The 69,012-nt window shown below is 38.6% G+C and overlaps 6 protein-coding genes across 10 annotated transcripts; 3 read left to right on the plus strand and 3 right to left on the minus strand.

Moving 5' to 3' along the window:
- Positions 1–271: 271 nt before the first annotated feature.
- On the minus strand, positions 272–5,859 carry RB195_025686 (uncharacterized protein; the record flags this gene model as incomplete). Of its 2 annotated transcripts, none has more annotated exons than XM_064213933.1 (19): positions 272–351; positions 515–616; positions 697–779; positions 876–975; positions 1,262–1,400; positions 1,976–2,077; positions 2,129–2,216; positions 3,052–3,134; positions 3,206–3,289; positions 3,365–3,431; positions 3,536–3,614; positions 3,671–3,725; positions 4,316–4,387; positions 4,439–4,664; positions 4,729–4,874; positions 4,931–5,043; positions 5,406–5,547; positions 5,618–5,669; positions 5,726–5,859. In XM_064213933.1, the coding sequence occupies 19 exons, from the start codon at positions 5,857–5,859 to the stop codon at positions 272–274; spliced, it is 1,947 nt and encodes a 648-aa protein (XP_064069814.1). The 2 variants fall into 2 exon arrangements, with proteins under 2 accessions (XP_064069814.1, XP_064069815.1); XM_064213934.1 differs by having other exon boundaries at positions 4,259–4,387.
- A 4,781-nt stretch (positions 5,860–10,640) lies between these two features.
- RB195_025687 (uncharacterized protein) lies at positions 10,641–19,800 on the plus strand (the record flags this gene model as incomplete). Of its 2 annotated transcripts, XM_013450245.2 has the most annotated exons (27): positions 10,641–10,709; positions 11,422–11,526; positions 11,606–11,667; positions 11,743–11,914; positions 12,406–12,506; positions 12,579–12,640; positions 12,778–12,851; positions 12,915–13,030; positions 13,254–13,365; positions 13,432–13,579; positions 13,649–13,761; positions 14,248–14,364; positions 14,520–14,669; positions 14,872–15,012; positions 15,086–15,185; positions 15,284–15,433; positions 15,813–15,943; positions 16,828–16,894; positions 17,039–17,132; positions 17,861–18,027; positions 18,083–18,153; positions 18,311–18,472; positions 18,534–18,689; positions 18,755–18,913; positions 19,064–19,235; positions 19,410–19,570; positions 19,642–19,800. In XM_013450245.2, 27 exons carry the CDS (start codon positions 10,641–10,643, stop codon positions 19,798–19,800), a joined length of 3,291 nt encoding a protein of 1,096 aa, XP_013305699.2. The 2 variants fall into 2 exon arrangements, with proteins under 2 accessions (XP_013305699.2, XP_064069816.1); XM_064213935.1 differs by lacking the exon at positions 10,641–10,709 and having other exon boundaries at positions 11,479–11,526.
- A 2,087-nt stretch (positions 19,801–21,887) lies between these two features.
- On the plus strand, positions 21,888–22,310 carry RB195_025688 (uncharacterized protein; the record flags this gene model as incomplete). The annotated part of the gene is made up of 1 exon (XM_064213936.1): positions 21,888–22,310. The coding sequence occupies one exon, from the start codon at positions 21,888–21,890 to the stop codon at positions 22,308–22,310; it is 423 nt and encodes a 140-aa protein (XP_064069817.1).
- A 110-nt stretch (positions 22,311–22,420) lies between these two features.
- Positions 22,421–24,706, plus strand: RB195_025689 (uncharacterized protein; the record flags this gene model as incomplete). Of its 3 annotated transcripts, XM_064213939.1 has the most annotated exons (3): positions 22,421–23,566; positions 23,618–23,680; positions 23,735–24,706. In XM_064213939.1, 3 exons carry the CDS (start codon positions 22,421–22,423, stop codon positions 24,704–24,706), a joined length of 2,181 nt encoding a protein of 726 aa, XP_064069818.1. The 3 variants fall into 3 exon arrangements, with proteins under 3 accessions (XP_064069818.1, XP_064069819.1, XP_064069820.1); XM_064213937.1 differs by lacking the exons at positions 23,618–23,680; positions 23,735–24,706 and having other exon boundaries at positions 22,421–23,581; XM_064213938.1 differs by lacking the exons at positions 22,421–23,566; positions 23,618–23,680 and having other exon boundaries at positions 23,819–24,706.
- A 526-nt stretch (positions 24,707–25,232) lies between these two features.
- RB195_025690 (uncharacterized protein) lies at positions 25,233–25,577 on the minus strand (the record flags this gene model as incomplete). The annotated part of the gene is made up of 1 exon (XM_064213940.1): positions 25,233–25,577. The coding sequence occupies one exon, from the start codon at positions 25,575–25,577 to the stop codon at positions 25,233–25,235; it is 345 nt and encodes a 114-aa protein (XP_064069821.1).
- Positions 25,578–28,923: 3,346 nt separating this feature from the next.
- On the minus strand, positions 28,924–35,514 carry RB195_025691 (uncharacterized protein; the record flags this gene model as incomplete). The annotated part of the gene is made up of 9 exons (XM_064213941.1): positions 28,924–29,026; positions 29,292–29,431; positions 31,127–31,282; positions 33,058–33,123; positions 33,315–33,424; positions 33,501–33,633; positions 33,737–33,828; positions 35,173–35,275; positions 35,386–35,514. 9 exons carry the CDS (start codon positions 35,512–35,514, stop codon positions 28,924–28,926), a joined length of 1,032 nt encoding a protein of 343 aa, XP_064069822.1.
- Between the last annotated feature and the right edge of the window lie 33,498 nt (positions 35,515–69,012).

Raw genomic sequence — 69,012 nt, forward strand, 5'->3', positions numbered from 1 at the left:
AAGAAGTGCTCTTTTAACTCAAGTCCCACTAACACTTACAAATCCAAATTTCTACTAAACGAAAAAAAGTACCTCTAGAATTATTCGCAAAGACCATTCTATACCATATAAATCAACCGGGTCTATAAGCGTGAAGTAATTTCAACTCAATCTAATAAAGACTAGAAATAATAAAGGATACAAGCGCTTCCAATGAAAGGCACTACAGCTTATACTATGCAATTGGTTTTCTTTTTTTTTTCGAAGAAGAAATTGCATCTACCAACGGTAACTATTTCTTTTTCGACAGGAGTTTGATGCGCAGTTTGAGCTTGCGCTTCTTCAACTCCCGTTTCTTGACCACAGAAGAATCTAGAACAAAACACTGCGTTAAAACGCCAAAAGACAAAAAAAAATTAAAATGATGACATTTTAAAGACATCTTAAAGACAAAGACAAAAGACATTATAAATGATGCGTTTAAAAAAATTAAGAAGTTTAATATACTAAGATGTAGAAATGGTGACGAATATACCTGGAGGAAGATCCTCGATGTTTTCTTCGGATAACTTCGCTTTCTCATCGATAATAAATATCAGAAGATTTGTGAGCTGCTTTTCGCGCTCTATCGAATCGTCTTAAATTGATTATTACAATGGAGAAATAAATTTGTGCCTTAAAGCCACTCTGCAGAAAGAGTGGCAGTAACACAATCACCATCTTGAGCTCCTTTCTCAACTATACATCGGAGATAATATTCCGTTTCCGAATGGATTTCATTAAGAAACGCTTCCCGCCACCTGAAGAAGCAAAATGTGTTCTATTATTCAAAAAAGTATTGGAAGTTAAAAATCGAATGCCTTTAAGAAACAAAAATATGTGCAATTTATTCTTACATGTACTGTAGAAAACTGCTTTCTCTCAACGCATCCAAATACTGGCACATTACCTTGATAAACTCTTCAGTCCTCGGCATCTTGAGCCAACCACTAGGATCTAAAAAGAAAGAAGACAAGTGCAACTTCATCGATGTAGTCACCAAGCGGTAGAAGAACCTGAATACGTACGCAATTGAGTACGCGGCATCTCTCGAGGCGCTTCGGTGGAGCATAGCGGACAGGAGCGTGGTGAAACCCTTGCTGGAACCACCCATCCATCGTTACAGGCGCCACGGTCCCACCACTACTGCTCCCTCAACCGCGCCGTTTCGAGCACGTACGCAAATGCACCGCAACTACACTTGTTATTCATGTCGTTTTGACCCGGCTATAATATAGCTTACTTTGGGTGATTAAGAACAGCATTTCCACTTCTAGTTGTTTTCCTTCTCGCACTATTTTCGCCAAGTCGTCATCCAGCGTTTCAAGTTTCTTCTCAATCTCAGTAGTATCTCCCAAATTTTTGTGGTTCGTGAACATAATCTGTAAATTTGAAAGAAATAAATTACTAATAATAAATCAGTAATAATATAATAACATAATAATTAATAAATAATAAATTAATCGAATAAAGTTCTTTTCTTGTATAAATTCACGAGAAAACGTTTCTATAAATTGATACCTCACTCATCAATTGTTTGTGCGTTAGACTGAAGTTCATTCATAAATTAAAGGGATAAATAATCCCAGAAAAACAACGCCATGCAAAGTCTCTGCTCTTCATAGAATAACAACAAGTTATGTAATTTCAAACCAATGCTTCCAGTTGTTCATGAGAAAGACGTTCACAAAACGGAGTGAAGGCTCGAAAGACAGGATATATCCAAAGTGCCCCTTTTTGAGGGATGAACGTTCATTAATACACTGAATGACTACTACTGTCAAGCCATATTTTTACACTGTGATCTCAACACAAAACATTCGCATTTCCTAATTTCCTTTTGGAGAAAAAATTAAAAAGTTCAAAAATATCAAATGAAGGACGAAAAGGTCATTTATAATAGTAGCTATTCCTTACTTCGGCTAAGTAATCTATTAGTATAGAAATGGAAACACACCTTTCTCCTGCTAACAGTTGGTGGAACAGGAGCGCGAACAGATTTTCTGGAAATCTTCAATGTACGGAATTTCTCGTCGCCAATGAATGATTTCCTTTTATTCTGGAGTGGAAAATAATGTTTGTGAAAAAGAGTTTGTACAGAAAGTACCACCTCTTCAGGGCTGATGGACAACAATGGTGGTGGCGGAGGGGTGCATTTCGGTCGATCTGACTCTCCGGGTAGAGAGGACGGAGTTACTCTGAAAATCAGTTCCAAATCATTCGGTAAAAGACAACCACAAAATTTTAAAAATTTTTGTGTGTCACCACATCAAAGTAGGAAGTGTTGCAGCTTAACTATCAGAAATAACTGACAAAAAAATCTCCTAGGAAAATCAATATTGATAGGGGTAAAACGAAAAAAGTATACATTGGAAAGGAGTAAATCGAAATAGTGAATCCCATGGAGGTTGGTAGATTGTGCTAATCACATATTATGTCAATCATTCTGGTGAGAAGAGAAAGCCAATTTGAAAAGTGTGATTTTGTGTTGAAACACCAATTTTCGAGTAGCGATTTCCCTCCAATGCTTCTTTCACTAAGAGTGCCGGATAACAGTGTAATTCTAACACTTCTTAAAGCGAAATAATAGAGTAGAGATATCAAAAGTGAAGTGCAAAAAAATAAGCAAAATAAATAAAATAAAAACAAGCACGTTAAGGAATATTAATAATCTTAAGAAATGCCTAATATTAGGAACTAATTGAAAATACTAGGTTTAATCGCCTGCACCTGCAAGCGAGAGATTAAAAATCCCCTTAAACAGTGAACAGAGACGAAATATGAATTGAAAGCCCCTTTAACGCGACTCCAAACAAAATTTAGGATTCATATTAGTAAGCTCTTGCGTTAATTGTGTCCAAAATCCTCCGATGATTGTATGCATCGTGAAACGTGCAGAAGAAAACAAAAATCATACTCAAAAAGGATGAAAACCTTCAAATAGTGTTCAAGAAAATAAGAAAAGAGCTCAAGAAAATAAGAAAAGAGAGAATGCTCCAATACATATTTGAATTTTTAAATCTAAACACCCACGTCCTTGGTGCAGGGATAGCAACAGATATATTGCTCTCATCATCACTATCAGCGAAAGGATTTTTCGACTCATCGTATTCACTCTGAAATTATTTTGTTGTTCTCTCATCCATAATGTTCTTTTCCATCAAAAAATGAGCAACAAAAAGACTACATCGTCGTCAGTTTCTCCGAAAGGGCACAAATCATCTGGATAATCCTCAACAAGAAAACTGGACGAATTTGATCGAGAGTCCGACTATAAAACAGAACGTATTACTTCAGAAGCAAGAATTATAGAAATGTTGTTCTTGCAAATGTGGACAAAACTTACTTCAATTAGCTTAGTGGAACTCGAACAATAAGGAACTGAAGTGCATTTTGTTGCTGGAGTCGAAGCGCTTAAACCAAAAAAAAATCTCTTTAAGTACAGTCCACGAGAACCGCAACTAATATGTACAAGGATCTATGATTTAAAAATGAATTCCGAAAAGTGTAAAAGGACCTCGACAAATTTAAAGAACGAGCTGGTGTTGTTCCTGCACTTAGCAATAGAGAAGCACGCTTTGGACGAGGTGGAGCCACTAAATGATTTAATTAAAAAACATAAGAAAATTTTAAAAAACTCCTGCTAAATTACCAGGTGTATTCTGATCATCCGATGGTAAAGAAAGCAATGGCGTTGTAGATGTGTGCTAAAAAGAACAAAAAAAACTTTTTAGATGTATGCAGCATAAACATACCACAACATTTATTGTTAAAAAAAAGGCCAGATAAAATAGCTTGACGACTGAGTAATGCGGAAAGGTATGTTGAATAACTTCGAAAAAAAAATCTAACACCAATGATACATCAAAAATGTACTGTCAACTTACTTATCAGGGGATGTTCTCTTCGAAATCAATATCTAGTGTTCAACGGAATCAAACTGATGTATATATGCCAGAAATTTACTAGCATGACACAAGCGAGGCATCCATTCTTAGGATTTCTATTATTTACACAAAAACAACATAAGAAGAATGCGAAAACAACTGAATTCATTAGTATCGAACTGAGCTTATCTTAGGTCACCAATGCGGCGCAAAATGCACTCAATTTGATACTTTTAATCATAGGTAATGCTAGGAAAAAAATTTTGCAAAACATAAACTAAGTATTTAGTTCCCACCACTTTAAATTGAAAATGACAAACACTAGTCAGAAAATTTTGGAAAAGAAACTCTACCGAAACGAACTGATAGCCTTCCGAATCTGTGTCGACAAAAAGATTCTGGGTCCTCACCACTATTCCAGAATCTCCGGAATTCTCCGAGCAAACGGATATGTCCTCGTACTCATGCGAAGCCAATGCAGTCTTAAACTCAAAACTTCGATAAACTTTAAGAAAAGACGAGGCTACTAGTACCTTGACGTCTTTCCTAACAACAGACGATTTCGAGTCCTTAGGAGACAATCCCATAGGCTTAGGAGGTGGAGTGGGCTTAGATTTACTTTCAACAATCAACTTGGGCTTAGGCGAAATTGGAGGTGGTCCCGAATTCACATCTTTCTTGTTGTTCATCTCAGCATTTGGAGGATTTGCTTGCGGCACGGCGGGAGGAGCAATTTTCGGCCGAGAACTCTTTTTTTCCCTGGGTAATTTTTTTTGTTGTTGCGGGGATATAAGATACAAAAACGGTGTCTTTATAAACCTACTCTGATGAATCTAAAATACGTCGAACGGCATGACTAACGCACTCATACCCCTTTCTGCCCTTTTTAAATCCTCCCGTTCTCATCATAGCATTGCATTCAACACATTTGAAACATTGTCGGTGCCAAACTACGGCCTCGACGATGACCTTAAAGAGGGAAAAAATCACACAACGTAATATGGAAAAGAGGATGAGAAGCTGACCCGTTCAACAATAAACACATGCTCGTGGCATGAGGCACATCTCGGAAATTGAGCATCACCACCATTTCTGGCTTCGAAAACTAGTTTCGGAGCTACAACATTACGCAGTGTCTCTGCAAAAATGTAACCGAAGTGAGCTGCAATCAGACATAAAGTTATTGTTATACTTGAGCTCGTTCATCAAACACTCCACCACAGCTATCATATAATGAATTATGCATGCAAACAATCTCAAATGATCATAGAAATGGACCTCTAAAATGCGTGCGAGATTAACCACAGTTTGCAACATCAGGAACCACAGTAAAAACCATAAACTGGAAGGTGACGCTTATATCCCAATCCGGTCATGTGGCTATTAAAAAAACGAGGAACAGGTACCGAGCGGTCCAACCATAGAACAATACATGTTGTGGGTAGGGAGCTATTGCGATTTTACTGAACGGAAGAATATTCAAAACATAGAAGAACACACTTGGTTCAATAGAATCCACGGAATGCTTGACACAGATGAGATAGACAAGCATCGCAAGCATAATATTAGGATATTTGATCATCAGATCTTTTTCCGTAATAAGACAAGGAATCCCCAATGTTTCCTCGGCGAGTTGAAGCATCTGAACTTGACGGATTATCGTAAAAAGCTATATGGTATACAATTTGAATTCAGAACTATTCAGAACAAACCGCGTTAAATCCAATTTTGAACGCAACATCATCACCAGAGTTTGGGGGCCTTCTGAAAGACTTTTATGTAGGAATAAAAGGAAATAAATGCGTGGAAATTAATATTACCTTTCCTTCAGCTGGACAGCAAGCAATTTCGATAACAAATGTAGAGGTTGATGCCAATCCCCTCGAAGCCACACATATGGCGAATAACCAATGGAGTCTAACCACTCAGTGTGGACTTTTAATAGTTTGCTCATGTTCTATGAGCATGCTTTTCAACGTCCTCAAACGAGTTAAAACGTTAAATATCAAAAATCACAAGTCGACTTTGGATAATATTCGACAACTTCCCAAGAAACACAAAACAGATTAAAACCATTGAAGCAAACAACACGTCCAGCACATATGCCGGAAGCATATGACAATCGATTCTATGATGAGTCCTGCACTCATTTGATTACTCCGCTTTAACGGGGTATGTCCAACGACATGCCAGTTTGCGTGGTAGGACGAAAGCGCTAGAAAAACCACGTAAAATCGCGAAGCTTTCATTTCGAAGCCGATATTTAGACTTTGATCAGTCGATGAGTTTCTAGAATTCCCTCACTCAATTTTACGCGACTTTTTGGTATCGATTGCGTTGTGAATCATGTGTTATTGGTTGTTATTTTGAATTTATACGACATCAACTGTTTGCCCTCATTTTCTTCACTCCTTTTGGACGTCCCCTTTTCAACTCTTCTGAATACCTATCTACATTGTTGTTTTCTCTTGTATTTACACTTCATCAGCTGATATCTTCGCAAGGAATCGATACGACTTTTTCCTAGTTCTTCGGGATGGTTTCTCAACCCATCCAATAATGCGTAAACAGTAATAAATAACAATTCTGCATGGAAAAGATGGCTTTCTTGAGGATTTTGCTAAGCAATCAAAATAATGAACGACCCAAAAGACTTATTCTATTACATTTCCAGTCTGTAAAGTGCACGCGAAACTAGGCAAGCTTTGATGAAGTCGTAACAGTTCGAGCTAATATGTACTTTCGAGGGCTCAAGTAAGCGAAGGCTAAGGTAGTAAGGCTCAAGTAATATCCAGGAAATCTATGTAAGTGAGTGAGAGAACTTTTGAAGAGTAAAATATAGATTGTTCACATCACCTGGATATACATGGATTTCCAAAAGTAAGCCAGAGTTGCGGAGACATAAAATTTATAAGATTTACAAGAAATCCTAGCATATGATTTGACGCAACTAACGGACTCCTTTCGTAGTAAATCCAAACAAATTTGAAAAATCACTATAAACTGGAGGTGGAAATGAATATAAAAGAGTGGGTAAGGAACGTCAAGTCATAGCGTGCGCGTTTTGAAATTGGCGGCTGTGAAGTGTTGGCAATGTGGCGCAGAAACTCCGCCCATTACCTTAAATTTCTTCGGATATGTTGTAGTAGTGAGGACTACTTATGTGTCATTCTGTTCACTACATCATCTACACCTCAATATTTCTCTATGCATGCAAATATTAGGAGTCCGTCCACCATTTTCTAAACGATCTTATTCGAAATAGTGGTTGGTATATTCGCATCTCGTCGGTTATAGTCAGCTTTCACGATGTACTAAGTTCTAAATTCTGTAAATTATTGAGGTGTAGGTTTATATCGATTGACAGAGTCTGCCACTACTCAGGGGTTGACAACAAAAAGCGATTGAGCCATTATTAACTTGTTCAATGTTCGTTACATCCATGACAACAAAGAGAACAGAAAGGATTCATCGAGAACATTTTCGAATCAGGATCAAGAGAGTAGATATGATCGACATCGAAGGTTTTCTACGAGCTAAGTGCAATAGGATATCGACTGGAGCAAAAAAGGAAGAGAGAGGGTGTGTGAGTGAGCTAGCGAGGGAGGCTGCTTCACGGGAGATACGTTGCGGTCACTCGGTGGAACACATTCAGAGCAGACAATATTTTGATGTGATTATGGATCACCTACCATTACTTTACTCTGGGCACTAGAAAACACTGCGCGTAAAATGCGACTGAGCCGAAAACAATTCTCAAGAAAAGATCAACAGAATGTGTTAGGTCCAGGAAGATGTAGTGGTCAAAGGTCAGGATACTTTTGCATAATAAAAATATGCCATTTACAATAGTAGCAATCGACCTTTGTTTGGCGAATCATTGCTGTATTGCAGTCAGTTAACACTGATTTCGATAAGTCTAATCAGAAAAGAGGCAATTATATTTTTGGAAGGATATATTTCCAGCTGTCAGCAGCTGACCGCAAGGACACACATGTGGATCCAACTGCGATTTCTCCACTCATGGATGTCGCAGTATGGTGTTATTCTGTATTCTTCTGCGAAGGTGCACTTTCTGCATGTGTACATTCTTTACCAGCGTTGTCATTCTGTATGCTGCCGTATCGCGTCCGAAGCAGCGCGGCTGCGTTGGCCGATAGAAGTAGCTGAGTGGGAATCGCAAACAGCAAAACATTACAAAGCAGACGCGAAGATCGCAATGTGGAAATTTGCGGAGCAAAGATGCCGCGATAGCCAGAGGTATAATGACTGGAATTGTTGCGTAAACGGAAAGGACACACATATGCTCAGCACGAAGAGAACCCCACCTTCTCAATCACTGGATTTCTAATCCACAAGGTGTTTTGGAACCCTAAGTAGGTTTTAAATCGTCCCCAAGGATCTCTTTCCACTTCTAAGCTCATCGCTTCCGTTAGCTCTTCAACTGCTTCTCATTTTATTTGGATTTTTATTCAACATACCACTACTAGTCAGGGCAGGAATGCATGAAAAAATGGGGGAACCTGGGAAAAAATTTCTGGGGGAAAATGTAGTGGGGAGGGGCACTCAGTGGCGCTCTCATTTCTCGATCCTCTTACTTATTTTCTTTTTCTCTTAGTAGATTTAGCTTACAAATCACAGATCCTGTAGGGCTAATGCTTAGGTCTTAGGGCCACGATTGATACATCGAGTACATTTTACCCCCTCTTCTGCTACTTCTGTTACAATCGGGTATTATGGTTGCAGTTTGGGGCAAAGCAACCGTGTCATCTGATGCAGTCGCGTGGATCCTTGCTCGTACTCACCGGACATGTGCCAGCAGCACACGTAGGCGCACAATGAGTTCATGTGCTGGCGCAGATTCCATGCCGCGTTTTTTTTTCAATTGCGCATGTTTTCCCTTCTGAATTCGTCCTTATTATCTGCATATGTGGTCGAAACAATTTGGTTCTTCCTGTTTTTGCATTTGCATACCGAATAATACTAAGTGTCGCAAGGATTTTGTCTTCGTACTTAACCAATAAATCAAGTCAAACGTTTGAACTTTATAGCTCTATTGTCTCTAATTTGGTGCTTCTGTTTCTGTATTCGCAGAAACAGTGAAAGCATGCTGGGGTGGGGAAGTGGTATTTGTTGCAGAGCAACTTCTTGTTGTGAAGACGTTGTAACACATAAGATCCGTCTATATGTCTTGTATCGTATTTAAGGAACATTTCTTCCCATCTGGTATAACTCAGTTTTTCGTAGTGAGAGATATCATGGGATACATCTCTAGACATCTGCACAGAATAGATGAGATGGTAGAAATCTTCGCGGATCGCAACCTGTTTTTTTTTCCTTTTTTTTGCTCGAATAGGTGGAATTCTCTATAAAACGTGGCTTGGAACCTTTATAGTGAAGCCAGATATTTATTTCTACATGTCTTCCAACTGATCGAGAGTGATTATTGCCACCACTTACATCCACCCTAGGAAGATGAGTCCTAGATTTGATCATTTTTTTAGTTTATCACTAAAAGCATTAGAGGATATGCTGAATAGCAACTTTTCTTAGGTCGAATATCAGTTTTTGTTGAAGTGTAATCTATGAAATGCCCAACAGTGATTCAGTATTTATGTTTCCCTTCGAATAGGAGTGACCTTCCTTAGCTTAGAGTTACGTTAGAAATAAGGGCTTTGAACTTTAGAAAATCAACGCATCATTCTCTCTCCAGTACAATATCTAACGCTTTAATCATATTTCAATCATTTTTTTTGCCATGCAAGCTATAGATCAAACAAATGAGTGTTAAAAGAAAGGAGCAGCGACCACCTTCTAAATTTTACATAAAATTTATTAGCTGCATGAGTATGATGTCGAATACTGAGAAACTGAAAGAGAATAGTATTTAGAAAACAGAGAAAAGAAAAGTCGTAGGATTGATGAAATGATTCAGTGAAATTTCATAATGCAAAAATGAATGTTCCAAGAATCTTTCAGAAAGGAAAGCCCTCAATGACAATAGTAGTAAGAAATAATAAGCAATCATCAGGACAAATTCAATAAGTGCTCAGTTGACAGCAGTCTGTTATAACTACTAGCTGTCTATTTGTGCAGTGCAGAGACAATACAAGGAGGATGTTTGTAATAGTGATTAGTGTCATAAGGATGAAAGTGTAAACATTTGAGCAATTCGGTAGTGACGGTGAGAATAGGTCCAACCACAAAGGTGGCATTCGATATGAGTGATAAAGGCAATCAATATTTGACCAACATCAGTTGCATAGATATTCTAGATTCTGGAACGTTTCGAGTATTCCCATTAATACACCTTGATAGTTGGTATAGATAAAATAATTGCAGTATGTCAAATTTGTAATTGAAATTTTACGTTCAAAGTCATCTGAAAAACAATGGTAGGCACGTTTTGATAGTTCTTATAACGGTCTCTTGTTTGTGTTGCATTTTAATAATAATCGTATTCCTGTAGATGAATCGCATAAATATTAGCATTGTGCTTTATTCCTTCCCCAAGCGCTTGCAGATCTAACTATGAGTCACTTACACTCCCCAATCTTTTCCTTTCCTCTGATTAGCTATTACTGTTCACATGACACAGTTCTTTCATATTTTTCTTGGATTAAATTTTGTACTGTTCCCTTACCAATTTGTTTTTATCGCGTACTTCGCATCGTCTTCCTAGTTATATTCGTCATTCACTTAGTGACTAACCAGAACTGTTTCTGTTTAGAACGTATGGATTCTAATGACCAGGAAACTTCTCTTAATATTCAGGAACTGTCTTCAAATATATCTGAGGAAGAAGTGAGTGTTTTTTCTTCTATTCTTCAATGGAAGGTGGAATAAACTTGAACTTTTCATCCATAATTACTTATCCTTATCCTTTTATGTTATGGGCGTTTATATATCTTTCTAAACGTATATAAAGGGGCGGAATTTGCAGTTTTCTGAAAAAAAGAGAAAAGGCCTCATTTGATTGCACGAAGGAACCACCGACAGAAGATCAAAACATAGGTCTAACAATCCATATTTCGTGCGGTCCTAGTTTGATTGCTTCCCTTGTTCTTTATTCATGCATTTTTTCTTTCAGTAGGAACAGTGATACATATTTGCAGTTGACAACCGTCTCAACGATGAAAAGAGGAATCTGCATAGCAGAAAATTAGCCTTTGGATATTCGTGAAGAACGAAGGGGTATCCACAATGCAGCACAGCATCTGAAACTTAGCTCTTTTCTGTCTAGTATTTCATAAAAATTTCCTTGATATTATTTACAGGGTGACTTAAAATGGGTCAGGATTCAGCTGGCTTTCTTTTTCGACAATCTTTTTGGTAGTTTTTTTCTACTCACTTTTGGTTGATTATTAGGTAAATGAGTCTCATTACTTATTAACTATTAACGATTCATAAGTTTACAAGAGAATTTTCCATTACTTTAATTGGCGATCTCCCGATTGAAACCTTCACAACTAAGTGCAACTCTCGCCTCTTCATGTTAATAGCGTGTAATTTCCAGTTCGATGATAATATAACGTTAACTCTGATAAATCGACGAACAGACAATGTGGCCGTGATGAGAATGGCTCCAATCAATACCGATCTCAATGTCCCACCACCTCAGGTTTAACATTTTTATTTTCTTAAATCCATTTTTATTTTCCTTATCTTGTGATCGTCCTTGCAACGGTTCTTCGTTACAGGTTTTGGATAGTGCTTACTATGAAGCGTTCAGGAAGCGTTCAAGGAAATTCTTTAAGACTAGGTAAGGTTTGACTACCTAATATTTCCGTCTTCACCATCTAACAAACATCTTCACGCTGTTGCTGCCATTTTCTAGTCTTGACATGGGCTATTCATTCGCTAACGATGTGCCATCTGTAAATATTGTCGGCTCTGGCTCTGCTATTAAGAAACTTCTTATGGAGCCGTACGCGGCAGGACCTCTCAGCCTCATTTGCCACAGAGTGGGCAAGACAGTCTATTTGGACAACCATAGTTTCACCAGAAAGGTAGTTCTTAGTAACTTACTTTCAATCTTTTGTTTACGAGAATATGGTAAGGAAGGACCATTTTAATATTGATAATTCTTTAATTTTAATTATTGATATAATACTGATAATTCGTGGATTCAATTTCTGTAATTTGAGGCTTGATTAGATAGGCATACAGAAGAAATTGTGTCCTCGGTGCATTTGAAACGACCACCGTAAAAACTTTGTTCTGCAACCTTCACTTATCGCAAATCCTAATTCGTATTTGAATTTAAAAATACACAGCTTCGTACCTATCTTCTCGTGTTCTCCCACACACATGTTAAAGTATGTGTCTCCCTGCTGTTTCTGAGATTTCGTGGATTCAAAGAGTTTTATTAGCGGTTTCTCTAGCTTCTTTTGTCTTATGGGTGCTTGAAGCAATGTTTGGCTTATCTTAGTTTTTAGTTTGTCTTCTGAAAGTGAACAAATTGCGGTTCTGGAAAATGAAAATACCGTTTTTTTTGCAGCAAAAATGTGAGCTGCTACCTCAATTGTACTGGAAGGACGAAGAACCATCACCGAACTTCACCCCTCAGCTGTCTCTTTATGAAAACTTAATATGGAACTCGTAAGTTCTTTCGTATAACTTTCACTTTTATTTTAGATCTTTACAAACTTCTAATATAATAATTTCATCTAGTCCCATCACATCCACCTGCACCGAACCAGGAGCTGGAGCTGAGCTGGTGCTGAGGGAAACTGGTTAGCTCCTTACGTGTTCGTTACGTCGATAGCCTGATGTGGAAGGATGGTTTCTTAAAGAGTTTCACACTAGAGAAAAAGAAAAGAATAATGTAAAGGGGTAATATTAATGGATTTAAAATTCTTCTCCTTTTAAGGTCTCGCAGCTTCTAGTTCGACACTAGATTTCCCGAAAATGTTCAATAGTTACTCCTATAGAATCACATCCGAGGTTTCAGAACTTTGAACTATGTTAGACATCTCTTCTGGATCCTAGTTTTTTTTTTCATTCCAGAACAATCCGGGAGGATTGGCTCATCTGTGGGAGTTCCATGATTTCCGAATGCTTGTTGATGTAGATTTGCCTATTTTCGGAGGTGGGAGATTCCCAAGCGTATCGATTCATCTGAGGTATGAATATGTATGTTATCCGTATATGGTCTACTGCAATACTTCGTTTTTTTTTTGTGTGAATTTATTTCATTTCAAGTTTTTGCTGAGGCGAAACAGTTGAAGAGGCAGATAAGCATGTATCCGTTACAGTCATGTAACGTATACAGGCATGTAATGTACAGTTGTATTGGTTCAATTCAACGAAATTTTGCATACTTTCTCTTGCAATTTGTCTGTTCAGCGAAGAGACGAAACCGATCTCTGTTCTTACTGGCATGGACATTATGCTGGACCAGCTTATGTGTAACTTGTCTGAGACTATTCTAGTTTATCATCAACAGGGACTAGTTAAGGTTATTAGCCTATTCTCTGCCACATTTACTGCACTTTCTTTTAAATGCTATAGCTTTGCTTTTTAGGAGTACGAAGTCCTCGTGAAGGAAGAAATACCTCATATTGTTGGGTCGGAGTTTGATCCTTCGAATCTCAAAAATATTACTGAAAATATCATGTCCTTTCTATCAAAGAATATGACAGAGCAGGGTCATACGTACTGGTTGTTTAGAGGTAAATCTTCACTTCTTCTGTGGTTTTATCCGTTTGTTTACTGCAATTGTTTTAATTTTTTTTTTCAAGAGAAGGGATCCAGTCAGATGAAGTTATACGACCTGACAAGTATTTGTCCCGATCTTGCCGGAAATCCAAATTGGAATCCTTTTCTCGTGCCGGTGATCACACTACTTTACAAGGTCAGTAGAGAGCACTTTGACACTTCGAAAATCTTATACACGTATTTCTTGCATTTGAAATACGTCACTATGTATCAAACAGGAATAGATTTCCGAGCTTCAATTTGGCTCTGCTAAATCCACTTTCTAGGAGCAATTTTAAGTTTTACAAATAGAGAAGACGCCATATATGACATCAGAATTGCCAATTCGGACAAGACACTTCAGTTGCCAGTGTAACGATTAGTAAGCGAAGGCGTGGATAATTCAGTTAGATGGCCCCTTTAACTTTTGTTAGAACCACTGGTAAAATATCTACATCCAAAAAGCTATTCACGAACCATTTGTGGATTTCCGCCGCTTCATTGCTTCCATTACCAACTGAAGAGAAGTTTTCAGCAGATCGACATATGCAATTGACCCTTTCTTATGTAACTGAGCCCGGCTTATTAAAGAAAGAGTGAGAGGTGGATACTAATTACCTCTTTGAAGTTTTTTTTTTTTTAGCTGGCACTGGATTTGATGGAAAAATCCGCAAAAGGACGTTCTGAGAAACTCTCGAATGTTATTTATGGATTGCTGAATGCGGCTGCTAAATTAGCTGAAAATGAAGATCTAGCTGAGGTAAGCTTTTCCTCAAGTTTTTCCTTTTTTCTTACAACAACTTTGCACGACCTGCTATGACCCCATGAAGGAGACTAGAACTTTTCGAATTTTTTAAAAAAATACTTCTTCCTTGCTTTCAACCCAGATTGGAAACTTGGTGTCTTTTTTTCAAGATGAGAGCTTGTATTCATCACTCCCTGGCTGGTGTGTACCTCATGTATGGATCAGGGGAGGGAAGCCTAGAGCCAGAGTTCTCAAACCTAATCGATAGTCTTGATGAGGTTTTGACAGACGGCTACGCTCGGCTCACTTCTGCTATACAGGTAATTAACAACTCTTATTAATGTGGGGAATTTGAACGTTGAGCTAAGAAACGGCAAAATCAAAAATTAATTTTGTCAAGAATGAGCCAAAACTATCTGTGGTTATAGCCACTATGGCGTTTTAGGTTAACTATGCTTCCATTACAGTCGGCTTAAAATGCTCATTGTTATAGTATTCTTTTTAGTAATCTAATGTCTATAGGTAGCAAGTCTAACTAGGAGCTCAAGTTGCTGCTCTTATGAAACTGATCAGACGACAAGGTCTAACTCATCGTCCAAACGTCCTCCCAATGCGAAAGTCGAATCGGAATGCTCCATTCAGGCGTTAGAGCACTGCTTACAAGTGAGTGCTGAAATCAGTATGGACGTCCTACTTGATTTCAAGTTGGAATTCGTGAGAATGTCCATAAATTCAGGCTTTAAATGCATTAGAAGGTGTCGAAGTCGATGTAAGGCAAGCCTGTCCTTTTAAGCCGGATAGTCCCGATGAAGTTGCAGCGTTAAGGAGTTTTCCTAGTGAGTTTTTTTTTCGTTTAGATTAGTTTGCTTTTTCAAATAAATTTTATTTATGGCATATATGGATACAAATTCAGGACTCGAGATTGTATTTTTAGTTTGCGACAACACGGCGACACGTCGTGTGTTCCGACATGCTGTTCTGATTAGAGCAGCTTCCGCATATTTGCCGTTGGTTTATCAGAGTATGTGTCTTGATCGTCATCTGAAAACGTACAACTTTTCGCGCTGCGGCACCACCCTCTGCGGTTAGTTTTTGAGAATTCGTCTTTGCAAAGATATTTCTTCTGTCCCAAGCAACGTTGCAGTTCATTCATGCTATTCAAGCTGCTACGTATTTAATAAATGCTCCGCTTGAATTGAAATGATGACTTCCTTCATAGACAAATAAGAGGAAATGACTAGTATGCTAACGTCTGAGAAAAAAAAATTATCTGCACAATAATTTTGGTGAAGCATAGAAAGTCCACAGCATTTCAACTTTATATTGCCGGCTATGTTATTGGGCTTTTTTCCCTTCAGATATAAGTTTCCCAACTGTTTAAACATACAATAACGTTCTTTGAAACGTTCAGTTCCGTCATTGTTACCGAACATCCTTTGCATGAAATTTCTCATGTTTTACAGGAGCTGTTCTATCTACAAAGCCGGCTGCACGTCATGCTTCAATATGTCATGGGTTACTGCAAGTGTTGTTGTCCGCTCTCGGTCAAGGCGCTTCGGAGCTTGTAGATGATGTTGTTGACACAACAGTGCTTGTAAGTTTCCAGCGTGTTTAGAGTTGTTAAGCTTAACTAGCAAGAAGAAAAAAATTTAAAATATACACGGAAAATCAACAGGAAATAATAGAAATAGGAGCATTATGTTTTAGTACAGATCACTGTAGGCTCTATGTGAAATATTGCTTTTAGATACATCGCAAAGATCAATCTATACAACATCAATATTGGTTCTTGTGTTATTCCCCTAATCTAGACAACTTGTCTAATCGTTGAGGGCTTGGTTGTCACATTAGCAGCAAAAGCAGTAGCTTTTGTCAAAAGAAAAAAAATGCTGGCTTTGATACAATGCGATATCCTTCGGAAGAATCAACTGTTTTTTTTTTTGAATTTTTTTTCTCTTGGTAAGGAGGGGAGTGGGTTTTATAAGGAAAGGATAGGTATACTGTGCACTAAATGGTATATCTAGGAAGGAGTGGCTTCAATGTGTTGTTGTCTTTGGGGTAAATGTAGTAGGTGAATTTCTCAGCATATATTACTTCGACTATATACTTCAGCTCTAATAAAATTGAGGTTTTAAGCGGTACCTCATATATTGGTGACCGCGTGCTATTGTTCCCTTGTTCAGTTATTTTATACATATTCTGAAACACATATAGTTGGGTCAAAACGACATGAAACGCGGACCGTTGTGCAAGCGGCCGCGCTCGGAAGCGGTGCGGTGGAGACAGTGGCTGGAATCGAAGTGGGACCATGGCGAACAGCAGAGGTGTGTGGCGGTAGCGTGGATCCTTACACGATCCCAACCGCTACGCTCCACCGCTCCGCTTTGAGCGCAGCCGCTTGCGCAAATGTCCGTGTTTCAGGTCGTTTTGACCCGACTATATGTGATCTCTTTCCTCATTGGGAAAATTTTATTCCAGAATAATGCAATTTCATACCGGGACCGTCGTTTCCTGGAATTGGCCACCTTCGACGTAACAATGAAAGGTGTATTTATAGCACTATTATAAACTAACCTGAGAAAGGAAAAAGTAGTTTTATTTGTTGATAGAGACATGATTAAACTGCATCTCTTATCCTTCTGTCTTCTGTTCGATTTTAATTGGTAATATTCGACATTATGACATTTAGGAGTGTTGAATTTTTCATCGCTCTGGTTTGAAGGTGAGGCAGGTGAAAAAACTCGAAACGAGTGGATCGACCAAGTCGAGGCGATCTGCTTTAGGTAATTAACTATTACTATTGTGTCCTTACAATTTCTTTTTCTTTTTTTCGTCCTGCACGTTGGGCAGTGATGCAATAATTAGTAACACATTGTTACTTGTCTAGAACTCGAAATGTAGATTATGAGTCTGAACGTGGCCCCGCTCAGCTTCTCTTCTTTCTTTGTAATCTACGCCCGAACTCTATTTTTCATGATTTTTCCACACCACACTAGTATCGTGATGCATTCCCTGAAGCGCTGAAGCTGAGAAATCTTCGTGTCTTAGTTGTCGTGTTTTACAAAGAATGTACTATTCTCGTATTTTGAGACAATTGTGAGCACCGAGTAAAAAAATCGTTCCTGCGTCGATCCTCCAATCAGGCTTTTGTAGTGAATTGTCAGTTTTGAGGCATTGCAATTTTCGCCTTTTAGTGGGGATATACACCTTCCGATTTCTCATCATCTATTCCTTACGTGTAGTATGTGTAAGTTAATCGTTCTGTTGTATTTCTAATGTGCTGTAGCACGTTTGGGCGGGCCAGCTTGTTTTATTCAGGACACAGATTTCGTGATTGTGTTTTTGTTACATTAGTAAGATTTTGAAGGCGTCAAAGTTGTCACCGAATAGTCACTTAGGTGAATATCCCTTTCAGATAAAGTATATGAAGCAAAAACGGAAACTCGAAGTTTCAAACAACATCGAACCTTCACACTTTTTAATATTTTTTACTTGTATGGTGATATTTCAGGTGTTTTCACTTCTTGAAGGAATATCCTACTGCCCAATCTCAAATTACATTCGCGCCTGTTGCTTCAGGGCTAAGTCCTTTCATCAGAAACGTATCACGTGTAGCAATGACGTTGATGACAACTGGTGGAAAATGCACACAAATTGCGCAAAATGAATTCCTTGATGGTAGGAAGACTCGGATTCATTTGCTAAAAAAATAGAAGGTTTATGATTCTTTTAGGACTAGGCGATCGTGCAAGTGGTGACAGGATTATGGAATTTGTGACTGTTGCTAAGAGATTTTTCAAGGATGTGAGTCTTTTGTTCTAATTTCCCCTGTTTTACTTATCCGCGTGCTACGGAGTATTGTGCCGAACTAATCATTGTGTTGAACTAATTGTATGACTTCATACCTTCTTGCTTCTGATTTCTTTTGTTGAATTTTTCTAATGAATAGTTTATTTTTTAGGGTCTCGACGTTCTAAGCCATTACAACAACAAACAATTACGTGATTGTGAAGTAGTCCTGTATGCTAATAGCGCAGCAACGTTGAGATTGGAATATTCTACAATCGTTACTATATATAAAGAGTCACCCACTACTAACTCAGTGGTCGTTAAGATTGATGAAGTATGCAGATTCTTTTGGTCCTCATTCTATATCGATGTGTTCTGTTCTTACTTCTGTTCAGGTATGCGCCGCATACAGGAAGATATTCGAAGTAATCCGAATGGATTTCGAGACTCAAAATGGCTGTTCTATATATGCGAATAGTCTCGTAGATTTTGGAATTGTGTTGTCTATGTTTGCAGATCATCTCAAAGATGAAGCAGATGCAAAGTGGAAGGTAGTAGTAATTTTCTCGTGCTTTTTTTTTTCTTAGGGAAAATCTCCATTTATTCTGGTTTCCAGGAGAAGCGTATTCATTACATGGAGGCTTCTATCAGAGCCCTGGGCGATGCCTGCAAGAGGTCTTGCCCTCGAAGCACAAGAAGCAAGGCGAGAGAGAAAATGACTGAAATATATTATATTTTGTTAAGGATTAAGACCGATGCTATTGCGTCGAAAGCGGTCAGTTTCCTACCTTTTCACTTTTTTAGTGATTGACATCCAGTATTTATTTTTCTTCTTGGCATTTCCACGAATCTAAATAGCTCACATAATCTTCACAATATCGTTTAAATAACATTTGGACACACCATTATTCATAATATTTTTCAGAATTTTGTCTCTACAAAAGTTTGTCGCGGTATGTATAAGGAGCTAGCTGATTTCATCCAAGTGGTTAATGATCATCTAATACAACTCTGCTATGAAGATATATGGAAAGAATCCAAGAATATTCCACTGTGCATGGCTGACTTCACAATTGCCCTAGTTCCTGCTGCCACTTGTAGGTTATTTTGTAGCATTTCCTTATCTTACCCGTAAATTAATACCAAAATCATTTCCGCTTGCATATTCACTTTCATTACCATTATCATTGTTCCAAAATTCGATGGAACGGAATATCAATGCAAATGAATGCTTATAGCAGTCAGGGTGAATGGTGGTTTTTTTTTTACAGTGGGCGATACTCAGAAAATTGATCTCTGTATTCAACTGCTTCAATGGTTGATGGGACTCGCTTCAAACATCACTGAAATTGATCCTGATCCAGAAAAAGCTTTGGAACGCTACGGAAAAGTATGGGATCGCGCTCAACGTTTGCTGAGAACAATGAACCAAGTAAGTGAAGAGGGCTTTATACTATATTTTTGTACTTTAATTAGTGTTTTAACAACGAACACCCTGATTAGGAATGGCGCAACAATCCAACGATGAAACAAGCGTATGTATTTGTTCTGTCCAAACTACCGAATGATACCGAATGTGCTCGTACTTTCGTTATCGAATCCATAGCAAAAGCAATTACTGCTCTAGGCGGAAAACAGCTGCACCCTCTCGGGCCAGCATAGATTTCCTAACGTTTTATTCATGTGGATAATTCGTTTCTGAAATATTTCTGCTTCTCTACTTGAAATCGTACTGGTCTGAAAAAATCTGGTGATACGTGTGCAGCCTTTTTTGTTCGAACGATTCCCATATTTTGTTGAATTGATCTGTTAGGTGATTTTCTCTGCGGATTATTTTTGATTTCTACAATTTTTTCTTGTAAAATGGGTATTTGTCGTACATATCATTATTTAGATCTTAGTCCGCTCATGCGTTCTGACTATTTCAGGTAATAGTGGAGAAATGCAAAGTTTTGTGAAAGTACTAGGTTTGAATAGCATATTCAGCTGTTAGTTCATCGAATATGAAATCTCTTTGTCTTTCAAATTATATGTAGTATTTGTGTAAATATTTAATGTGTTTGATCCTCAGGAAAGCAAATATAGTTTACATAAGTGTCCGCTGCGTGTGTGCCTCTACCTGTCGTGTTTCTGTAATCTGTTTTTCTTTTGGTATCCTATATATCTCATGTGTCTGACTTCAGGTTATACCGGTAGAAGCGTGTATCTCAGTTGTTTACTTCTCTTTTTTTGTTTAGATTTCGATATTGTCCAACTTCATTCCTGTAAAATCTCTACTTTTTCGTCGAATGTTTGTTTATTTGTGTTTTTTTCTTGAGAAACGTAAGTAGTATTTCAATGATCACTAACCACGAGCATCTACTAGTTGAATGGAGTTCTCCAGGTTTTTTTTTTCGATCTTTTCGTTTATAAAGTTTACGTATATCGATCTTACCAAAAAGAATTAATCACTGTTTGATATAGCAGAAGTTGGATCACAGTAGTTATTAAGGATCCTTCTATATATTGAAAGAATTTGGCACAGTTAAAGGGTACAATGATTAGACCATGATGAGGGGAGTGAATGATTTTAAACGCGTTTGGTGATGTTAGTCTAGAAATCGTCTTTTTTTCTTGATCACTCAACATTCAAAAGGAGTCGAGACTGTTTGGAGCGATTCATTTTATAGATTGATATTATAGGAGAAAATTTTCGAGGATCTCCGCTGCGTTGCAGCGTTCCAATCGAAAAGGAAACAGTGTCTGTGTCGATCTTGATAGCGGAGACAGGAATTTCCACCACTCAATTCAAAAAAAAAGAGGAACTCTTTGTATGTGCGATTCGAAATCATGTTCTGTTTTCCAAATGGAAAGAGATTCAAATTTCTGTGGATGAAAAGCACGTGGTATCCAGAAATGTGCTAAGTAACTGTCAAGAGCGTCTGCCTATTCGAAAAGTTTCTGCTGGTAATTCGTAAAGTCACTGCTTTGTTCATTCCTTATCGAATCGATAGAAATGGGATACTTTATCAAATGCAGCTTTTTTTTACTTTCGTGGTCTTATTGTACTGATTTTTTAAACTTTTCTCTAGAGTCAAGGTGATGTCTGCGCATTGGGACGACTTCCGAAGTTTTCGTTTCTCACTGAACATATTTTTTGATGAGATTTCTGTAGGGACTTTTTTGTTTTTAGATCATCCTATATTATTTCTTTAAGGAAATTTCAGGTTATATTTTACGTAATTTATCAGCTAGATATTTGGAAAAAAAAATACTTAAATTTTTTCCACGGATCTCCCTCACTAGAGGGGTCCCAGCCGGTTAGTCGCGAGGCTACGTGGCGCGTCCTTGGGTGGCGGATAGGGGCTAATCGCGGACCAAAAGCGACCTTGTGCTTGCCCAGAGACGCAAGTGGATTCAGGGGATGGATTCCCTGTTTCTGCTGAGCCAGGACTGACTCATGACATCCTTGTATCCCGCACGTCGGTCCGGCCAAAAACCTGCAATCAAGTGACTGGAAGGTGCAAGGGAGGCGGTTTGGAGTCGCCTCCAACAAATAAGCTCCACATGTTCACTCCGGGAGAACGAAAGTTCTCCCAGAAACTCATGGGACTAGAGGCTTGCAACCTGCCCATGGGTTTTAAAATTTTTACGCAAGACACAGTAATAGAAAAGAGTCTCCTGATTCTGGAGGAAAGCCTGGTACGATAGCGCCAGGTAGGACGGGGTTGCAGGAGCCATGTAGGCTACCAAAACGGAAAAGAACTAGGATGGCGATCTGTACTTATAACGCACGAACGCTTGCATCGGAAGCGGCCATCGAAGATCTGATGATGCAAGCCAAGAAGATCAAGTACGACGTCATCGGACTGACCGAGATGAAAGGACGTCACCCTCTCAACGCCGTATATGAAACTGGAGAAGAACTGTTCTTAGGAACACGCGACAGTAGAGGTGTTGGTGGAGTTGGCGTCCTCGTCAACACGAGTATGGCAAAGAACATCGACTCTTTTGAACAACTTACGATCCGAATCGGACGTCTGCGGATGAGAAGATGTGGCCCAACACCAGCTTTGACTATCTTCGTCGCTTACACTCCAACGAATCAAGCTACGAAGGAGAAGAAGTCGAAGCTTTCTATAAGGACCTGGAGAAGTTCTACAGAGAAGATCATACCTTTTACAAGGTCATAATTGGCGATTTCAACGCCAAGGTTGGCCCAAGAAGAACGCCGGAGGAACTTCATATCGAGATCCACGACCTACAATGAAATGACCAGGGGGAGAGGCTCTCCGAGTTCATCATGACGATTAAGACTATCCATGGGAACTTGCAATTCCAGAAGCCCTCCTCTCTACGCTGGACGTGGGAGTCACCCGGTGGAGTGCATTGTAATGAAATAAACCACATCATCTTCAATAAAAGGTTCTGCCCGACGGACGTCGATGTTGTACCAAAGTTCTATACGGGATCGGACCATCGCCTCCTCCGAGGAAGATTTTCCTTCACAAGGAGAGCAGAGAAAGCCGCCAAGTTCAGAGAGAGAAATCCCAGGACTACCATCAACTGGGATCTCTTCGCTACGCTAGCCGGCTTTTGGGAAGATTCCGCAATGGACAACATCGACGAGGAATATGACCGGCTTGTTGAACGCCTTCACGACTGCGCGAAGAAGGCTGAGAGTTTTAAAACCACCAAGATGCGCCTGTCTCTTGAAACTCTTGAGCTGATATGCCAGCGTGGAGCAGCACAAGCCGCAGGGAACCAAGAACTCACGTCCGAGCTCGCAAGGCTTTGCAGAGAGGCGATAAAGGAAGACCGTAAAGAGAGAAGAGCAGAAGTGCTGGCTGAAGCTGCAGAGGCGGGGAAAAGTATCCGCTATGCCCGTCGAGACTTCGGCAGTCGCAAGACGGGGATGACTGCTCTCCGGAACCCAAAGGGAACAGCCATTGCATCGAGAATGGGGATGGAGAAAATCATCTACGACTTATACTCTGATCTCTTCGACAGCCATGTCCATTTACCTCCTCACCATCTGAGGGAAGAGGGGCAAGTCATTCCAGAGGTCCTCCCGTCCGAAATACGACATGCTATCATGTCAGTAAGAAATCGTACGGCACCCGGTCCCGACAGAATAAGACCAGAACACCTCCCGCCAGTGCTCATCAACACCCTGGCGAGGCTCTTTACACGTTATCTGTCGAAATGCAAGGTTTCTAAGCAGTGGAAGACCAGCAAGACCGTGTTGTTGTATAAAAAGGGAGATCCACATGACATCGGCAACTATCGTCCAATCTGTTTACTGTCCGTCATCTACAAGCTCTTTGCAAGAGTGATCCTTAATAGGATTGAAAAAGCCTTGGATGAAGGACAGCCGTGCAAGCAAGCAGGGTTTCGAAAAGGATTCAGCACGATTGACCACATTCACACTGTTTCGAAACACATCGAGGTATCACGAAAGTAGAAGATGCCGCTCTGCCTCACTTTCATCGACTTGAAGAAGGCCTTCGACTCAGTTGAGACGGAAGCGGATAACCAAGGCGTCCCTGCTCAGTACATAAAGGTACTTCGAGAGTTGTACAGTAACTTCCCGACCGGAACTTCGCCATTCTACTAGAACATCATTATTGACGTGAAGAGAGGGGTCCGACAGGGTGATACAATTTCACCCAAAACATTCACAGCCACCCTCGAGAACGCAATGCGAAAGTTGGAATGGGACTACATGGGAGTGAAGATTGATGGTCGGCAGCTACACCATTTGCGCTTTGCTGATGACATCGTACTGATAACATCTAGCATCAGCCAAGCGGAACGAATGCTGACCGAATTTGATGAAACATGTGGATGCATCGGTCTTCAGCTGAATATGCAAAAAACGATGTTCATGCGGAACGGATGGGTCTCGGATGCCTCATTAACGCTCAACGGAACGAACATATCCGAATGCACCAGCTACGTTTATCTGGGTCGGGAACTGAAGATGATGAACGACCTGACCCCCGAGCTGGGCAGAAGGAAACGAGCGGCTTGGGGAGCGTACAAGAGCATCGAGGATGTAGTGAAGAAGACCAGGAACACCCGGCTCCGTGCTCACCTCTTCAACACCACCGTACTTCCTGCTTTGACCTATGCTTCGGAAACCTGGGCATTTCGCAAGCAGGAAGAAAACGCGGTGAGCGTCATTGGACGCGCAGTTGAGAGAGTGATGCTAGGAGTATCCCGTTTCACGCAAGTGAGGGACGGGATTCGAAGTTCTTTCCTACGTCAACGATCGAAGATTAGAGACGCCGCCGCGTTTGCCAAGGAAAGTAAAATAAGGTGGAACGGACACGTGATGCGCTTTAATGACAACCGTTGCACCAGAGCCGTGAGCGACTGGGTTTCCCGCGATATTAAGCGCACTGAAGGAAGACCGCCGACCCGATGGTCAGATTTCTTCACGAAGTCCTTCAAAGAGAAATATGATGCTCTTCGTGTCCCACGCGAAAGGAGGAACCACTGGGCTACTCTGGCACGCGATCGGGACAAATGGAAGAATTACTGGCGCCCACTCGACCAGTTCGAAGATCAACGGGAGTCAAGGTGATAAAGGTGATCAAGGCTTAAATCTTTTATCATTAATATTTATGCGCTCACTTCTATTTCCATTCAAATATGTTTGATCATTGTGTGATGGTGATGGACTGATTCCTGCGAAAAAAAAACTTTCATTAGGAGGAATTGGAAGGAGTCAAGAACTGATTTGTTCAACTGCTCTATACTCACCCTCATCCTTTCAATTCTCGTGTATGATGGGGGCCCAACCAAAAAAGTGTTAATTGCTCTAAAACACAGCTGATTACAATTTTTTGAAGCAGCGCAAGAGACTTATGTTGATCAAAACTTTACTTTTTAGTGTCAAAGTAACATTTATTCATATCCTATTATACTGACAAATAAAGGATAAAGTGTCTGGCGTCAATAAGTCCGCTTGGGATGCACCACCACGTTCACTTCATCTCAGAATCGTTTGAGTTTCACGAACATGTAACTGGCGAAGGCGAAACAAAACCTCTAACCGCTATACTCGATGGAATTCTACTACTGGATGGCGGCGACGTGTCTGCCGTATATCACATTATAGTAGGGTCAATACTGCATGAAGCACATTGCTGCTGCGTATGCCCAAAGCCCGAACCGCTTCGTGCTGCGCTCGAAGCAATGCGGTGGAGCTTAGCAGTCTGGATGGAGTCTGGAGCGGTCGAGTGAGAACCCTTGCTAGCACCATTCTTCGCTGCAGTTCGCGATGGTCCCGCCTCGATTCCGACCGCTTTCTTGTCGCTTCGAGCGCAGCCGCCTACGCAGCTACAGTGTGTTCCATTTCGTTTTGACCCTGCCATACCTTCTCCTTTGACACATTTTCGCTCCTTTCCCTGCACTATTTCAATGGAACGCGCATCGAACGAGTAGCCGTCCATGCGAAGAATTCCGGCGCCGACTCTATCTTGCCTAGGAGACTTGGTTATGAAGTCTGTATGTAGTACTTTTTCTTTGGACCGTTTTTTTTGTTGGAAATATTCGTCTGTATTTCTTTGGTATTCAAATAAATATTCCTGAAACACGAGGAACATTTTTTTTTAAAAGAATTCAGGAGAATTCCCCTAATCGCAAATGATGACCCCTCATTTTTATCGTTTGTTTAACAGTTCTCTTTCATTCACAGTGCTTGCAATGCTTATTATTTGTCTAACACTGAATGAGGGATAGAGTCCAATGACGCGCAGCTTTACAAGCGAGTGCAATTGTGCTGTTTTTCTCGTGTTTAAACAGTGACAGTTTTCTTCAATGGCAATGTCTCCGCACCTTCTCCTAACGAAGACTTGGAGAAAGAAAGTTTGGAGTATAAGTTTCCGTCTCCATCTCTGAGTGGAAGTTTTTTTTTCAACTGCAGAACTACGCTTAAAGTCAAAAAAAGTCACTGGCGTATCAATCCCTTGGGATGCACCAACGCGTTTTACTGGAATTTGTAATCGTTGAAGTTTACGAACGTGTAACCGGCCTATACAATGACTTGCGGGGGCCAGCCGATGATCAGAGCAGTATTTTTATCCTCCCAGACACGTCTGGTACCAATTTATCGACCCCGGATGGATGAAAGGCTTGGTTTGCTCTAGGACGGTTTCGAACCCTCGACCGTGTGGCTACAACGGACCTCTAACCGACTGCGCCACACCCGCCCCACTACGCTTAACTATCTTTTTTTGTGAAACGTCATTCTGAGGGAAAAAAACAATGGTATTTTAAATTAAATTTTGGAGTGACTCTCTTTTTTTTCTCTTATTGAAGAAAAACAATACGATGAACGATTTGAAGAAGGGTTCCACTACATCGTGAACTTCGGAATTGTTCTTTTTGCGGCAGAAAAATCCCTACGAGTGAGGCCACTATAAAAATATTGATATATTGGCTTGTAGATGCAATTAGAAAGTCATTAAGTGGCGAAGAAATACAAAACGCTGAAAAATACGCAAGCTCGCGACTAGCCATTTTTTTTTAGCATACTAGGTCGCTTAATTTCGAATATAAAGTCTATTCTCATTTTTATTGAAACTACTACAAGTACAAAAAAGTGTTACGAAACGTTCCAGTCACTCCAATGTACCGAAGAACGATTCTGGTGTAGATACTTGGGCAACTTCTTTCGTTACGTGTAAATGAATGCAAGGACTACTTGAGTTGATCTCCCAAAAGAACAGTTTTCATGTTTGGGGTTGAATCGGGTCAACTACATTATATGGACGGATGGACCCGCATAACTTCTCCAAACCATAAAATTCGGATTTACTACAGCATTTCTGAAAAATTTGGCTCGACTATAGCTGTCACCGCACCATAGCGCAATGACATCCTGAGATGTATTAAGTTCTAATAGTGGTTATTATTAAAGGAGTATAAAGGAAAACGAAAGATTTGAAAGGATAGATTGTCCAAAGCGATTCTGCTGATCGCAAAGAAAATTTTAGGACCAAAATTTTGACTTGTATATTTCCACCACATATTTTTTTAAAACAACCATTTTGATTAATTTTTTTCCTCATTTTAAGCTACTTCAATGGAAAATTCAATCTTTAGTCATCTTCTAAGTGAATGCTTTTCGACTAATCATTAGCTTTACTAGAAGTCTTAGAAGATTAAAACGTCAACGTGTTTACTGTCAAATGCTCGGCAGTAAACATTGGATTTTAGGGGTATTCTCTGAGATTTCGTTGCAGGGTCAGAGTTACATGAGGTTTTTGACCCTGTGGGGCCACTCTATGTCATGTACCAGTTGACGCCGAGTTTCCCGTTCCAAAGTTTGCACCTTCAATTCTTCCAGTTCCGGACAATTCTTATTTGATTTTCACACCAACTTTTTTGATTATCGACGTTGGTTGCTTTTCCAGTCTCAAGAAACAGGCTAAATTCCGAATAAATATTTCCCTCATACCTCTCGTGTTTCGATGCATTTTTTTGCGATGTGTGTTGAGTCGTATTTTTTTAGAACCACTTTCTTCAGAAATTTCTACTTTTTTTACCACCATTGTTCTGAGTGATAACCTGGAACTGAAGAGAGCCCCTCCTCGCCAACAGTTGTCTCTACCCTTGTGGTAGTCTGCTAACACTAGTGAAACGTCCTCTCCAATGTCAACCATTGTCCGCAGCTTTGTTTTTTCAAAGAATTTTTTTACACTACATTTATGTGAAGTAAATTAGTGTCACTAAAATTACACGCTGTAACCCCTTGCAAAATACAAAAAAGGAGAAAATCTGGACGAATCTTCATTGTGATTGAGAGAACGAAGTCGTCTAATACATTACTCAAATAAAGCTGCTTACAACTATAGAAAAATAGGCATGCTTACTCCTATGCGTATTTCGAGAGAACGTTGATGTTCTGTCAATTTCAATGACCAATTCAGAGCACACACGCACACAGAGACAGTCGATACAACGCATTTGATGCGAATATTCATCTCTCAGATTCGATCACTTACAAACTACGGCAATATAATCTGACATTCATACAAAATAGAACACTTATTATAAAAGAAAATTATAATTACTCTCGTAAGGCGTTCACGAATCTTGAGTTTGTTGAGCTTAGGGGGAGGGACTGACCCGCGCGGTCTACCATTGAGCATGTATGGCGTTTTGTAGCAATTGCAATGCTTCGTTTATGATCGTCTCACTTCACCGGACAAAGCGACAAGTGAGCGCGGGCGAGCGAACGATGCGAGCGAGGAATAGCGGCAAATTTGTGGGGGAAGGCCTCACCTCTCACCTATTACAATAAAATATGTTCAGTATACTACTACTAGAGAACGTAAACGAATGACTAGTGAATAAAGATAATTGAATGAGAATTAGAAGGCGTGGGAAGAGACAAAAACCCATACAGGGAAAAATGCAGCCATTCTCAGCTAGTATTTGGCAATCCGTAGACCGTCATGTACTGCAAAAATTTGCTCTAATAACTAGTAATTACGGAAGGATGATAAACAAAATCATCAACAATTAGACGATTAATAAAACACTACACTATCCCGATATGTACCCTATTCGATGAATATGGCAAGAACAATCTCTCAACACCTCAATGTGTGCAGAAGATGGGATATAAATACACGCATTCGGATATAGTAGATACATCGTAGTAATAAGAAATATAGTAGTAGTTGAAGGGAAAATCCACTGAATCTTTAAAAAAATATATAGGTCATGAAAATGCGCTGAAGAATCAAAATGCAGACTACTTTGTTTCAACGGGAGAATCAACCAGTTTTTCTACCAGTATGGACCATCGGTACTCAAACTCTTCCACGATGCGAAATGTCCCCAATCCGACTGATTCAGGGTGTAGGCATCATCACGTTCCAAGTATTTGAGTCTAAATACTAAGCTTATACAAAATTCAAATCATATAAAATCAACAGAGAAGAAAAATTAAATTGGCACAATTGATTGTATCTGAGGTAAATGCACGAACTTGCTCACGACAAGATGACTGAGGTCAGATATCAAATCACAACAATTAGAGAAAGTACAGCTCTTTGCGCATCATTTAATTTGTCTTGAAGAAGCACCACTATGAAAATTAACAATACGTTGAAAAATTGGGAATTTTAAGGAAATTGGAAATACTAGTAGCTAACCTTCCAAACAATGGTGGCACGGATTTCTTTGGAGGTGAATTCGCATCAACGTTCTCCAATTTGTAATTTTCACCACCATTCGAATCCCAATTCTCGCTACCATTAGCAATGTAACATATGCAGAATTCCATTCGTTTAGCCTGAAAAAAAATCCTTAAAAAATTGAAAGACAAAATAAAAAGATCGCATAAAAGGTTCCAGTAGGAAGTGTTACGTTAATATCTAAAATTTTTCATTCTCTTTGTCTTTCTTGCGCAGAAGTGCATTCTTTTCCATTGTTTCAGAATTACAAATTTTTAGATCAACTTAGCTTGGATATTTTGAATAAATCTCTCGCGTAATGTGTTCTTTTCTCTGCATCTGACTCAAAGAATATCAGGAAAAGCTGGATAACGCTTTCGCTTTTACTCTGCATTCAGTTTTGATACTGATTTAATAATCACTTTCGCTTCATAATCAAATAATTAGCACTCTTTAGTTTCTTCACACCACTATATTTATAATAAACCAGCCTGAACGTCCGGTTAACGCCGGACTTCAGGCTTTTTTGCTGTTCGCTTCGCTCGCCTTCACCGATCAATAAGAAATAACAGTAGCGACATTTTTGTAAAATTAAGTATGATTTTCCTCCGTTCTCAGCTACTAGCAAAGAATGATGCGCTAACATGAAGACGCAAATATCACTATCGTAAAAATAACGTTCTTCTTCAGATCGCTTAAACTGTTGGCTACTATGTATTGTATATAAGCAGCCGTTCGCACGTGCGTTTCCTTTTTTCGAAGAAAGGATGTTAGCAGCATCAGGAAGACATGCTGCGAAATAGATATGCGAAAGAACCACAGAAATCCATTCTACCGCGTTGCGGATCTCGCGCACCAATCCGAAGCAGTGGAACCCGTCTCTCCCCGCTCTACAGCTTTCTGGCACCGACGCACCATTCGGACCCCGTGGAACCCGTCCCACCCCATTTTATAGCTGCCTGGCTCCGGGGCACGAATTCGACGCCGTAGAACCCGCCTCACCCAATTTTACCGCGTTGGGGCTCCAGCGCACCAAACTGACGCCATGGTATCCGTCTCTCTCTCTCTTTTTGGGATTTCTTGGCTGAGACACACACATACACAGACACACACGCACACACGTGTCAGAATACGCCCGTTATTATACAGGATGATAGTTTGCAAATTTGGAAGTATACATTCACATAAAAGTTTATTTACCCTCACTAACATATGAGGGAAACTAACCTGCCTCATCAAAGCCAACATAGATGTTTACATAACTTTGGACAATGGATGAAAAGTAGAGTGCTCGCCTATCAGATGCGGGCGATGGATTGACTCCTCACCAGGGCAGATTTTTGCATTATTGTGGAATATTTTCATGACACAGAGACAAACACACACACACACGTACACACACGGACTAAGCGCGTTATTATATAGCATGATTGGCAAAAGTAAAGCTTCAGTAATTGTAATTGTATACTGTAACTGTAGCTTGACTAAAAATGAAAAAAAAAACACTTTCTGAATGTTATGCACTTTAATTTCAAGTCATCTCAAGCGAAGTTAAAACTTTCATTCCTTTTTGTATCTTATTAAATATGCAACTGAATTGTGAAAATTCAGGATGTGAAAAATTTCGTGCTAACCAATTAATTGAAGAATCAATAAAACTTTGGTGGATTAACAAAATAGACGCAGTTCAGCTTTACTTACTTTACTATTCTAGTTACTATTCTTCAATGCATTTCACATCATTAGAAATATCTGTTATGACATATTTTTACAAACAAAGAGAAAGAACCAGTTTTCGCGTGAACATTTCTCACCTTATCAGTTGCCCTTGGTAGTTCGATCTCAAATGTGAAGGTGTCATATACTTTACTAGTCGATGGTTGAAATGTTGCTTGACGATCCATATATGACTGCCAATTATTGGTGGTGTATCTTACGAAAACTTTCTTCTCAAATGCGATGTTTGCAACCTGTAATAACGACAAAACTTACACTTGATTTCAGGAACAATTATGGATTGGTGTTTATCACTGGACATTCTAAAGAAGTACGTAGGCGATTTTCTCCGCTGATAAGCGCTAATCGTGTTACGGGAGCCAATGGTTTAACTGTTGATTTTTTCCTTACTGACCCCGGTGGTATCCACTATGGAACTTACTGTTATTGAAATTTTGCAGCAAACTTGGCTGAATATGATGAAATATGTACGTGGAAGTATGAATAAACCAATGACGATAAATTTTAGAAAAAAACCAAAAACGTTCATTCATCATTTTTTTTCAGATAATACTGCTGTTGATTTCTTAGAAAATCGGATGACATCGTGGCTATTTTTTTTTCTAGAACAGAAATGTATTATGGAACATTTCTCATTGGCGGAAAACTAAAAACTAACCTCAATGGAATGTGGACCATCTCGAGCCAATTTTCAAAACTGATAATAAATCCGAACTTTATTTTTGTTTCACTCTCATTTATAATACTAGAACCATGAACAGTTTTTTCTTAGGTTAGAAAAAAACAAAGAAAAGCGATTACAGTTTCTTGGATCTAGATTCGTATGCTGATGTTGTGCTTCTTCTGAATAATTTCAAATTTTAAGAAAGAAATTGAAGGAAATGAAGGTTCAGTGAGTGTACTGTACCAGTGCTGTAATAATGTGTAAAATAAATCAATGTCAAGTATTTGTCTGAAGACCCTTTTTATGGCATTCAAATTCAGAACGTCTCGAGAGGAAGTCGAAAAGTGGAAAAGAGCAAAAATCATAGAAAATAACTGGAAAGATTTGAAAATGGAAAACTCAATAATTATTTCGACTAAATTGCTACTGACAATTTTTTCCTGCGAATCTACCTTGAATTCAGATGTCCAAAAATTCCTTGACGATAGCTTCTGAGCCCTAGAATTTTGCAGATGGTTATCTGATGGGAAAGATTCACTGTCCATGTCTTGCATTGATAATCCGTAAATCTTTGATCTTATGGACATTTCATCGCAACCACTACAATTAACAGTGTGTCGTCGGCTGCAGAAACAGAGACCGAAAACCACGTAATCACTTCCCTTCTCTACACTCTCTCCAAAAAAGAAAAAAAAAACACATCAGCAGTAGAATCGGGATGGAGATGCACTAAGTTCAAATGTTTTTATTTCAGATAATCAGTTGTTAGACTACTTGCGCCGCCACTTGAGCTCGGCTGTCGAGGGGTTCATTGAGGTAAATACGTATGCCAGTCGACGGTCGAAAGAAAAAAGACGGGTGCAAGCCATTAGAAAACTGACATTTGTCAGAGAAGTACAAGCATCGTTCGGTTCACTTATTCAAAAACTCCACAGGAATTAGAAGAAAGGTTAAATTTAGTTTGAGTTTTAGTGCATTCAAACATGAGCCTCTCATCGCTACTTGCGTTCTTCAACAAACAACATTGTGAGGAAAAAAAAGACTCTCTTATCGCATTTATTACACGTAATCATTTCGCCACCTTGCAAACGCGTTCAAATTGAAGATTAGAGCGGCATTATCTGTACAATAACCTTGAGTTGGAAATCAAGTAATGTAGGTTTATGCTACGTTTTTCTATGACACTTGATTACAACGTGTGTCCCTTTGGCGCCGCTACGAGCATGTATTACAAAGTTGCGCAAAAATTTTACAGTTGCAAATTCTCGCAATCGTGATTGTACTTTGATGTCAATGATGTAAATCAATAATATAATCAATTTAATCCCTCGTTGATTAACTCACCTTAATCGTGCCGACAATTTTTGATGAATCCGGCTTTAATACAACGTTCTCAAGCGAAACTCGATCCTGAACAACCCGATATGTGGTAAACAATGAAGGACAACGGAAAAAAATATGAATGGATACATGCAACAAGTTTGTAAATGTTATGTTGGACAGTAATGGTAATTGTATTAGCAGTATTATATTATTAATGATATTATTGGTTTATATGACAAAAGAGACAAAAAAAAAAGAGAAAAAAGGAATAAGACTACCTTTTCCAACGTTTCTCTGAATCGAACATACTCGCTAGCTGGCTGTTTAAACAATAAGTTCCACGTTGGTGTTGGTTCCTGATTGGGTGATTCTTCGACATAGTCATCACCTTCAAAAAAGTGGAAAATTTCATCAACTAATGAAAAAATAGACGGATTGGCTTAGCTAGTAGAGATTAAAACTACCTCTAAGCTTCCTTAGTACGTTTGGATTGATTTGAGGTGGATAGTCGCTGGGCTCGGTCATAACCCTTATGGAATACAGCTCTTTGCCGCAATCGTCGGCAAAACGGACCGATTTTTGGGTTTTGCAAGGCACCTACAAGAATCCGGGTAACGAATCGATAATGATCAACCAAAGCAATTATCGGAGTGAAAGAAGAATGCTGAACACTTAATAGCATTGTAGTTTAAAAGCTCACCTCAACCATCTGCTCCACTGCAGTTCCGGATGAAGCATCAGGTTCTTCTGATGTAGACGAGCTAGAATCTGATTCACAGTCACTTGCCTCATCTGAAAACTGTCGTTCGTTCATCATCAATTCATCCTCAGGATCCATGGGGTGGCTGTTGTGTATCATGGTGTGCAGTAAACCACCAACATCAAGTACAACATCCGGGGGAGAGTCGTTATTTATAATACAAAATCTTTCTTTTCGATGTTTCCACAGATCATGAGATAATTTGGAGGAAGTTATCAGATGATTTCAATGCACGTGCTCCTATATGTGTGACATCTGCTCCACTTCATAGGGCGCATTTTGAATAATAATTGTTGGAGACTTTTACTGGAAGTCAACAAAACTGCGGTGAAAAAAAAATGGATTTTCCACAGTTTGCTCCATTGATTAGACACGCTAACGGAAAATATTTTTCTGCCGATATCTAGCACATATTTTACTGAAAACAACTACTCAGCTGGTTTGCTTCGTACTTCTCAAAGCCCCATCATCTACTATTTGAGCTAGCCGTAGTGATAACAGGGCAACATATCAAAAATAAACTTTTGCGAAGCGAAAAAAAGTTATGGCTCATTTCAAAAGCTTTTTTTAAGCAAAAAGCTTACCCTGAAATTCTGAAAAGGTGTTCTTTCGAGGAAAAAGGGAAAAATTCAAAATTTCTCTCAAGGCACTGTAGTTGCTTCGACAAACATAATTATTTAGTCCCTGTCGGAGTATTATATATTTTCAAATCTTGCAGGAACAGTACAAATCCAAAAAAGAATTCCACAAAATTCCCTGAAGGAATCCTCATTACCGTTAGTCAAAGAAATTAAATGCCCACTACTGGATATTTTTTTCGTGAAATACTTGACAATGAATTCGTGCCAGGCAAATGTGAACAAAAATGGTTTTAATTTTGAATGAAATGCCTACAAAACCGATCTGTTCTGCATAGTTCAAAAGGCTCTCATCTGTCTATACAAACTCAGTTCCGTTCCTCGTTTCACATATAAATGTGTGATCAAGTAATGAAGGTTAAAGGTTAAAGGAATATGAACTGGTACGGATTACAGGTGGAGTATTTGTATACGGGATCGTAGAATATTGAGAGAAGGGTGATTCTATCCATTTTTTCCTAATTGCCGTAGAAAACGGCACGGAAGATACGGCTACGAGCGTTCCGGCGCACAATTTTCTACGAGGAGTTTGATTGGAGCACGCCAGCTTTCTGCACGCGCCGCATCTTCCGGGCCGTTTTTTACGGCAATTAGGAAAAAATGGACGGAATCACACCCCTCTCCATAATCTACTATCCCTCCACCTGAAAAACACGAATACTCCACCTGAAATCTGTACCACCTCAGATTCGTGGGGTGATGCCTTTAAAGCAAACTAAATGAGTTCAAGTTCTTTACCACATTCTTCCACAATTCCTTGTTGTCGTGGGCGAAGTGTATCTAGGTTTATTTGGCTGAAGCGAATTTTATTAAGTCCTTCGGACTCGCTCTGTGATCGAACCTGAATGGTTTCAGCTTTTGTACTCGGCTATTTATGACAAAGATTGAACTGAATTTCATCCTCGTTTCAACGAGATTCGGGCGAAATAAACTATTTAAAGATAAATCTACCTTCAAAGCACTGCTTGGGACCAGCGAATGATCTCCGAAGAAGGGGAAACTGGCCGCTCGTCGGCAGCCGGTGATGTATCCGGCAGGCGTCGAGTGGTAGCATGTCTCCCATTCCTTCTCGCCTACCATCGCCTGCCTATACTACAAAAAAAAAAGGTGAAAATACTCACTAGAAAAAACTGCAGATGAACGTAAAAACGTGAAATTAAGCGCGACGAAACATGAACATGGAGACATAATGATGCGCAAATAAACACGCAAAGACTTTAGGAAAATCATGCAGCAACGATGTGGGAGTTACACTCGTCTTTTGCCTCGGGGGCCTGCAGATCTCGCACAGACGACGAAACCCGACAGCAGCCGACGAGGAAATCAATCAACGCTCTGGCTAGGCGTGGTGCACTTTCAGGATAACCTCTCGCAAACTTATGTTCAGATAAGTGCTAGCTTGTCAACACGCGGAGATAGAAAAAAATCTACGGAAAAAATACAATTTATTAGAAAAGGAAAATAGAGGAGGGGTGAGAGTGAACAAATTGCAACTGATTCTCAGAATAACAGTTGACTCCACGATAATATAATTTAGATAAGCGACAGGTTATCAGACGCCTATAAAAACGAACGCACCATTACGATCAACACTGCAAAGCAGAAAAAGGCGCCACTACTACGGAAACGTTTGTTGTTAATATCCAGGAGCTTCATCAATAGGATTGCTTAGTTGATGTGTTCATGGCTGACGTTAAGGGGGGTTTGTGGGCTGAAGAAAGCAGGTAGGAGAGGCGTGTACGAGAGATACAGGCACATCAAGATGCATCGATGACGACGCCAAAAGACGCTGACCGGCGCTCGGTCGCACTCGCTACCATCAGGAGGAACGTACCAAATCGTGAAGTGCTTCATGCACGTGAAAGAAGTGTGAAAGTATTCCTGGTCTATTTATATTACAGAAGGAGTGCCGTTAAATAACACGTACAGAAATGAGCGGTGAAAGTTCAGTTGGATGACGACGCTACGACTCGCTATCGCGCGCACATCTTATTCGCGCCTTAGAGGGCGATTTTCTAGTCGCCATCAAATACCGTAACCACACGACAGTCACGATAGAACTTCTCATGCTCGTGAGCAAAAACAGTGCATTCGAGGTGTGAACTATTTCGCACCAGACCCAATTCAAACAAAAATTATCAAATTCCACCCTCCTGCAAGCAAATGTACCTCTTCATTACTCCATTTCCGAAGAGGAAAATTTCCTTATTTCTTTATTTGATTATGCTTTATATCTAGTATTTTCCACTGCAGGATTTTTGCAATAAACGATCGTCTATGCCATCAAACCATACATTACACACAAAGTACAATTGAATGTATTCGAACAAACCAATGCAAAAAGACGGAGCCCCGACCTCTGAGAACGGGTTCTTTTCTTCTGTCTGACGGTCATAAATCATTTATCATACACCAGTCATCCACAAATACAAACAATCCGTGTCGTAATCAGTGTACATAGTGCTAATAGCAATAGTTCCGGAACACTCAAGAGATTCGGAAATCAATAAAAACGAATAAAACACACACACATCTGATGAGGTGACACTTATCTGCGATGTGTGTGGGTAGTTAACGGAAGTGAAGAGGGAGCCGCTACTGCGAACGCTTTGAAGCGATTAGACGAGGATCAGAGGACGAAAAGATGTCGTACTCGCCTCGCCTCGTCTTACGGGGAAAAATGATTGACGATATGCGCGCAACGAATACGAGGACATTTCCGCAGAATTGCGTCAGCGTTATTCTTATAATAAACGACCACCACAAAACGTCATTAACTTCCACCTTTATATTTTTCATCCAGAACCAAAAATTATTAACTGTACGCATAGTGCAGATGAATATATCAAAACTAGGTTTTGTACATGAACATCATAAGTTAGCTTCATATGAACTTCATCCCGGAAATATCGCACGTGATAGACATGAGAAGCTTCCACAGTGTACGGAGCCCGAAGTCATTTGTCCTAGAGATGCACTTGAAAGGCTAGCTGCTTCCGTTATTGTGTCAGTTGTCGATAACAGGAAACCTCTTGTCATCCGTTCGTTCATAATAATCGCTACAACTAACGTCCGAATGAGAGTTTTGCAGAAAAGCACGAATTTCTGATAGTGATAGTTTGTTCGTAGCACGTGCAAATCACGCATGTGCGTTTGATAATATGCTTGATCTCTCAGTATGTACTTTTTGTACATTCACAAGTATTATTAGGATTGAAACATTGTAAATGTGCCAACCACTGCACATGAATTTCAACAGAACTCTTGCCTGGATATTTCTGGAAGCTATTATGCCCGATCGATCAATGGCTCAGGTTTGATTTAAAGTTTTCTTTCCTTATGTACATGTCATTTACGGGATCAATATTAGGCTATGTTGCAACTAAAAACAGAGTTTTTTACGATCGTCGAAGAGCGATTGTATGAAAGCGTGCGACTCTCCCCCTTAAAGAAAGGTGGAGTCAAAGATGAGTAAATCTCTCGAATACATGAGCGCACAATGTAAATATTACTATTGTGAACGAGAGGGAGAGAGTGGGAAAAAAGTAGAGAGAGAGGGAGAGAGAAGGAACGCGGCTGCAAATGTTCGTTTCAAAAGTTTGCCAACAAATAATTAGCGTGGTTTAGGGTGGTGAAAGAGAGATATGATTGGAGAATGGATCGGAGCAGCAGTAATGATTGACTGCTGAGTACAGAAAACAGGAAAAGTGGGAAGACCATGTGTGCGGCACATTTGTTCCGGACATAACAATTTCTTTACTTTTCACAATTGTTCTTAAGAATTTGCACGTTCAAATGCAAGCTCGAGAAACGAACATTTTACTGCAGTAAGTACAAATTGCAATGCAGTGTTGATCGCAAAAATTTCTGCAAGTTGTTCAATGATTTAGGCATAGTGACGAGGAATTTGCGGAGGAGTGCAACTGTGAATTAAACAAATACTGTCTTTCTGATGACGTTATGCAGCGCTTTAAAACAATACCAAAAATCAAGATATGCGTACATATTAATAGCGTACAAAACACGAAAAATTACGTATTTTTCGGAATGGAAGAGGATGGATGCTAAGCAAACATGGATCATAGTGATGAAGATTGGTGAAGGTAAGCGTCGAAAAATTCAACGTACACAGTAGACATTAAACGAGAGGTTACCCGCTACTCTATACAAACAGTAAACATCTTGTGGTTAATCATTCGATCGAACTGATAGAAGAAAGCGAGCGCAGACACAGTCGCTCATATCAATCATTCATGCACAAACGACTAGACGCTAATGATGGCGTGGTGAACGTGGATGGTGTGAGGAGGAGGGAAGAAGAGGATGAGATGATGATAAGGAGTAGATGAAAAAAAGAGACAAGATTGAGGTTACTTCTTACCGATGTACACAAAGCACATTCGCAAACACCTATGACTCAAAACATTCGTTGAACAATTACAAAAACTTATCAACTAACAAGTAGACTATTTGGTAATATTACGGTGTTAAAGTGATAGAAAAATCTTGTCACTGAACGAGAATAATATCATAAATGAAGTCGTAACACCTGTGTAGGAGGCGGATTGCGACATGGCTATTTCTCGAGCGATCGATATGATCAAATGTGCAACGTGGGTGGCCTTCATGACCACCCATGTAAAGCTGATGAAGGTTTATTTTTGCTAGGAATTCCTAGATTTCGTGGGTCCCGCATCAAATTTGTCACATAAACTGAAGGAACAGCACAAATTTTGCACAAGTCACGAGTCATTTTTTTTTCCTTTCTCGTTCGTCATTTACGAGAACAATGTAATCAGAATCGAGAGAAGAGTAGGAAAAAGAGATGACATGTCAAGATGAGAGGACAAATAGAGTTCTCACGGAAAATTATCCCAATGAATTCTACGAACACTTGTGACAGAACTGACTTTTCTACAGTAATGAATGAGATTCTAATGTTGACTAACAGAGAAGATCTCCCTACTCCTAAGGTGATTTTTGGTAGAGAAATCCTCGTCAGAGGTTGGGATTTTTACGAAACGAATGAGACTGTCAGCTGAAATGATTCAGTCGGAGAAAGTGAAGGTAAGGCTCTTACTTGAAAAAATATTCCTGCACTTTATTTTCTTAGGGAGATAAGTGGAGAAAACAGAAGAAATATATTTATCATTTTGTTGCAGTTGTCACAAACCTATGTAAATGTTATAAAGCTAGGTGAAAAGTGAGGAATTTTAAAACAAAAGAGGATGGAAAAAAATCACTTAAGAAACAATATAGCTGTATTTAAAGTGAGAGCTTCTGAGTTTTCGGTGAAAAAAATTGAGTTAAAATGAGACATGCGCTCAGACATTCGTAATCTGCACTCCGAAAAAAAGGTCAAAGAAACAGTTTCATAGGGAGGATGTTTACTAAGAAAAAAAACATAAGTTTTCTAACAAATCCTATTTCCAGTAGGAAAGATGATTAAAAATGCTGCAACTGTAAAAGTAAAATAAAGTTCCGATGGATAATAGGAACAGCATGGATATATTCAAGATCGTTTGCAAAACTTCGCTTTTCCTCATTTAACACTGACATTTCCCACGCTTATTAAGAAGTCTGCTATGGAAAAACGTTGCAAAATCCGTAAAAAATCACAGGGGTGTATATTTTGCGTTCGGATGCGCGATGAGCTGAATGCATTCAGCATCGCCTTTTTTTTTGCACAAATGAAAATATTGACCGGGAAATTATGAAATAGGGAAACGTGAGATTATTGTGACAAATTTATGAGCGAAAACAAATACGCGTACGTACTTACGTTCATCCATGAACATCATCCGAACGAACCTCCTGGCGATGAAAGATGGATGGAAAGTCGATGTGTCTTCATTGCTGTGACAACTAACAGTTGCTGTTGATGTGATAAGGACCAGTAAAACAGACGAGTAATATTTAGATCGTACAAACACTCTGGTCAGCGTATAATGTGAATATTTCCGAGTTAAATGAAACAGAATTTCATGATACTTGGAAAAGAACTTTAAGGATTTCTTGAGGTAAGAGAAGCCCACAGAAATGAAATTCTCGTGGGAAGACTTGCACAAAATTATTTAGGAAAGAAGTGATGGTTAGTTGTTGAGAAGAGGCTTTCTTCCACATAGTTTCAAAGAGTAAACCATTTGAAAACTGAGAGAGAACGAAAGAAAATTTCAAGCAGAATATTAAGAAGATTAACGTCTCGATGACATACTCTCCAGGTATGTCACCGTTTCGCAAATTTTTATCAACAGACTAAAAGAAAAAGATTTCGTTTTTTTTTTTGCCTCAGCTCCTAACTACCAAAGATAATGAATCATTTGAGTATTTTTCCTTGAGAAATAGAAAAATTGTTAATTTCTAGTCCTAGGAAGTTTCAATACGCGTTTGCTCCCTATTTCTCAAGAATATTTTGAAAATATTGTTGAATCAGCTCAAAAAGACTCCAATTAATTTTAACGCTCTACCAAAAGGCATTTTTGCTAAGATATTTAGAAAATTCTTAAAATTTAGCGTTCAACAATATCGAACTCCTCTCTTCTTGAAAACTTGACGTTGTGAACCGAATTTATTGTTTCTTGGTTTGCAAACCGAAAACGTTTTCGTGAAACTTTATTTATGTCCTTACTTTTCGACAACCTCGCCTTCATAAAAGAGCTAGAAATATTTCGATTTTCTTTGAGTTATGCATATCTCGACAAAGTTTTCCTCTATCATTGCGAAGTGCCGATATTGTTCTAAGCGCACCACGCTATAACTCTAAACAGGAAAACAAACTGACCAATTTCACCTACATACTAAGAAAGCTGGTGAACCATAATAATTTGCTAATAATTAATCATTCAATAGTTATACCTTATCATATAATTACCATAATTATTAACATATATTAAGTTCCAGTAATGACTTTAACAAATGATTTCAGTTGGAATTGTGGAGTAAAACAGTAAATAAACACGAATAGCGATGAAGGTAGGCGGATAATGAGAGTAAGCGGATACTTAACCTTGTCACCGAATAAATGCCATTCACGAGATAAACATGGATCGAAGAGTTTGTGTTTGGTGAAACGCAGAGATTGCACGAGCAATACGTTGCGGATCGTTTTGCAGGAAGTTAGAAAGAGCCTGGAAGAAGTTTCACTTTTCCAATTTTTTTTTGATCTGAAAAGTTATTCAAAACAGTAGCGTTCAGAAGAAGTCATCAGAATTCAGTATTCGTTCTCAACGTTCACTGCAAAAATTAGGCGTGTTGTGTGGAAATATGCAGAGCGCGATGATGTGCGGAAAAGAGGCGTTAATTAGAAACGAAGTGAAGAAGCACGTAGAAAAAAAAAGAAGGAAAAGAAAGCCGGATGAAAATTGGACGCATCAGAAAAATGTTTGCTGTAACAGGAACGTCGAGTGAAATAATATCCTCTTAAAAACAATGTTAGAAGCAGACCACATGCAGTGATCGATATGAAGGAAACTAACTCAAGCATAACATGTCGGCCAGTGGAGGAGGAGAGCATCTGTGGTCGTCATTCCGAGATGAAGAAGGAATAGGGGAAAGAGGAAGAGGAAGAGGAGAAAACAGCGAGATCACAAGGAACATCTATAGGTTTTTTTGACTCAAACTCAAGGAATTTCTTTTGAAAACTTCTGAATGTGGTGGTGAAGAATCGTCTAAGGACGAGCCGTGAGCCTTGACCTAGGCGGTGAAACTAAATAGCGGGCACATGCGGCAGCCGACGAAAAACCACGAGCGCGATGAAATACGCACTCGAAATGGATGATGAATCTGTATGGGAATTACCGTGAACGTTCGTTTAGGGTGAAATTCTCATAAATTCCGAGACACATGAAGGTTGGAGGGAGGAGTAGGGGGGGGGGGCAACCGAGTGAGTCGAGCTGTGCCTTTTCGGCGCCACGCCCACACAAATTTCGAGTACATCACAACGCTTCTGTTCGTCTCAAACAATCGAATTGTGAGTTTCATTTCGTCACTGGTGACAGACACATACGCACACACATTGAGCCGAACAGCCGGCGCAAATGTGCTCGGCGGACGGCGGTGAGGAAAAAAAATGAAAGGGGATAGACTGAAAAGCCACTGGGGCAACGAACATCGATGAGCCAAGTGGTAACGCGGTTGGCCCACACCAGCCGTGCTCACAATCCGCACGTTCACAGCTGGCACACGTTCGCATCCGGCAGCAAATCTGATTACGAACATTTTTCAAACGTGACCATCGCTCACTCGTTCCCCACTGGATGCATTTCGGTAACTTTCCGAGAGTTAGTAGTTAGTGCTTTCACATTTCCGTAAAGAAAATAAAAGAGCCGAAGTAGAGATGAAGATCTTCAAAAAGAAGTAAAAATGCTTTGAAATCGTTGTCCAAATCCTCCATGTTGTAAACGTTTAATGAAAGGGAATGAATACGAAAAAGAAAATTCGTGAAAATCTGAGCAATAAAGATTAATAAGTGCAAAATACCCCGAACGGAAGACAAATGTTTTAACAGCGTCGTCCAGAAATTTCTATAGTACTGAAAACAAAGATTCAAATAAATCAATTGTTAGTCATGAGCGGAATTTTTATCGTCGCCGCATTTTTGTACCAATTCGTTGGGGCAGAATAATGAAAGATACTCTTTTTCCTTTGGCGGCGTATTGAATAATGTGTTGATACGAAAACGGACGTCAATGATACTACTCGTTCCATCAAGTCTTTGGCATTTTCCCAGTTTTTTTTTGGGAAAATTTGCGACTAATTCCAAAAAAAGTCCAAGTTCCAGAACGTTGATCCAAAAATTTCAGTATACAAAAATCAAATTTTATTGTAATAGTTCAGTGCTTCCGGCGTAAATGGTTACTGTTGCTAGGTCCAAAAAGAAATGAAATGAAATTACAACTGTACGTAGACTTAAATAGACTTAATTACAGGAAAAAAGCTAAAATATCAACTCGTAGAAGGATTGCCTTAAAAATCATTCATAGTAAGATTTCTTCGCAGATGCTGTTTAATTATGAGAAATTTAAGGAAGGATACGTATTTCTAGAATAATAAATTGCACCGATTTTGGTTTTCCCGTAAGTTTACACGTGCAAACGTTCATCGCTGAATAAATTGTGTTGAATTCTTGTACTACAAAACATTCCATCCACTCGTGTCGAATGAAATTCAATTGCAATCGTTTTGACTCAATAAAATGACTTACTCCCATCCTGTACAATGATAGGTGTTGAATGGCATCGAAGAGAAAAAAGAACAATCATTTGAGGAATCTGCTGAGCTGTTGATGAGTGCAGCAGAAATTTCTATGTACGTAGGTTCTATGATTCCATAAGCAGACGATTTTCCACATGTGCACGTTCATTTGAACTAATAATTAATGACATCCCTTTCGCACCTGAAAACCGCATCCGATTGGTAATATCCTTGAAAACTTCGAATATAAATCGAAATAAGGCGGCGAAACGGGAGGAGAGAAGGAAGTTTTTTCCGTCCACGACTTCACATACGTGGGTCCTTGAGTGCGTAATCTTTGAAAGTCTAGAGCGTTATTGAATTCATCAATGTTATTCTTATAAAATTCAAATCAAAAATTACTTCAGTGAAAGTGAAAATTTCATTTCCGGATGTGATACCCTCATTCCTTATCAACTGATCAACCGAGGAAATAATGGCAGCTACCCTTAATCGGAGGTAGAAATATTATTCTATTTATTATCATTTTATTTGTTGCCCATGATTGTAAGGTACAATAAATAGAAGGTGTAAAAACACGTTTGTACATAAGTAATCCATCCATCTCTTATTATAATGTTTTTTTTTTCCATTTTTGACACCACTTTGACAGTAGCCAAAAGTGTTTCATGTTATGGCACTTGATATCGTTCAATATTATTTGAACAACTGACGTGAGTAATTCAATAAAAGAGAAGAAATCAAATTTTTCATCTTAAAAACAACAGTTCAACGCGTTCCCGTAGAATACAACGTGACAAATAAGTTGGAAAAAGAAACATTCCACAAAAAAAAGAGGTGTTGGGCATGGTAGTGACAGCCGAATTTTTACAAGCGATCCCCCCATAGATCAATGACAGCTGTTCAACTGTTTTTTATTTGGGACATTCTAGAGGGAAGTTTGAGGAATTCTCGTTAGCCTCTAGTCCATAGTTGATTGCAAAAGACAAGAAGTCAAGTGAACACTGATCAAGTTATCCGTACAGCTGTTGAGGAGAATGCTGACAAATTACTGAGTTATTCTCGGATAATATTAACTGTAACTTGGTGCTTCCTTTAATGAGATCCAGGGATTTTCAGAAACGGTCAACTCATTATTATTCAGCAAAGGCAAATCGATGCCCTTGTGGGCAGTATATTTTGAAATTTTGCCAATATTAAAGAGAACCAGAGATGGCATACACGTTTTTTTTCCTTTAACGGACAAACAAGCGATGACGATGTATCCCCGAACGATGCTCGCTACCGCATAACATTTCGAAAGTAATGAGCTAACGTTTGAGTCATATTTCAATCGATTGAAATAGGAGAATACCAGTTTAGAAAGTTTAGGGACTGAACATGAATTCCACGGATATTTGCGTTAGCATTTTATGCAACTTCAGGATGTAAAAACGTTTAAAAATGGACTAGATTGCGGCAAAGCATAATGTTGAGCGTGGAAATCTTGCGTAAAAGCACCCTATAACAGTAAAAAAAAAACGGCCCAGACGATACGGCTTTGAGCGATCCGGTGATTCTACAACGAGTTCGATTGGAGCGCACCAGCCCTGTGCACGCGCCGCATCTCGCGAACTGTTTTTTAGGGCAAATAGGAAGAAATGAACGGAATCAGCCCCTCTCCATAGTCTACTATCCCGTATAAGAATACTCCACCCGAAATCCGTATCCCTTAGATTCGTGGGGTAATGCGATTGAGTACGATCATGCCCAATTCTTCCCAATCGTCCAGAAAAAACGGCGTGAGAAACGACATTACCGCACTGATTCCTTACACGAACCACCTAACAACGCGCCGCTTTTGCCAGCGAGCGGGTAAGACAACGTCAACATTCCGTTGAGAGTCCGCTCGTCCGCAGACGCGTGGCGCGCATGTCCTCGCTTTCACGTACTTGATACGTCGTTAGGGGCCACGTACGGAAATTCGATCACCAGAGTCGTTCTCCGCGCCGTTTTTCAAGATAATTAGGCGGAGCTGTGCCCAATCACGTTCATCCCGTGACCTACATCTCCACCCCTGTCGGTTCGTGGAGCGATTCCAAAATTCAAAATTTCGTTTGTATGGAGACATTTAGGCACATTATTATTTGTAATCCATTGATAACAGCTCGCTTTTAAACGTATCTGTCGCCAAATAGATATTCACGAGCTAAATTGGAACAAAGGAATGATAATAAACTGTACAAGTGCAAAAAAAACTTTCAAAAAAATTAGGAAGTCATAAGAAATAAATTTGAGAAGAGTGCGGCTCATCAACGAGCCACGCTGTCAAAGAATATAATTAAATTGTTGCTACCTTCTCGACTGTATTATAAAGTGTTTTGTCTTTCAGGAAGATAAGAGATATTGACTAAATTGTAAAGGAATAGTCATGAAAACATTACCTCATCCCACAGATGTGCAAACCGACATTAAATAGTGGGTGGCATGGCTGCAGATCTGAAATCCGTTCTTCTACATTTTGATTAGTCAATGTATACTATATACTGTTTGCAACTATATTATACGCTATTTAACAATGTGTAATAACTCACTGAAATATGAACACGAATCCCTGACTTGTCTTCCCAACCAAACGTGAAAAGAAGTTTAAAAACGGCTGTAAAACGAAGCTAACGAATGCTGTTTCTGATTACTTCTTACTACGGATAACTACACTTTTGTTTAAAAAAAAAACACTTATTTTGAAATTGACGCACTTTTTGGTAGGGAAAAGAAAAGGGTATTTCTCAATATTTGTGTCCTTCAGGATTTTAAGGGCCAAAATTCAATGTTTTTTTTTTGTTTTGCCTTAGCACAACCTCAAAACGACATCAGATTGGGAGAAGGAGAGCCTTACTTTAGAAAGTGATAGGATATGAAAGACAAAGAAGAAAAAAGAGGAAGAATTCCTTTGCAAATTGGAATGCGAGATGAGCTGAGGGAAAATTAGTCGGCGTTTCATTGAAAATGCAATGCCAAAAATGTGTTCGAACACAAGGACAACAATTCTAGAAGTGTTTGAATCAATAGTTTCATGGAACAAAGGCACAGTATTGGTTCAAAGATGATACATTGTGGTGAGTATGCTATTTTTCCGTTGAACTCCTTTTTCTCTGAGGATACGGTGACGTCGGTGAGATTTCATAACCACAGCTGCAATATAAGTAATAAACCGCTGCAAAACTATTACACCAAAATGTTTCTGGACAACGATAGATACGTATGTGTTAACAGTACACAAAAATAAAAAGCTGTAGTGAGATGTTTTTCAAATTTTGAAGGATTTTATTTCGAAATTAAGTAATAAAAATGCAATTATTCCGCACTAGCACGAAATGTGAGCCTTGGGCGCTATTTGAATTATTTCTTATTTGGAAGAAAGTCTTCCTTTAGTCTTACTGTGAGCAAAAAATTCATCAAATGTGGCAAATTCTTAAGCTATTACAAAGTAATACTAATACAAATACAGCTATAACAAGGAAACTCTGATTACTTCGGCAACGTTAAATAGGCGCTTGAACAAAAGGGCGGAACATTGATTTAAACTCATTCTTCAATCAATTTGGGATCATTTTTAATTTTTTTATTTATTTTGGAGAACTAGTGTCTTAAACTGTGCGCTGTTCTAAAAATACTGCAGTTAAACAAATCACTGTATTCAATACTTTCGTAAATCAACCACCAGAAATGGATTTTGGTGAAGAAGTAAGTTCTGCTCCACCTATCGCCCCTCTACTTACTGGGCACAAACCCCATCTTTCTACGATGGGTTTAAATATTTAATTTTCTCTCTTCCGTTAATTGGAAACATAGGACAGCTATATAGTGTTACATAAATAGGTTATTTATTAATAAATAAATGATATGAGATAAATAAATAGAAAAGAGAATAAACAGTACAATGCAAGCACACTTTTCACTAACTGTACGCTTGTAAATCCTCAATATGGTAGATTGTGATATCAAAAAAGGCACTTCTTGGGGTGAGTCTCTCTCTCAATTCGTAGAAATACGTGCGCATCAGTTTCTGAAAATAAAGAGGATAAAGAGGATAAAGAAGATAAAATAAAGAGGACAAAACAAAGCAAAACAATGAAGGAAAAACATCGTACCTGCTTTGATTTTGAGATGCACTCAATTTTAACACTTGTTAGAACCTTGGTTGGTTCTGTTCAAAATAGTGCCAAGAATACTTCTTTATCTCCTTCCTCACTGACATGAAGATAAAGAAACTATATTCCCAATTTGTGTGCAGTGAATTGAGATGGCGTACTTATCCGAAGTTCTTAAGCCTCAACCTCAATTAAACCCTCAATTTCGTGACATCATCGCGTAGTATCAAACTAATTACTAAACAGACCATACCTTTAAGAGGATTATTTTCAGAACGATTTCCTTCATTTCGGATATTAAGTTCTGGGATGTCACCTTTAAAAGATTTTAGTTAATTTAAATAGAGGGAAATATGATTTCTACTCCAAGAAATATTGAGATCACTCGGTGACATATGCTTGGTCCCGTTTTCTTCTGCATCTGTAAAACAATAGTTTAAAACACTGACGCATGATACATTACACATAGTTTCTGTTGATCGGAGCAGTGATTTTTGGGATTGTTCCTTGATACAGTACACCAATGTTGAGCTCAACAGGACTAATCTTCGTAAGAAAAAACCGAATAATTATTTTTTGTCTGAAGGCACAAATTAAGAAGGTATAGTCCAATATATTGATAAAATAAATATATATCTTCAATGAAAATAATTAAAGCATAAGTGTAAGCAATTCGTTTACACCATACGTATCAAAGGTCAGTAGTTGGTGTTTATCCAGTGTGAAAAAGGAAACAATGAGTTATCACTGACAATCTTTCTGTAGTACAAAGTAGCAAGTCATCCGTTCGACGTGAGGTTCAAGGTATAGTCGGGTCACAACGATATGAAGCTCGGTAAAGTTGCGTAACCGGCTGAGAATGATGCGACAACGGGGAGCTAGCGGGTGGGATCGAGTTGGGACCATTGGAAGATGTAGCGACGAGTGCGATCAGCAAAGGTCCCCCTCGATTCTTCCCGGTAACCGATTCGGATGCATCTGCTGAAGCAACTACATCGTGCTTCATGTCGCTTTAATCAGATTTCACACTTACAGAGACTACCTCAAACTTAGATAATTAGACGAAAACTTACGGTAACTTATTTTTCATTGTATATTTTCTACATACGGCAGGTGTACCGCAGTCAGTTAGAGGTACCACTGCCTAACCAATCGATCGGGGGTTCAAATCGGTCCTAGTGCTCCGAGTTCGAGAAATTTGTACCAGACTTGTCTGGGAAGATAAAAACACTGACCTTACACATCGGCTAGTCCCCGGAAGTCATCCTATAGGCCAGTTAGACGTTCGTAAACCTCAAGCGATTCTGAATTGAAGTGAATGTGGAGGCGCATCCAAAGCGGATTGAATAACGCCAGATACTTTATCCCTTATCCTTTATTTTCTCCATATATTATGCGAATGGAAGACGTGTCGATAAATATTCTGAAAGATGATTCGTACGTTAAATTAACTTCACGCTTGGAAGTTGAAGCGGAGCGTTTTTCTCCGTGTACCGGGACGGGGAACGAAAAACCATCCACTCTAAACTCTTACAAATTCTATACTACCTTGACTAAGTTAGTATTTTTTCCAGAAACAACTAAGTGATCTCCTGTTGCGTGCATACACTCGTGAAAGAGATAAGCCCTAAGGTTTCGATGATAGGATTAGAAGCAAAGTATATGATAAAATTTTATGTGAGAGTGACATTGTAAAAATGAAAAACAAGTCATTGTCAAAATTTTGAACGAATAATTTCCTTGAAGTCTTGTGTAAAATATGAAATTGTCAGCAATATTTAAGGCTTAAAATCTTCTGCAAAAGGAGGTTATCTGTAGCTAAACGGATACAATCCATTATACAGCAAAGAATGATTGCTAATGAGAAGGATATTGCTGAATTAATGCTCTGTTTATATAGACTAGCGGAAGTGAAACGGTAAGTTGCACTTAACAATTGTTATATATATAGAAAGAAGAGACAACATTGATGGATTACAGCAAAGAGGATTGGTCAAAGTGAGAGTTAAATGTGCAAAGAAATAACTGCTTCGAAAGAAAAACTATATTAAATCAAAGCAGGAAAAACCAAGCAAAAGTACTTGTCACATCAATTGGATCGGGACCTTACGATGCGGTGTTATGCAATTTTGCTGACTAAGCAACACTGGATTCATCTGACAATGAAACGATCCCAACAAACATGGAAGAAAAAATCGCGTTGAAACAACAAAAGCATTGAAACACCACTGAACAGTTACTTTCGTCTTTGCGATAATGAAAAAGGAAAATTGAGAAGATTTCTTTTGTAATTTTATACGGATACTGTAACCAAAACCGATCAGATATTACACCTACGCATTGGACGTTTTCAAGATTTTACACTTCTTGGTTGGCTTGGGCTTTCACGCGGAAGAAATATGTTGAATTGATTCCCGATGCAGAGCAGAGAATGTCTTCTTACTTGAACTATCTTTTAAATTTATTTAAACAGGCTACTTTCAAAAATTGGAAAACGTAAAACTCAAAACTTATTCCAATAATTGCTGAGTTCCTTTTTAGAAAGCTCAGAATTCCGGGTAGATTTTTAAATGTTTATCAGAAACAACCGCAAAATAATAGCAGTTTTAATTTTTTTCTATTTTCGTCATTTCAGTATGTTTCATACGGGTAGAAATTAGAAGAAAAGGTTGGAAGTGTTATGATTGGCCCATCGTGAATCAATAAAATGTGATTTTAACTTTTTTGCCCCTCATTTTACTAAAGGATGTTTTTATATAGCTTTTAGAAAAGAAACTAAAATATGTACACTCGTATAGGTTTAGACGAGTTGCTCAGGTAATTTTTGTAAAAATGTTATCAAGGATGCATGAAGTTGTTCTACAGTTTTGTATTTGGAGCTGATTAAAGCTTGCTTTTATAGTTTTGGAAGAAAAGCCAGGTTTCCAAAAAAGCCCACAGAAACTCATGTTACTACAGTAACTCTTTTTTTTAAAAGCAATTATTTCTCTTCAAGCTTTTCATACCCATTCACTCCGATGCTGAGCAATAACTATTCTGTAGGAGATACCGCTTGCAGGATCGACCGATCGATCCGTCCTCGTATAAACCAACCCTTGGGGGAGGGGGAGGGGAAAGGGGAGAGCATGAAATTACTGGTTTGATATATTGGCTGCCCCCCTCCCCCCACCTTTCGAAAGTCGCTGTGTAGGCTGGAGGCGTTCGTAAACCTCAAACGATTTCGCATCGAAATGTCGAAGTGAGAAGTTAATGTCGGATTTCACAAATTTAATTGAACTTGATACTGTTCAATAGATAAGTTCTTCACCAGCGAAACTATCTACTTCAGGTATGGAAATCTCCTGTAATATCGAGGTTTTGTAGACACAGTAAGATTTTTTCTCTCTTTAAGTTACTGAAATTCACCTTTCGGTCTCATAGTTTGCTGATTCCGATGTCTAATCTTAGAAAAAAAATTGGTTCAATGAAACCACCGACCTTCTAGACTGAAACGCTTGGTATAATTCACTCACAGCTATTAAAATTCCGAGTAAGTAATGAAAGTGAGCAGTTTATTTGTTCTCGTAAAAACGTTGTATTTTTTTTTAGAAGAGAGCCCTATAAATAGAAATGTTGTCAAAAATGAATGATGGTCTGAAAAAAAAACCTCGTGCTAAATCTTTTCGAGCTGAGAAAGCAAGTTTTTCAATGAGTGCTTTTGCAAAACGTTTTTAAAGTTCGGGAAAGCCTAGATATATAGATCTCGCCATATTGAATAGAATAATGACCACGCGTAATTATATAGACCAAACTGAATCAAATAAAGTAAAAAAAAACGAGAAAAAGCAAATTAGCGTTTTTTAAAACTTTTTCGTGAAGCTACTAGCTACTGCAGATATCTTTGGAATATCCTAGAAAATCAAAAGTCTTTAAGAGGCTAATCCAATTTCTCTTCTCGTACAAAAGTCGTTTACCAAAGTTCCCATTTGTAATAATTTTGAGAATAATAATTTTTCAATGACTTCATAGAATTTACTTTTTGAGATCTTCGCGTTAATGTCATTGAGTGATGAACTGATAACTTGTTTATAATCTATCTGCTCTACGGAATGACCTAGACCGAAAACAAGTATTCTTCTGCAGTTAACAGCTGCACTATTAATATCCACGAGAATAGAACTCAAAAAAAAGTCAATATGTGTCAGCTGATGGAAAACATCTATGCAGCACGTTTGTGCTATGCATTTAATATTACCGATTCACTGTAGAATGCGAACGAAATGCAAAGGTCGGGTAAATACTCGTAGCGACGAGTTCCTTTTTTCCGGGATTACGTTCTTGTCAAATGTTTCATAGTACACAAAATGTTTGCTTGTTGAATTTAAGAGGTTTGAAAGATGAGAGTGAATTTTTTAGACAATTGTAAATCATAGTGTTTGGAATTCTCCAGAGACCTTTGACTATGAAAAAAATTGTTGTTCACTTACGCTGATTTTTTCTTTTTTTGTAACTTCTAGGATTCGTTGTGGCACGACCGACGAGTGTAACTAATCGCTAATTTATTTGTTTTAATTTTCGGTATTCTTCAAGTTCTGCTCTGACATCAAAGACATCAAAGACAACAACGTCTTGGAAAAAATCATCATATAATTGGTAACATTAGAAAGGTTTATTGAACGAAATTCCTGGAGCCTGACTACAGTAAACCAGAAGGGATCTCCGAATCGGAGGTTATTAATGGTAGAAACACTTTGTACCACTCTAGTTCTTATTATATGCAATCAATAGAGCGCAGAAACATGAATCTACTGATTTATAGATTTCATAACAGAGATGAAAATGAGATGTGTTATAAAAAAAAACGAAAAACGTCTGTTTCGTCTTCTGTCGAAAAGCGACTCTACTGTATGTCGCGGTTTGAATTTAGGGGCCTTAAAATCCTTTGACTAAAATGAAGAGGGGGGATACGATGGATGTTAAGCTGCAAAGAATGCTAACAATTACTCGAAAACTATTTTTTTTAATGGCGACTCAGCATAGTGGTTTCATTTCGAAATTACTTGAAACTACGAGTTAACATGAAGAGCTTATGATTCGCTAAGTTCAAATGTTTTTTCCACTGTTCTTTTCTCCTATTTTTACTGGAGTGTGACAAGGCTAAATAGGACAACACCTCTTCGGGGAAAAAGGGGGGGGGGAAAAAAAAAAAAAAAAAAAAAAAAAAAAAAAAATTAATTGGAGACCTTCAAAACATTGTCAAATGTTTGATCACTGGCTGAATATTCCAACGTTTTACCAACTTAAATTGAGAAAGTGGCGGTTTTTTTTCGAAAATAACGTGATCGGAACGTCAACGTAGCAGCTGCAAATTTGAATAGAGAATTGGCAAGAATTTCAACTATACTGTCATCGTAGAGTTTGATTGTGTACTACTTTCTTAAGCTGAACCAAGATTGTTATTGATCTTTATTCTGGCTAACGTTTCGGCGTCGTCGCCTTCTTCAGAGCCTGAGATCAAAGAACAAAGACCGTTAATTCTCTTAACTTTCTGTTACAAGATATGATTTAGCAAACAGATTATTTAAAAGCAACGTCAGAAAAGCAGACCAGCACTCACCTTGATAGCCACGAAATCGTGATGTTAGCGGACCACCAGTTATGAGAGTTGCGCCGTAGATTAACTAGTAACGATGCCCCGCCTCTTGGCCTGCAATCATTCTTCTTTACGATTCATGATAGGACTTCTGGCCGTGATATAAAACGCTTCCAATGTTTTCCGCGCTAGAACGTCTGATTCGCGTGCTAAGATAGTGACAGCTATCTTGAAAGGGGTGTTGTCATGACACTGTCTGCGATGAGCACCTAAAGGGGATGATGTTTTTGATTTTACGAGTTCGTCTAGGTGCTCCTTGACGCGGATACATAGTGATCTTCCTTTTTCCCAATGTACTCAGCCCCACATAACTGACAGGTGGGGAAACACAAATTTGAATAGAGAATTGTCATATGGAATTGCTATACTGACTATACTGTCATCGAAATTCGACATTTGAAAATTTACATTTGAAATTATATTTGAAAATTCGTACATAGCGGTAACATTCATTTCCTTTCCAGAGTTGAAACGACCTGGAAGAAGTAATCAGGAAAGGAAGGGGAAGGAGACCGATTATACAAAAACAAGTGCTGGATATTCTTGCACAAAAACGTCCCACTTATTTTCTCTATCACCTTCTGAATAAGCTCAAGGATTCGAAGCAACTGTTATCCACATTTAGACAGTCCTCCACATCTACAACGGAATATCCGTTGGTTTTTCTATAGATCTCGGATTAAAGCTAATAATGATACGGTCGAAATGTTTTCAGTTGTGTAATCGTAGATGTGCAAGATGCATAGGTAAACGGAAGCTCGGATTTTTGACTGGATTATAGTTTAGATCAAAACAAAATCGCTAATCACGAATCCCTCGCTCCTAAAATAACAAAGAATATTCCTCCTAACACCGACAAGTAAGAAATTACACTTTCTCAGCTTCTAGAAAGCTATGCAACTAAAGTTTTTTCTTGTGCAAACGTTTTTTTTTTTTTTGAGGAAAGCCGAAAACTACTACCATTTTCTGACAGCAGTCTCACGCAACGCAATGCAACTGCACAAACCTCTGATGATTGTGGTTAACGTGAATCCATAAATCCATAAATCCAATCCATAAAGTGGTGCACGTAAGGAAAACCCGATGCTGTTCATAGAAAAATCTGCATACCTCTAAAAAGCATTTGCTGTCAGTGTGGTTTTCTGCTTTATTCTCTTTTATTATTTATTTTTTAATTTTTGTAATTTCGAAATGGAGTGATGTTTGGACAGATTAGCATCGCATATTATATTTATTATTACGCGAGGTTTATTATCTATTTAAATAAGTGTGTTGGATTTCAAAAGAATTCTTAAGCCATTTTGAGCTCTGCCTTATTTTAGAGAATAAGGAAACGACAACATGGAGCTATAAATCCCTGCTTTGTATCTTATTGCAGGTGCCGGTCCGTGCTAAGCTCTTCCTCTTGTTTGTGAATTTTCTGGAACTATGTAGATCTTTCTTCAGAACTTCCGTTTCCTACCTTCACAAGTTTGAAGGGATTACCTCATGAATCTGGGGTGGTGCGGGTTTCAGGTAGGTTATGCCAATACAGAGTTGTAGATTCTGATGAGGAGGGTGATTCCGTCCTTTCTTCCTAACTGTTGTAAAAAGCTGCTCGGAAGATACTGCGCGTGCACACGGCTGGCGCGCTCCAATAGAACTCGTTGTAGAATATAGCGTCAGAGAACGCTCGAAGCCGTATCTTCCGTGCCGTTTGTTACGGCAATTATGTAGGAAGAAATGGATAGAAACATCCTCCTCCCCATAATCTACGACCCATATAGGCATAACCCACCTGAAACCCGCACCACCCCAGATTCGGGGGGCGATACCTTTGCGGTCAAAATGACCTAGGCAAGTCAGTTCTACCTAGTCAACCTTGTTTACGTGGAAAATCCAGAATGGAGGTGAATATTTCGAGATTGAAGGCAGGAAGCTACGAAAACATAAAGCCACCCTTCCTCGGAATATCCTAGTGTTTCAGGAGAATGGAATTTTTTTTTCGTAGCAATATGCATACTGTTATGCTATGTTATGTTAGCACTTTTCAAGGATTTATCTTTTTGGCGAATATGTGCTCTCTTATTATATCAAGTAGTGCCATTAGGAAAATATCTAGCGAATACTGTCCTGAAAATTTTAAAAACTTAACGTAATCACGCCAAGGATACCCCACTTACTTGGAACTTGTAGATCTAGATGTGGTTATAGAGAAATAAAATTTGAACTAAGTTTCTCGAAACGAGGAGGAAAAATGAGAAGAGAGACCAGTTTTCAGTTTTTTATCGGTGCATTCTTCCCTGAGTCGGATTACTCGCACACAGATCTGGTTCAAAACATTGGCAGACAATTCGGGCAGCCCTATGCAAATAACATGAAGTACTTGCTGAAATTTTTATGAACGTATGAAAATGAGGGCTAATGCTGTAGTTGCCTAGTGCTAATGCTTATTTCACGCTGCACTATTTAGTTATCAGCTAGAATGAGGTCTGAGAAAGCCTACTTCAAGATGCTGTGAATATGATCAACTATTCTTTTCGAACATTGGTACTATTAAGAGGGCTAGCAAGAAATTCCTAAACACCGAAATTTCAAATACCGGATTATTTTAGCAACGAATAGCATTACATAAAAATGCAAGTTTATCCAGCACTTGTTAATTCACTAATGGAAGTTGTCTTAATTCAACAACAATTCCTTAGAGGCCAGAGCGCATCATTTCCAAACTTTCTTAAAGGCATCGCTCCACGAATCTGGGGTGGCGCGGGTTCCAGGTGGGCTATGCCCATAGAGGTTAAAGGTGGGTTATGCTCAGAGATAATACCTGTACGTGGTCGTAGATCATGAGGAGGAGGGTGATTTCGTCCACTTCTTCCTAATTGCGGCCTGGAAGATGCGAGTTCGAGCGTTCCCTGGCGCTACTTTCTACAACGAGTTTGATTGGAGCGCGTCAGCCTTGTGCACGCGCCGCATCTTCCGAACCGTTACGGCAATTAGGAAGAAATGGACGGACCCTCCTGCCCATAATCTACGTCCCCCTATAGGCATAACCTACCTGAAACCACATCCAGATTCGTGGGGTGATGCTTTCCAGGTTCTGCTACATCGATAGATTTTCGCACGTAGCAAGAATGAAAACAAAAATTCTCCAAACTTTTGAAAAGATCAAGATATGATGTCACAATGATAGGAAGAGCGGTCGTATGTAGTGCACTCGGTGGGATGTTCCACTGTGACTGTGTGATCGATCGATGGTTCGAAACCTCCTAGAGCCAACGAAGATTTTTATTCTTCCGGAGTCAATAAATTGGTACCGATTTCGTCTGCGAGCATATAAATACTGGACACTTCGGCTGGATCCCGCAAGTCATTGTATAGGGTAGACAAGCTGCTTTACTCGTTTCATGTTATCAGAAACGGTATTTCCTACAATCATAGTTGAGTGAGCGCGTAGTCAAAGAGTTCTTAACACTTTTCCAAATCACGGGCTCGAGATCCTTAACGTTCTATTTGTTGACGGGACCAGCATTACGTGAGGCGGGTTGGGACAAATAGCCTTCGTTGCTGGGCTCAGCTGTAATTAGTTACTCAAGAAAATTTTGTTCAATTACTTGCTGTAGCTTTCAAAATAGTACAAGTAATCAAAAAATGCAAAAAAAGTTTTGGTATATTAGAAATCAGACAGATGACCCTTAACAATATTTCAAACTAACATGTATATACGATCATCTCAGGATGCTGTGGAAGTACTACTGGCTGTTTGTATGTGATTTGGCATGCTTAAAAATAAATTAAGATAACCAAAACTGATAAGAGCTGCATTTGACAGTTTATTTTGAGAGGTGAATTTTCAAAGAAACGGAACAAAAACTTTGACAACCACCAGCCACCACTTCTGAGTCGCTTTCGTGTGAAAAAAGTGATTTCTATCTCTTTTTCTTTCTTTTCAATTTCTAAATCCCAATCTATTTTATCCAGCTTAACGGATCTACTAACATTTAAGAAAAATTGGCTGATGCTAAAAAAACAACTTCACAAGACCTAATTTTGAAAGAAATCGAATTATTGCCGGTAGTTCAGTGTGCTATTTAGTTTGAATGGTGAAGTGTTTGCTGATATCACCTATCGATGCCATCTCCCATAATAATATTTCCTTTTTTTTTTGAGTGACTGGTTGTACTGGCATTCCAGTTCCATAAACATGCCTGGGTTCAATAATTTATATGTTTTCGAAGCGTCACTTCATAACGTCCGATAAAACCGTCGTATTTGGAATGACTTGTATACTACAGTACGTGGAGTGACGCAGAAGGTCATGACATAGCATTGTAGCTTTCTTATGGGGACAACACAACATGAATATTTATTTGAACAGAAATATTGATTTGATATTAGCAATGAAGTTCGAAAATAATTAAAAGCCAATTTTGGTTGAGAAACTCTGCAACCATCGTGCTATATAATAATTCGCTTAGTGTGGTGTGTGTCGCGAAAATACTCCACGAAGACGAACAATGTTCCATAGGCGGTTACCGAACCTACGCCACTCGGTTGGCAGGAGATCATTCTACCACTAAACCTCTGTCAAGAGGTATGCTGCTACATATGAAACACTTAGTAGGACACGTTATTTTTAATTATATGTGAGGTCGGATAGGACCGGTACCACGTAAGCGCTATGATGGGTGGTACGAGTTCTTCAGCGTCAGATGGATGCCCCAGTGACAGAAGGGTCCACTCCATCTTTTTGCTTTCAGGGATCACATTGTTGCCCCTGCCCCAGAAAGCAGTGGAGTTGGTGGCACGTGTCAACCCCAGTTAGAGATGTTGGCGCTACAAGTCAGTGTAACATATCTCCCACAACGTCATTGTGCGCCAACGCCAGAAAACTGTAATAAGTGTGAGTCGGGTTGCCAGCATCCCGAATCACCAAATCACGCATACTCCTCCGTATCTCTACTCCTTTTTACGTTACAATCACAATGTCTGGCAGATTATCTCTTCCGAAATTATATACATGGGTGTAGACAACCGCTCTAGTTGAAGATCTGATGTACGATAATTATTTGTATCAGCATGATGACGACTTTCACGTTATCTAACATCATCACACCATTCTATACTAACTATACCATAACTTAGAAATGAAAACGAGAACGTTTTGATGTTATAGCAGTATAGAAAGAAGGAATATCGCACTATGTAATGTCGGGCTCAATACATCACATGCGTAGATACGTATTGAGGTGTGTTTGTGGAGCGAATTTACAAGTAGCAAAGAGACGGGTTGCACGACAACGAATTGGTGCGCCTGAAAGCGATAAAATAGTTTGAGACAAGTCCGTAGGCGTAAAATTGGTGGGTTAACACCAGAAAACACTAAGAAGTGCACAGTTCGCGCAATGGATTCAGCGCTATTATGGGTGCAGCAGAGCCGGACAGTAATTCCAAGCGGATCTGATCTGAGCGGAAAAGTTGAATGAGGTCTTAAGAGTCGCTTCATGGGAGTGATAACTGCATGCATCACATACATGTTCCTCCGCATGCCTATTCCCCTGCGCGTTTGCTTCAGATTGGTAATATTCTTGCTTCAGAAGTTGGCATGCAAACAACTGGTTAAAAGCATCACTCCACGAATCTGAGGTGGTACGGATTTCAGGTGGAGTATTCGTATACGGGATCGTGGATTATGGAGAGAAGGGTGATTCCGTCCATTTCTTCCTAATTGCCGTAAAAAACAGTCCGGAAGGCTTTGGGCGTTCCGGAGCCCTATTTTCCACAAGGAGTTCGATTGGAGCGCGCCAGCCTTGTGCACGCGCCGCATCTTCCGGACCATTTTTTTTAACGGCAAATTAGGATAAAATGGACGGAATCACCCTCCTTTCGATAATCTGCGACCCCGTACAAGAATACTCCACCTGTACCCCCTCACATTCGTGGGGTGATGCCTTTGAATAGTAACTAGCGGATCACGTGATCTGACGTAGAACCTTAACTTTATCAGGATGATCATGACGTTCACGTCGTTTCATGTTAGCACATCATCCTATGTTAATTGCTGAAAAAAGGGACGAGAATATCTAATACTTCAATAACTGTTTTCAAATTGCATCCGTACCGACGGAATATGGATGTAGATTCAGGTTTGAGTATTCTCCACTCGAAGTACTGACTCCGTTAGGAAGAAAAGTGATAGATCTGTCATCGATGTTTGAAAATCTCAAGAAGTTATAGTAAAGAAACGCGTTTTTGAGGGAAAAAAATGCAATTCCATAGTGAAGATTCACAGACAATACTACCATAAATTTTTATTGATCAATGAAGCCGAGCAAAGCGTGAACCAAAAGAAGTTTGAGGTTCGACGTTAGCCACAAGTTAAGATTGGGAATCGAACAAAATAGATGAGGTGAAGCTTTCCTTCATTATCCAGAAGGAAAATTACTTAGTTCACTATTACAAGGTGCCAGCATGTCCCTAGAAATTCGTCGAACACTACGCGTTGACGTTATGTAGCGGAGCTGGCGTTATGCTCGTTGCCGTAGTAACCTGTTCATGGAGATGAACGGATAGAAATCATGGATTCTTCGCCTGAAATTTGGCTTATATCTTATTTTTTTGCGATTCTCTTTGAATAACGATACGTGTTCACATTACTCACATACTTACATTACATGGTTTAAATACTTATGAATTATCTCAAGGGGAACACGGGAAAAGTGTGGAACACTAGCTTAGCTGTAGTTATGCTTTTACACAGAAAAAATTTGATCAGCAAAGCATATTTTCGCTAAAAAAAAGTTGTTGTCGTACCATACCGCTTTGACTTGGTCGGTTTTCCAGAAAATAGGGACTTTTATATTGTCAATAATTGTCCTTGACTTGCTACTTTGTTCAGTAAACGAGGATTTAAAAAAAATAAATCAGTTAAAGATTATCACAAGTCGTTTCAATAACTTTTCTAATTTAATAGTGCTCGGTGGGAAATTAATAGGAAACTTGCACCCGATTTTCAAAAAATAGTGTTTTTTAGCGTTGTGCACTCCATATGTACGGTACCAGAGAAACGTTTGACAAGTTGTTAGATACGAATAAAGCAATAAATTAGTGTCAGTTCGACTATTCCATAAACACAAACTAAAATACTACGAATGCGCTATGAAGTAGATCATCATTTCTTAATCAATTTCCCAAATTTTGTAGGATTCTGCCTTTTGCTACGACGTTGACCCTAACCGTGAAGTGCGCTACTTCTCGCTGCTCCACTCCGCTCTAAAATTCCCTCGAGAGAAGCAGCTCCTATTAATTACATGCTCGTGATGTTATGATTTTGAATTTTACAACAACCTCAAAAAAATCGTTTGAAAATTGCTGTTGAAGAGGGAAATAAGTTGCTTTCGATTCTCACCCCTTCCGAATTCCCTTTTTGGAATTCCTGGAGGGGTCGTAAGCAGGAGAAGTATAATATATACGAATCTGTTCTGCTCCTGGATTATGAATAATGACGCTAAGTACCTGAAATATTGCCAAGTAACAAGAAACAGAAAGCCATGTAGAGTTTAGTTGTTAATTCTAGGATCACAATACGTAGATAAAAGTTTTCTAAACGTGAAATAAAATATGGGTATAAAAAAGGAAAAAAATTGTAAAAATATCCAGAATTCTGGAAGAAATTCGCATTCTTTTCGAGCAGGTGTATTTCTATTTCCATGAAAAAAGTAGTTCTTGACGAAATAATCGAAATTTCCGGAAATGAGAGATTTCTTTCCAGAGCAAAGCAACGCGTCGTTACGGTCGTATGGAACTTCGTTTGTTCGGTATAGGACCTGGTGTTCTTATCCTCGTACTATTATGGGTGCTCACATTTCTCACATGCGTCACTGTTGGAAGAACTCGTGGAATGTTCGTTTCTGAAAGCTATCTCATTTTCTTTAATACTAATTTTTCCTTATTCGGATCTTCTCTGAATTCGCATTGGAAGGCGTCTTTTGCGACCATCAAGCCGACCAATCTCTCTAAATCCCAGCAATTAGAGGATTTATTAGCGGTCGCAGCAAATTAATTTTATTTAGTCCACTAATTTCGGAGTCTGCTAAAGTGTATCATATTTGATCTCAGAAAACTGGCGTTGTACTTTTTGATAGTACATTTCCGCTAAATCATGATTAAATGCTTTCAGAGTGTAGTTTCTAATGGATTCTTGAGAACGGACATTTATCTTGCAGTAAACCAGCTGAATCAGGTGTTCACTCTATTAGTAAATGGAAAAACCTGCCGTTATGTTTTTACGTTGGCAAGCATTGACTCTGTAAAACCAAGATATTGTGCAATAAAATAAGTTATGACACATTTTTCAGTTTATTTACGACAAACTAACTACCATAGAAAAACCGTTTAACCGAATATTATAATATAATGTAATATTTATGACCGTAATTTTTTTTTAGAATGGCAATTATCGGACTTTGCACTTTGTCTACATTGCTGTCCTTGATTCTGGTATCGTGGCCGATCGACACACTGAAAGAAGCGGTGGATGATTTCGCTGAAATCACTCAATATGATCATATTTTTATTCCACGTCTAATATTAGTGATATCACTGATAATTGTAGTTTTATTTGCATTTGGTCAATATTTAACTCGTAGCGTATTGAGTACGACGTCAGTCGGCTGCGTGAGAACTCGTCATAAACAATTCACATTTTATGAGCCGTACTAGTACTTGTGTTAATGGTTTTCCTTGTTTTCAATGTGAAATCGTGTACTGTTTTTCGATTCCCGTACTGGTTTCGATTTCAGATATTTGAGTTTTTCGCTTATTTTTTGAACGACGATTTTGGCCGATAACCTATGAAAAATAATAAACGTTATGATAAGGTGGATGTAAAAATTACAACAAGCTGTGAAAGTACAACTTTAAAGTGTTATTAAGTTTCACTAGCTACAGCAATCGTCATATAATAGTAATCTTTTGATCCAAGAAGGCAGAAAGATGAAATAAATGGTGGATTGTGATTGTATTTGAGTACTTGGATCCCGGTCTCCAGTTCTTCTTTCACTTATTGAAAGGAGAATTTCGCCTAAAACATATATCGTAAGAAGTGCCAAAATGAGTTGCTACTCTTCTACTAATCAAACGAGTTAACAGAAAATATTCCTAAATAATTTACGTACAAAACAGCCGAGACAATAAACTCTGTATCTGGGTATTTTACTCGACAACAATGTGAATGCCGTTTTCAACCTTTTTTTTTCTTCTTGTAGTGAGTATTCCCTAGATACTAGTAATTACAAAGTTATAGCGATATTATTACATCATTAAAGTGTGAATTAAATGTCGCTGAAAAGCTAGAATTTCAGCGTAAACTGGAATTTATAAAGGATAAAGTAGTTTGATAAATTAGTAAAGAAAGTTAAATACTTATCTTTTGCAATGGCTCAAGCAAATCAATAAAAAAAAGCTACGTTTTCAACATGCTGTGATTCAGGAACAGTCATACATGAGCACTACTGAAAAGATAAGGTGTTTGACGTTAAAGGCAGCATACCGTACCATCGCACGTGCGGAGAATCCGCGGGGAAAACTAGAGATGAAGTTGTGGATTGTGGAATCTGGGATGGTTCCGCTCATCTCTCCCTAATCGTCTTAAATAAACGGCATGGGAACTATCCTAATTCCTATGAGGTACCTTGAGTACGCGCCTCTATGTATACGTTCCGGTCCCTCAGCAGCCTGTTCATTGGTTTTACTCAATTAGTCTGGTAAGGAGACCTGTTTGATTTTCGACCGCTCACACGTGGAACACAAGGATGACGCGTTACAACTGAAATCATCGTTACAAACGCCGTCTCCCACATGGTTTTTAATGACGATGAGCAGAACCATTCCGGATCTTGCAATCCACGACCTCATCTCTAGGCTTTTCTCGCGCATTCCTCCACCACGTCAGATTCGTGGAATGCTGCCTTTAATCACTCCGCTTGGAACGCGCCAACGCGTTCACTTCAGGATCATTTGAGATTCACGAACATGTCATGTTCATGTCTAGCATATACAATTACACTTGCGGGAGTTAGCTAATGTATGATGTCAGTGGTTTTATACTTCCAGATATATCTGATACCATTTTATCTGCTCCGAAAGAATGACGAGCCTCGTTTTCTCTAGGGCGGTTTCGAATTATCGGTCAAACATGGATTAACAGTGAATTTTCTTACATCTGTCCCTAGAATTTATTGCAGAGTAAAATCAAATTTGGAAGAAAAGGTGAATCCAGTCTACATATTGAAAGTTTAGCCATAAATCTCCTTACATGCTCCCTGGAATGCGGCAGCATTCGGAAAAAAAAAATCTCGGTTTGAATCAATGCACTTCGAAAATTTGGCATTTCAAGTCAGCACGGAAGTCGTCAGATATGCTTGAACTATCTTTTTTATAGTTGAATTTTCAGCTTTTTCCCTCCTTAAGTTTTTTTTACAACCACGCTGTCCATTCACTTTGCCTTCCGTGGGGACTTTACTGGTTTTTTTTTTCGGGGAAAAAAATCCATTATATAGGGACATTCGCTTGTACACCTTCAAGAACTAATACTCTAAGAAAAAAAAGAAACAGCAAGTAGGAAATCGTAGAACTTTGTCTATTTGTAGGACTTTTTTGTTTGTTTTTTGTTTGTTTATAGCTTGAGAGGCGGTGTTTACGTATTGATGTCCTTATTTCTAATGAACAGACGCACTAATTTGTTGTATAGAAAGAAAATTATTTTTGTTGTGTTACTGTTTGTATTGTTGTAAATATGACTTCCACATTGTCCTCAAAAGTTTGTTGTTTTGTAGCATTCTCAACACAAGGTAAAATCCTATCAATAAATGTAGCATATTTCAGTTACTAATGATGTAATGGATTTTTGAAGTGATTTGTATGTTTTTCCTCTTAATTAATACTTATATACTTTAATTTTTTCGGCTGTAGCAAAACTGAATTCTTAAATGGCTCCGCCCGTGAATTCTATCGCCTTCGCACGAAGAATACATACTAGCATTCAGTGAATTTCGAGCGCGCTCATTTTTCTGCTAATTGAATGATGCCCTTCTTAGGAAGCTTATTTTTCAGGAAATCTTCTTTTAGAACAATTGTGGTGCTTCTGTTTTCAAAAAAAAAAAAGGATTTTTTTCTAGCTTTGAACAGAAAGATTGTGAATTTGAAAGATGTGAATACGTGAACAGAGTAACATGGATCTTAAAGGATTGAAAATATTCAACTGTAAAAAGTTATGAAGCAACTGAAGTAGATGCTTTTTTAGCCAATCCTGAGCTGGCTATTATCCTGGAGACATTTATTGCGATAACTGATAGTAACGCCCGGAATAAAAGTGGATTTGTTGGATAGCAATATTGCAATTTTACGATCATGTAATAATTCTAAAATTGTATTTCTCTAATTGTCACATTATCATTTGTATAAGGTACTTTTGTACTGTATAATATTTTCCATCCAGAATCTAGGATCATTCTTGTATCCTATACAAGGCGCACCGTGTTTCATGGCAATTTCTTGGAATACCATTCAAACAATTCGTGAGGCATTGATCAAAATTCTATGGAAAAGTATCCGGAATGTTGAAGATGTCTAAATGATGTTTATCACCGGATTGTTTGCAGGTCCATTAATTTCAAACATGAGGCGAGTTTTTGAATTTTTGTGCGTCGAATCCCGCTGTCATGCCCAAGTTTTTCTTTAATTGGAGGAGAAAGACGTGATCAAAGTCACCATTTTCTACTTATTTGATATTAACTTGGAATTTGAATTTAAACTAGGAAAAAAATTGTGCAATTCTAAGGACTATGTTTTTCAAACAACTAATCTACTCATTAAAAGGGAATAATCTTTTCCAGTATCTATAATATACTTTTAATATATAACAAAATTTTCCATTTAAAGTGGATTCTAGACTTATAACAATTCATAGAAAGAAACAGTTCCAAGATTTTTTCTAAAATGGAAACAGTGGATATTGTAGTAATCTTATCTGTCAGTTTTTCGTTAGAGTGAAAGATGATCCTCACCTCGTATCTCTTTGTTGGATTATTCGTCAACATTGTTTACTTTTAAGGAAATCAGTATGTCTTGATTTGAAACATATTAAAAGAAGTACATTCGGAAAACTGTTTATTACGTCAAATTACCTCATGAAGTCGAGGTTCTCAGCGATTTTTCTCAAAAGAAAAACCATCTAGGAATTTTGAACAAAAAACAACTAGTTTCTGTATTTCTTTTCTTGGATTCTCAATCTTATTTAAATTAGCGCTGGTAGCGTAGTAGTTGAATCAAGTAAATACAAGTTTAACGATCAAAAAACTACCCATACTTGTCTACATCCATACACATCCAAGCGTTTTTCATTTATTATGCCAACAACTCAGCAATTCTGTTGCTGTGAATTACTCGTTCCGCACGACAGGTACTTATTCCCTGAAGGTATGCGTATATATGCGATAGACACGAAAACATCGTTGACCATGTTTAGAGTAACGAGTTGATACCTGGGATTTACCGTAAACTGTGATTATTTCTTAATAATTTACGTATCGTGCTACAATTCAGCATATCTAACAGTTCTTATAATTTGTCTGGCTTCCTTATACATATTGTGATAATCCAGGAACTTATAAGGATCATGTTTTTAGCTACAGGATCTGTTAATATTTGATAGAAAAATGTTATTGTTCTTGTATGTATTCTATTTATGCGAGAAGAAGACACTGATCATCATCCAAATCTTTACTTGTAAAAACAAACATTTCCAGGAGTGTAGCATAATTTCTCTTCCTGAGAAATACAATTTCGTTCAATGAAATTCAAACTACAGTAGATTCTAGCTAAAGAGAACAGTGAACAGCGATGAAAAACTGAAAATTTAAGCTCGTAGTGAATTTATGCGAAAACATGAGACAAAGGTGTTTTCTTTCACAGAAATTAATATAGAAATTTATAAAATCCAGAAAAAAACATTTTAGAGCTAATCTAATTCTAACTAATTTGGTTTGGCCAATCAAATCAAATCAAATCTTGAAGAAATCTTGAAGAATTTTGGGGAATATTTCAGGACAAAAGCAACTCTTCTTGGAATGTACTTAAATTGTGGTCTTCTTTCAAATTTTGATCCTTTTAGAACATTGTTCATCTCAGGAAGGTGAAGCCTGGACAGTACTAAGGGTGACTTTTTTTAGAATGAAACATTTTCTTTCATGTTGAATTTAAGTTTAGAGGTTTCTAGATTTTGTCGTTCTTTATGGATCATCGATATTAACATCGATATTAACATTTTGACGAGTGCTTTTTTTCATCGTTTAACGTCAGGAACGGATACAATTTTTCTCAATACCTTTCGTACGGTCCACGTATCGTCGAAATGTAAGAAATTTAAAATTGTGGTTTTTTACATGGTGCATGTTAAACTATTCGACATTCTGTTCGAATCCTTGTATTTTTTCTTTCTCGTTTCCTATTCAAAATAATTAAGGTAATTATGACCCACCTGTGACTCGCATATGTCCCGCAAAAACAAAAGCTTACGAGCCACTGGTAGATCGCATTGCTGTGGCGAATGTGTTAAGGAATCCTCCACTCCTAAGCTTCACAATAATTACTATGAAAAGTTGCTATGGATCTAAGGATGAAAACTATCTAGAACACAAGATTGTCCAATCTTTTGACCTAGAACAATAATCTTCAGGCAGATCAAAATTCTAATCGAAAATCCAGTTTTGAGGATCCACAAACACTCAACACATAGTCCGAAAGATAGCATCCTTTAGAAATTCCGCTTTTTACCTGGAGTTCATTTGCATGACCTAGTACCCATTACTATAATTTTACCAAATATCCGTTCTAATCTGAGGAATGGATCAATTTAAAATCTGGAACTGTCATTGTGTAGAGTAACCACTCATCATGTGGAGAAGACATTCAACAACGATCCAAGCATTGTTAATCGAAAGAGTTGGACAATAGAACAAATTACAGTAATAAGCGGAATTCTGTGTTTTTCAGACTTTTCTCACTATTTCAACCCTAGAAATAGATAGTTACAATGTCAACAAAAATTTGTTCCTAGAGAGGAGATCGAATCTGTTCTAAATTATTTTGTAGTGAATATACATCGGAATTCTCTGGGATTTTTTTTTTCCATGAGAGGTGTCTGTTTCCCATTATCTACATCAATTAGTAACTATCCTCCAATTTCAAACTGTTGTTTACATATGGCTTTTAAGTCAGCACTATCAACAGAAGTTACTATATTACATTGCGTGCTAGCCCTAAGATAAATGGCCGTTTCAAAGTTTTTCTCATCATTTGGCGTGCAGCGCTTTCAGGATATTCTTCTACGCGAATTTGTTGACATTGAAATTTTCACTGATTTAGCTGAATGTTGCATAAATGCTAGCAATCCGTACGACGGATGTATACACAGCTGTAAACATCGGCGACGACAAAATCCTGAGAAGTTCTCTTTACAAGTTTTTCCCGTTCGGTTTCATTCTCTCCGAAAATCTCACGGTTGCGCTCTTACACTAAGCGTGAGATTTCTTCTCGTCAATTATCGCAGCGTTTCTCCCGGGATACATCAAAGGTTTTTTGATAGAATTCTTCTTGCTTGCGATTTGATTTTTTTTCTCGCTCTTACATTTACTTTCTGAACCTATCCTGAGAATAGACTGATAAAAAATACATACATAGATTTTTAGAGTTTATAAACAGAATATACAATTGTACAAATTTTTATATCTTATATACAAATTTTCCAATCTTTTGTAGAGTTTTGTGCAAAAATTTTGGAACTGTCATTCCGTCTAACTTTTTTCTCTATGTTTGCTTCATTTGTTCATTTTGTGTTCAAGACGAGTCCTGCACCTCACTAGAGAGTCAAATGAAATCGTTTTTTATTGTGTCGTTGTTTAAGCATCTGCTGATATATGTCAAAATGAGCAATCATCGGGGCATGGAGGGAAAGGGTGACGAAAAGTAGGCGTCAAGGATAGGCGTGTCACGGTGCTCCGAGAACCAAACGACGAACGAAACGCGACGATATACTCAATCTTTATGCATTCTTCTGGACCTAACAGCTATGTAGTGCAGCTCAGCTGTGATCCTTGAACATATTCACATACACACGATCATAATCCATTTACATTATTTTCTAGCATGAACGATTAGTTTCTATTTACTGGATAATTCATTTCTTATAAATTCCCGTATATCCATTAGTATTCTCCGTTCTTTTTCTCAAATCTGCCACTTTAAATTTTTAGTAGTAATCGTAACTAATTCTGGAGATGTTTTGCCTTAATTCTAATTAACTCACAAAATTTTTCTAAATTATACACGTATAAAGTGTTTTATTTTCACAGTGAAATGTGAAATTCGCGTCCAAGTTACGGTATCCATTGTGGTTAGTCATCGCCTTCAATGCATTCCACCTATTCACGACTTTCCTCATCAAACAGCCAGCTGATTTAAATGATAAATTCTTCCCCGACTTCTTCATTCCAATCCCATCCGGCACTTTTTCTGACCATAAACGGAAAAATTGACGATTATTTATTTACTAGTTATTGGAAACTGCGGTATGAATCCTTTGGT

Source organism: Necator americanus, chromosome X, assembly GCF_031761385.1.
Source record: "Necator americanus strain Aroian chromosome X, whole genome shotgun sequence".
NCBI lineage: Eukaryota > Metazoa > Nematoda > Chromadorea > Rhabditida > Ancylostomatidae > Necator > Necator americanus.